This window comes from Nicotiana attenuata, unplaced genomic scaffold, assembly GCF_001879085.1.
Source record: "Nicotiana attenuata strain UT unplaced genomic scaffold, NIATTr2, whole genome shotgun sequence".
Lineage (NCBI taxonomy): Eukaryota > Viridiplantae > Streptophyta > Magnoliopsida > Solanales > Solanaceae > Nicotiana > Nicotiana attenuata.
This window is the reverse complement of record NW_017670255.1, coordinates 1,583,579-1,653,366: the sequence shown is the minus strand read 5'-3', so window position 1 is coordinate 1,653,366 and position 69,788 is coordinate 1,583,579. Positions and strand designations below refer to the sequence as shown.

At 38.5% G+C, this 69,788-nt stretch overlaps 3 protein-coding genes across 10 annotated transcripts; 2 read left to right on the top strand and 1 right to left on the bottom strand.

Moving 5' to 3' along the window:
- The first annotated feature begins 9,126 nt into the window (after nucleotides 1–9,126).
- Nucleotides 9,127–11,731, top strand: LOC109236794 (probable WRKY transcription factor 72). Its single transcript, XM_019403025.1, has 3 exons — nucleotides 9,127–9,321; nucleotides 10,065–10,625; nucleotides 10,723–11,731. Exons 1-3 carry the CDS (start codon nucleotides 9,226–9,228, stop codon nucleotides 11,506–11,508), a joined length of 1,443 nt encoding a protein of 480 aa, XP_019258570.1. The 5' UTR covers nucleotides 9,127–9,225; the 3' UTR covers nucleotides 11,509–11,731.
- Nucleotides 11,732–22,793: 11,062 nt separating this feature from the next.
- LOC109236793 (ubiquitin-conjugating enzyme E2 2-like) lies at nucleotides 22,794–27,353 on the top strand. 6 transcript variants are annotated; one of them, XM_019403020.1, is made up of 8 exons: nucleotides 22,794–22,897; nucleotides 23,125–23,301; nucleotides 23,423–23,556; nucleotides 23,680–23,705; nucleotides 24,098–24,157; nucleotides 25,108–25,196; nucleotides 26,421–26,513; nucleotides 27,095–27,353. In XM_019403020.1, exons 3-8 carry the CDS (start codon nucleotides 23,429–23,431, stop codon nucleotides 27,170–27,172), a joined length of 474 nt encoding a protein of 157 aa, XP_019258565.1. In that variant the 5' UTR covers nucleotides 22,794–22,897; nucleotides 23,125–23,301; nucleotides 23,423–23,428; the 3' UTR covers nucleotides 27,173–27,353. The 6 variants fall into 6 exon arrangements, with proteins under 6 accessions (XP_019258565.1, XP_019258564.1, XP_019258568.1 ...); XM_019403019.1 differs by having other exon boundaries at nucleotides 23,093–23,301; XM_019403023.1 differs by having other exon boundaries at nucleotides 23,093–23,301; nucleotides 26,421–26,606; nucleotides 27,095–27,156.
- A 1,321-nt stretch (nucleotides 27,354–28,674) lies between these two features.
- Nucleotides 28,675–32,215, bottom strand: LOC109236792 (homeobox-leucine zipper protein HAT7-like). 3 transcript variants are annotated; one of them, XM_019403018.1, is made up of 4 exons: nucleotides 31,951–32,215; nucleotides 30,727–30,858; nucleotides 29,949–30,325; nucleotides 28,675–29,251 (listed from the first exon to the last, which is right to left on the bottom strand). In XM_019403018.1, the coding sequence occupies exons 2-4, from the start codon at nucleotides 30,851–30,853 to the stop codon at nucleotides 28,934–28,936; spliced, it is 822 nt and encodes a 273-aa protein (XP_019258563.1). In that variant the 5' UTR covers nucleotides 30,854–30,858; nucleotides 31,951–32,215; the 3' UTR covers nucleotides 28,675–28,933. The 3 variants fall into 3 exon arrangements, with proteins under 3 accessions (XP_019258563.1, XP_019258562.1, XP_019258561.1); XM_019403017.1 differs by lacking the exon at nucleotides 31,951–32,215 and having other exon boundaries at nucleotides 28,675–29,245; nucleotides 30,727–31,038; XM_019403016.1 differs by lacking the exon at nucleotides 31,951–32,215 and having other exon boundaries at nucleotides 30,727–31,036.
- Nucleotides 32,216–69,788: the final 37,573 nt, after the last annotated feature.

The following is a 69,788-nucleotide window of genomic DNA, read 5'->3' as shown; positions in this document are numbered from 1 at the left end:
GCTGAAAAACCTGCATTACATTAAGACCCAAAAAATGTCGATTGACCATCCGAAATCACCCCGAGGCCCCGGACCCTCAACCAAAAGCCACCATCATATCCCAAACACATTCAAACTTTTCCAATCATCAAAACACATGGCAAGAAAACACGCTAAAAGCATCAAATCACATCGAATTCAAGCCTTAGATTCTCAAAAACTTCCGAAATGCACTTCGCATCAAAAGTTAACCAAAACCTCGTCCCGAATATCTGAAACTGACGCATCATCCCAAAGACATAACGAGCTACTCAACCCTCTGAATTCCCATTCCGACCCCTATATCAAAATCTCGGCCTATCAATCGGGATTCGCCAAAATACTAACTTCCCAATTTCAAGCCAATTCTACACTGGACCTCCAAAATAAATTCGTGATCACGCCCAAAAGTCACAGATCATCCGCAAGCAAGCCGATATCACCGAAAGTTACATGCGTGACCCTCTAATCTCATAAGTCAATGTACGTTGACTTTCCAAACTTAAGCCTTCTTAAAAAGAGACTAAGTGTTCTTCATTTCTTATCAAAACCAATCCGAATCAACTCTAACTTCACCACATACCGGTAATGAACATAAGAAGATAAATTGAGGAAACGGGGCGAGTAATACTGAGACACGGATCGGTCGTCACATCTCCCCAACTAAAACCAACGCTCGTCCTCGAGCGTACCCAAGGTTGTCCTAACCAAACCAATAGCTGAATGACTTACCAAACATATTACCCGGTATCCCATGTCACCCCAGTCTCGCAATAGTCCAAACACAATATAACTGAAATTTCACCAGTCCATCAAAACCAAAACCGTATATACCACATAGTCACGTTTCCAAATCATACACAAGATCAATCCTGCACATCTAACTAAGAATAAGCCCCGAACCAGCTGAAATAAACCCATACCGCAAACCTCAGTAAATCATTATATGTACCACATAAATCCAAAACACTCAAAAAGATAGTCCTCTTATCACAGCAGATTGCCACAATACCAAATACCGATAGAAACCTTCTTATAGCTAAAGTCTATTCCAACACTTTCCATTATACTGCCAACGATAAATAAAAACACCGTATAAACCGAACCATTCCTCAGATCAAACCTTACATGAAACACTTCCTTTGGCTATACCACAATAGACTTCCGGTGCCAAACCTCGATATATACTTCTAACAAGCTGAAATCACATCAGTTCGGAATTCCTTAGTGACTCCAATGATCACCTCGAATCAACACCACCACCCTGGCTGATACGACACCTCGAAATACACCTAAGTCCACAACTTCATAATACACGCACCAATAAAGGAACGTCTGAACGTTCTCAAATCAGACAAATGACTCAAACGAAAAGCTGTACCTCAAGCTCACCAATACCATTACAACAACCAAGCTGAACCCCGTCTCACATCATAAGAAATAGAGTACCTTGAATCTACCCCGAAAGGTCATACCCCCGTTGACTTGCCACAATGCGCGATCTTATCCAAACACTGTTACTCATAGCACCTCAAGTCACTATGAAAAATCGACAGCCACGCACAACTTAATGTCTAAAACCAAAGCAATTCATTACACCCACGGTGAAACAAATAACATACGACCCAAACCCAACCATAGGCCATAACCAATACTCCATTTACCGAGCAACACTCAACTACTCTTCCCGCTGCGACCTTCTCTGTGATCTCAATAAACCGCCACCACATCTGCCATATCCAACAAATCATAACGTCTCACAGCACAGAAAAGCAACTCATAGATCTCCTTAGATCACTAACAAGCTCAATAACGATCGAATCAACCTATCCCTCAAACAATACAACTCGGGGCCAACCAAAAACTCAAGCTAAATGCGTAGCCACATCGGCCTGCCAACCTTCTCGTATACCAAGAAGCCTGAAGCTGCTCCTTCCACTACTATAACTCCTGCCGGAGCCTACGATATGGTGCCCGCACCAAATCAATACCAAAATTCGCAAAATCCCCGGTGACATCCCGGCCACAAAAGAAACACATCCAAAAAAGTCTTCAACACCGCGGAACTGATCAAGGGTAAAACCTCTGCACTACATCATCACGAAGCCCATTAAGAAAAGGCAATCCGTCCCAGCCGTCCGCTGCGTCTTTGAAATATATCCACTCTGGCAAGAACATAATCCAATGCACCTCGCCACTCAACCCGTGTCATTTCCGACATAGCCCGTAGCACAATAGTCTAAAAAAAAACACACTAATACAACCAGTCTGAATTTTCAACATCACATCCAAAATCTAACATATCAGCAAATAAAGATCCACTCTAGCCTCCAAATCTAATTCCACTAAACGGTGCCGATACACACGATCCACAACCACACATAGACTGTACATGAGAACTCCAGTCTCCAACTCCATATAGCACACGATCCGTTGTACCTATCCCACATCCGCCGTATGAATACATTACCACACATCAAGTACCCATTCATTCCCACGAAAGATATTCTAAAGTTTCCCTGTGCCATCAACAAACTCAAATATCAACAGGCATCCAACAAGAAAATGCCGCATTACCCACCGAATATTATCAATTACATTACCTTCCCCTTTTTCTGAACATATACCCCCGTCAAATCACCAGAATAGCAATACCATTTTCCTTAATCAATCTGAAGATCGATTCTTAAATCAACCTGTACTGCCCGTGCTGCTTGAGAACTTAATGACCTTCCATTCTGAACTGAACCGAAGCCTTAAACACACAAATCCCAATCCTCCACAACATATCGCATATACCATACACACTAAGATAACATGAAACTCCATCTCCCTTTTCCAAACACAAACATCTACGTACCCAACTAGTCGAGAACTCTCCATTGATCCCATTCTAGAAGAAAATCACTACACATTCCCATGCTCGCATGCCCATAGACAATATATACGTCTCCAAACCACGATAAAACTCATCAAAACTTCTCCCCAATTCCATTGCACAAGCTAAAACTGCCAGAACTGAATCCTTCTACCTGAACCAAGCTAAGCAAGCTGTCAAGACCCAAGAGCATTGCTGCAACATGCCTGTAAAAGTTCATTACCTCGATCACATACGAAGAATAATCATACCCTTACCATACCGATTCGGTCTATTATCAAGCATCTATCAAATTTCCCTTCTGATCTCTCATCAACTTGATATTCTTCTTGCTGTAGCACCACAATGCCTCAACCCAGGTTTACCACATGAGACTCGAACATAAGACCACATTGTCTAAATCCATAGGCCACTGAAACCCTCTCAAATGTTCCTAGAAATACCAAATTCTAGCACACTTACTTGAAGAACTTCCTGTGAATCTGAACTACCATTACTTTCCAGATACTGATACATAGAATCCCATAACTAACATAAAATACCACAAGTCTTGACTTTTCTAATGAAAACACTGCCTTGTCTCACTACACAACCTTAAAACACCCTGAATGCTACTTGTAGAATCTTGAACACATTAAAACCATTCTTAAGAGTCATCCACTCTTATACAAACTGCAAAAATACCTGACTTAACGAACCGAGTCACTCGTGCCTATTAGCACTCTGACACCCCAGATATGATCTCATTTCCAGTACAAACAAACATCTTCCTTCTCATACACTGAGCATGCCTTATCAAACAACAACTCAAAACATCCTATTATTTCTCACCCCTACGAAAGCACCATTATAACCTTTGTCATAAATTTGCTTCACTCGTGCCATCCTCGCTCAATTCCTGCAACCAGGACTGATCCGCCAGCATACCTCGATACGGAACCAGCATAGCGCATAACCGTGCAATCAGCTAATCAATAGCAACCTCCCCAACTTGCCGAAAGCCCATATATCAAGACATACTTAACAACTCATAACACTTTTACTTTAATTATGCCACAATGCATAGCAAGATTAAACTCAAATCATGCACAAGTTTGTGAAAACACAGATCATCTAGTACTGTAATCCTCTACAAATCTCACATTCATTCCCACATCAACTGAGTCCACCTCTAGAGCGACTCGATTTAATCAAATTTCACAACGTACTCTTCAAACACATGAGATCTTCTAACAATACACATAAGAATCATTACCATTCAAGAACACTCCGCAGGAGATAACCCACCTCTTCCCTAATTTGGTATTCAGCACACCTTCCACCATCATACGCATAACACAATCAATTTAGTCTTCCTGAGCCTAAACTCATACCGCCACACGACATGCACTTCACTCCCCAACTAGAGACACGAAAATGTTCTTCACGCGCCCATAATTCAGACTACACATCAAATAACAATCGGAATCGAACACTTAACAAGCTCATCTATTATTCAGCAGACTCCTTCGTCACTACCAAGATCACATAAATGCATCTCGCAATACTAACATACTCATCCAGGATATCCAACCGCCATTCCGGCTAATAAGGACTATACTAACGTATAAGTTCAAAACTTGCTCGCACAATCAGCACCTCTGTGCTCAAGCCATAGGCAAAAATCCAGCCTCAAGTCCTCCAAACTGCAACATACTCACAAAGATTACCTCTCGCCCCTGCGATCGGGAATCATAAACCATCAAGGCACATATAATACTGAGCGCTCAGTGCGCATACAGACTGAGGAAGAATTTTCAAGAGTATATCTCAAGCTGAATCAAGTACGCACGATAAGAATTCAAGAAAGTGAAGTTTTCCTAAAAAAGTTCTGCAGCCTCTCGAGGATAAAATACAGACGTCTCCATGACCGATCCGCGAGACTCTACTAAACCTGCTCATGACTCGTGAGACCTAGTAACCTAGCTCTGATACCAACTTTCACGATCCCAATTTCCAAACCCGTCGTGATGCGCCTCTCGTGAAGACAAGGCCAGCCAACTAACCCAAATCGTCTCTTTACAAATTAAACATAAATGAATAGTTAATTACAATTTAACGGCAATAATAACCGGTGTTTACAACCCAACACAACCCGACCGGGGTGTCACAAGTCCACGAGCATCTAAAGAAAAACCTTAAACAACTACAGGCCAATAAATATATATAGTAAAATTTCGGTAACAAAGACAATCAATCCGGTGCCGGCGACGCTGGCGGTCACCTTGCTCACTTACGATAACAATACCTTCAATCCGCTAATAACCGCCTACGGGTGAAACGATACCTGCCAACTTCACGCGTGCAGGGATAAAGTGAATACTTCCAACTCAGTGATAAATAGTAGTAAATAATAGCTGAGCAAGCAAGAAAATCACGTAAAGCAACCAATGGCTTACAGAAGCCGGTACAAATTCCGAGAAAAACAGCGAAATCAGAGAACTTTTTCAGAAATGTTTCGGCTCAGTTTAAATCTCTTTTGAAAATGGTCCTTTCAAAATTACGAAAGCTTTTCAAATAGTTAGTGCTGATTAGCACAAAAAATCCGCCCCTCGGGCACAATACCCACGCATAGCAGGTAAAAATTCAAATAAGATGCAGATGACACATAAAAGTTCACCCCTCGGGCATGATTCGTACTAGTCAGTCATGTACCTGACCGGTCAGCCATGTTACCTGACCAAAACGCGTATTACAGTGCCATTGTTACCACTGTCATCATTGTTACCTGACTGGTCAGTCATTGTTACCTGACCAAAACACGTATGACATTCATTGTTACCACTGTCCAAATCTAAATGGTACCTGCGCTCACTTTGGGTGTGCAGACTCCGGAGGGGCTCTACAGCCCAAGCGCTATATATCATAAGCCTGAAAGCCGTTACATATCAACATGAGGCCTGAAAGCCTTCTCACAGTACACTCGAGCCGGAAAACCTCCTCACAATACACTCGAGCCTGAAAGCCTCCTCACATCATCCGCATTATCCTCACATATGGCCCTCGGCCTCAATCAGTCCCAAAAATAATCATAAGCCCCTCGGCATCAGTAAAGAAACAATAATGCTCAGCTCAAACATAGTAGTTCAATATCAGTTAAAACTCGAGTTGAGTAAAAATAAGCTGAGTTCTGAAACAGGTAATGACAATGACTGAGTTCAAATAATATTTCAAATAGTGAGGAAAACATGTGATGATAGCTCATAGGGAGTTCAAACAGTCGCGCAAATAAGCCCCAAATATGGCAATAAGCCAAGTCCTAGTGAAAAACAAACAATCATAGCGAAATATGCGAAAATCAACAACCGGACGGACCAAGTCACAATCCCCAATGTGCTCTACCCACGCTCTCTATCTGGCGTTGCAAGTCACCTCAATATAGCACTATGGGTGCAATCCGGGTTTCAAACCCTCAGGATATCATTTACAATCATTACTCACCTCGATCCGGCGAAATCTCTAGCCCCCGACACCTTTGCCCCTCAAAATCGCCTCCACTCACGTCGAATCTAACCAAAATCAGAGAGAAACGTCCACACTAAGCCAAGGGAACAGATACCCAATCAAAACAATCAAAATATAGCAAAAATCTCGAAACTAGCAAAACCCGAGCCCGGCCCGCTTCTCGAAAAAATACTAAAACTTACATTACCCGATCCTCGTCTCGCCGCGAGTTCGTACATACCAAGAACTCCCAAATCCGAGCTCAAATGACCTATTCAAATCCCAATTTTGAAAATATAAGAACTCAAGCCCTAGCTCTTCCAATTTTACTTCCAATTTCCATGAATAAAAAAGGTGATTCTTCAATAAAATGACGTTTCTAGGTCACGAGACTTACCTTCCAATCAATTCCCGTCAAAAATCCTCTTCAATCTCTACCAAAAAACCTCTTATGGTGATCAACAATGGAGAAAAAATGAATAGCTCGCGTATAAATAATCAAATAAAACCTTTTCTGCCCAGTGCTTTACACTACGCGAACGCGGTCAAAGACTCACGCGTTCGCGATGACCAAATAATGTTGACCACAAATTTACTCTACCGAACGCGTTTTCCAGTACGCGAACCGTCCAACTACGCGAACGCGTTACCAGATACGCGAACGCGATGCACAGTTCTCTTACCTACGCGAACGCGGCCTGATTATGCGAACGCGAAGACCATTTTCCAGGCCTCTCAAATTTACTCTACGCGTTCCGACACACCCCACGCGAACGCGATGAAACAACACTTCTGCAACAACACAGCTGAAAACACATGCATTACTATAAGCCCAAAAATGGTCCGATTGACCACCCGAAACACCCCGAGCCCCCGGGACCTCAACCAAAAGCCACCATCATATCCCATAAACATCATTCAAACTTGTTCCAATCATCAAAACACATCAAACAACGCTTTAAAACCATCAAAATCACATCGAATTCAAGCCTAAGTTCTTCAAAAAACTTCCAAATGCACTTTTGATCAAAAAGTTCTACCAAACCTCGTCCGAATGACTGAAAATTGCACGCACATCCCAAATGACATAACGGAGATACGCAACTCTCGAAATTCCATTCAGACCCCTATATCAAAATCTCGCCTATCAATCGGAATTTGCCAAAATACTAACTTCGCCAATTCAAGCCTAATTCTACACCGGACCTCCAAAATAAATTCCGATCACGCTCCCAAGTCACAAATCATCTCCCGAAGCTAACCGAATCACCGGAAATCACAATCCGTGCCCTCTAACTCATAATCAACGTCCAGTTACTTTTCCAACTTATTCTTCTTAAAAGAAGACTAAGTGTCTCATTTCTTATCAAAACCAATCCGAATCAACTCTAACTCACCACATACTGGTAATGAAACATGAAGAAGTAATAAATGAGAAAACGGGCATAATACCTGATACGACGGGTCGGGTCGTCACAAAAGCTTGTGCAATAGTATACATATAAGTATATAGAAGTTTTGACAATAACGTCATACATGCAGGAATTATGATACTGATCAATGTGCTTCTAAATATTGTTTGTCCGCGAATTCAACTTTCTTCTTCTGAAAACTAAAGAATATCCTTTTAAATTTATATGAAAATAATTTTCAGTATGTTTATGTTTTGTATTATAATAAATAAAGCACAAGGACAAACATCCTAAATATGGACATATATTACCATAATATATTTCTTACACGAATAACTATTATGTTGCCACTTTCAAGAGAGATATCAATATCGACAACAATACATCTTGTTATGCAGATAACCAAAGCATTAGAGGAAACATATACAAAAAAAACATTGTCTATAAAGAAGTTTCGCTAAGATACCTTCACATTAGATACCTTTAAACTATAATACATAGTCACTTCTTAAATAGAATAAAATGATTAGTAATTCTGATGATTTCCTTTTATTTTGAGTTCACTATATGCTAATGCAATAATATTTTTTCGCGCATTTAGATATTGTTGCAGTATTATATATTAAAGTTTCTCTCATTAATTAAATTATATTGTATAAATAATATTTAAACCATCATGTGCCATTATATAATAATATATAATATATATATATATATATATATATATATATAATATATATAATATATATATACTTGAAATACTGAATTCTCAACCAATAAATCATAATTTAAATGTGTAATAGTTTAAAGGTAAAAAAGATAAAACTCGAACTTCAAATTTAAATCTCTAATCCGTTTCTCACAAAAAGTTTGCCTCTCATTAGTGACCCTAGGGATCTATCTGGTCACCAGCCATGGCAAATTAAGTTGTATGATATGAGTTGACCCTTTTGCCATGTGACCTTTCATTTCGTACGAAGCTTCAAAAGAAGTACTTACTACTAAACTAATAAGAAGACAGTTTCAAAATATAACATAATAATCATATCAAGATTGGAGACAGCCAAAAAATACGTTTTCCCTCAGAAAGTCTTCAAAGCTCGTCTGTCACTTAAACGTTGAATTTGAACTTCAACTGTTCTTTTTTAATTCTTTTCTTTCTACTCGTCAGGTCATCAACAGGAGTGTGTATAGAATAATGAATATAAAATAAAAGATGATTGGCGGTCGCGCTCAATTTTTTAATTTTTTAATTTTTGAACGTTTGTGTGTAAGAATGGCGATAGGAGAAGACTTAGATTCAAGTGAATTTAAATATTTAATAATAGTAGTAGTTTGAAGACAAAGGGCTCCTTTTGTGGAATAACTACAACTATAAGAAACCTTCAAAAACTGTTGAAACAGACCAACCAAAAAAGGTTTTAATTTCAAGCTATGGAGAAAATATTGGATAACTCCATCACAGAAACAGTTGTAGCTAGAAATCAAGGCAATAATCATGAAGAAGAAGCAGTCGGGAACTCTTTAAAGGTAAAATTAATTTCTGTTAATTAGCTTTCTTCTTCATTCTATGTGTGCATTTATATTTGAAGTTCAAATTTTATTTTGCTTGGAATTCGACCTCTATATTTAATTTTGGCAGAAAATCCATTAGTTTCCAGGTTCATGGTAATGATGATACCTTAATTTCATGCAGTTAAAAGTCTAAACCTTTGTACCCTGAATTACATCGGGGGAGATATGTTTAGTCAACCATGATTTCTCTGCCCAATGGCTACCTATTTTGTTTATATATGGTTTTTTTTTTAAATATATATATATATATATTTCGGTTTATATCAAACTTTTCAATAGAAATTTAAGAGTAAATAACACAATTAGACGATGTACCAATGATGGAATTTGTTATTAAAACAGTTGTGTAACAGAATTTTGCATAAATAGTGTTAGTCTATTATCATAACTCAACTTATATACGAGTTTGAATCTATTATCACAACTCAACTTGTTTGCAAGTTTAAATCTAGTTTTGTTGAGGTTTTGAAGTAAAAGCTTTAGATGATTCCCCTAAATTAAAGGATGTCTCACAACTGGTCAATACCTTTCTTAATTAACGGACAGTGAAAATTGCCTTTCATTTCGTGTCATAGCTGTATGAGATATGGCATATATATAGTTATTTTCTATGAAATGTTTTGGTTGAATTGAAAAAACAAACTTATGAGAAGACTATATAGGTGCCAATTATCCACCTCTTGCTATTGTGAATGTAGGATGATGAATTTAAGTCGGCCATAGCAGAAGTCAATGAGCTCAGACTAGAGAATTCAAGATTAAGAACGTTACTTGAACAAATACAGAAGAATTACAGTTCTCTCCAAACTCGCTTCTCTAATATTTGTCAACCAGATCATAAGAAGAGTGTCAGCCCAACATGTACAACTGAAAATGTTGCTGAAGAAGAATCTGAACTAGTCTCTCTTCGACTTGGGCGAAGTCCTAGTCGTAATGATCAGTACAAAAAAGATGATAAGAAAAGACATTCTTGTCAGTCCAGTGATGGGCTTAAACTTGGGCTGGACTACAACATTGAAGTATCTAAATCTGATCCTATCAAGCCCAATACTGACCCAAGCCCAGATAACATGTTATTAGAAACAAAAACAGTAGACGCCAGAGAAACATCAAGGCCAACTAGTGAAGTAATGAGAAGAGGTGACTATGAAGTTTCACAGCCCAACCCAAGTGTTAAGAGAGCTAGTGATGATGAAGTTTCCCAGCCCAATGTCAAGAGAGCTAGAGTCTCTGTTCGGACAAAATGCGACTACCCAACAGTAAGTACAAAAATTCAATTATGATTAATCTTTTAACGTAATAAGTGTGAGTTCATTTCTCACTCTTCTTTTCCCTTTCCCCGTGTATGTAATACAGATTAATGATGGTTGTCAATGGAGGAAATATGGACAAAAGATATCTAGAGGTAATCCGTGTCCACGTTCATATTATCGGTGCTCAGTCGCTCCATTATGTCCAGTGAGAAAACAAGTCCAACGATGTGTTGAAGATATGTCCATATTGATCACAACTTATGAAGGAACACATAATCATTCACTTCCAATTGAAGCTACTGCTATGGCCTCCACTACTTCAGCTGCTGCTTCAATGCTTCTTTCTGGCTCATCCAGTTCTCAATCATCCAACGATTTGAGAAATTTGCCTAATAATTCGAAAACAACACCACTTTATTTATCCAATTCTCCTTCAAATTCAAATCCTTTTCCCACCATCACATTAGACTTTACCACATTCCCAACTACCTCATCATTTACTAGTTTCAACTTCCCTTCCAATTTCCAATCCAACACGGGATTTCTTTCTAACAGTTTCAACTTTTCCTCGCCTGAACCAGACACACTATCCAAAATTTTGGGCAGTGGGTATGTAGATTATGATTCTACTACTACATTACCATATAGCAAGAGCCTCGCAAACATTGGCTCATCAAATCTTGGAAGGCCATCCCCTGCCCAAAAACAATTTGACCAACCCGTTCTTGGAAAGAATAATAACAGTAGTAGTAGTAGTAGTAAATTGAAGGAGAATTCTTCTCAACAGGCTCTAACGGAAACGTTGACAAAGGCAATAGCATCAGATCCTAGCTTTCAGTCGGTGCTAGCTGCTGCTATTTCATCAATGGTTGGTGCCACCAAAACTTGAACTGGAGACTGGATGATCAAATTCAGGTTCCAAATTCAAGTTCTAGAGCACAGATAATTTAAATGATGAAGTATTGACGCTCTTGTCATTGAAGTTTAGTTAACAAGAGATATTTTAATTAAACGTTCTTTATTTTTTTGTCATTAATTTGATAGCTTTGATTTATACACAAATGTAAACTCTTTGACTGTTTTAATTAGTCATATTGATGCCCTTTCTTTCATGTTAATTAGCCAAGCAAAACATGTTAGCTTATGCTTTTAGACCTAATTTTCTTAGGTTCTTTTTTGGTAGTCAACATTTGGTCAAGGGAGGCAAAAAGTTCTCCTAAGTTTTCTTTTAATGGTAGTCATGTCTAAGCTATTTTACGCCCATTTCGACTAATTCACTCGATATTTGTTACCATTACACCCATATGGATAATGGATAACTCTTCCGCAACGATTTAGACAATGGAAATTATTTACCTAGTGTTCACACACTAAAATTTGAACCTTCATTCCCAAGGTTGTCTCTCTGGCCCTTCGACCATCAGGATGTTGTTAGGGTTTTGCTCTAAATTTCTAATATATTAGGACTCTATTTGTTGATGGAAGGGAAAAAGACTTCTAAAAAGAATAAATCTCCTCCATATACCTTATCCTTTTTTTGGAGGAAAAGTTTTTGACATCTATATATTGAGTCATCAAAAGAGTCTTTGTTTAGGAGGAGATTTTTCTCTCAATAATTTTTTTTCCTACTAATTTTTATATGTAGGTCAATTAACCAAACCCATTATAATGTCCTATTTTAGTATAATTCTTTTGTCGTCTTGATTTATCGTCTACCGAGTTTTGTATTGTTAGCTTCCGCATGCACCAATTTGAATGATAATGAAGACTTATCCAACAAATTTGAACGTGATGCTACATGCGGAGAAAAATTTAAAATCACAAATATTCTAAATCCTTGTTGATGCATCATTATAAAAATAAAAACTAACTTCTAATCCATGTTTGGGCCACTTTTAAGCAATGTCAGTTTTAAGTCATGCCTACTTGTAACGTGTGAGCTCCAATGTGAGTTTTAACTCATGTTATTTTTAAAGCGTGTGCTATTTTCAATAAATATCAGTTTTAACATGAGAAAACTACCCTCTATAGCCCCTCAAAATTTTAATAGCCCATATTTTTACCCACTTACAGAAAATGGCCTTTCGGCCCAATTTATTTGCAACTTATAGCCATTATCTATTTCCAATGCATTTATCTTCCCAAGGTAACATTTAATCCTAGCCTTTTTATCTTTCTTTTATTCTATCCAATGCACACCTTTTTATCTTTCTTTCATTCTATCCAATGCACAAATTTTTTTTCCATTACCATTTTCATTCATATCCTATTTCTTTCTCTGTCTTCTTCGTCTTCCTTTTATCTTATTTTTGGTTATTTTTTTTTTCATTCTCCTTCCATTCTCTATCTCCCATTTCAGATCTATATTTTTCTCTTTATTTTTTTTTTTACTTCTCACTGGAAAAATTTGTTTGCGTACCTAGAAAAATCACAAAATTTTTAATTCAATTATTAAATTTACTCAATTACGATATATGATATAAGAGTGGCAGCAAAAGTCGTGGAGTTTTCTAGTCAAGCTTCTACTTCTTCTTCTTCTTCTTCTTCTTCTTCTTCTTCTTCTTCTTCTTCTTCTTCTTCGATCATAATAGTGTTTTGTGAGTGAAGAACTTTTACAGTGAGTATCGAGTGGGTGCTGGATTAAGTGGGTATCTGGATGATACTTATATATATATAGTTATCCAATTTATTAAATTTTTTATATACACATTGTACAAATTTTGTATATAAGTGTATCTTGTATTTTTCAGTTTATTTTGTATATTTTTTGTATAGTGACAGTCTGTTTTGTATATTTTTTGTATATTGACAGTCTAACTTGTATAGTGACAGTCTATTTTGTATATTATAGTAACTGTCTATTTAGTATATATTTTATATAATGACAGTCTATTTTGTATAGTGACATTCTATTGTAAATAAAAAATATGCAGAAGAGACAAAAACAGAGGAAATAATCACAAAGTGTTGACCAAAAGTTGCAATAACACAAGATGATTAGTTCTTGGGTCACATTAATCTAAAAATCATATTAATTTTTAGATACTCCAGAATATTAAAATCATTTTACAGAGATGGAATAAAGAGAAACTCTTAGAAATTAAAGAATAAATGACAATAATCCCTTTCTGTCAATTCTAATTTTCAGGGGCAAAAGTTCGACTATAGTATATACTTACAATCAATAACGTCCTGTTTAAGGTATTATAAATTGTCACAATTATAAACTCTAAATTGGGTAAGTTTTATTTTAGCTTTTGCACAATCAAAGCAGTAAGCAAATATTCCAGAAAGAGAAACACAAGTTCTTATCATAAAGAATCAGAATCAAATTAAAAAATCCTTAGAAATACATAAATGGTCAATCAAACTAAAAATAGAAAATTCAGAAAAGGGAAAGAACTTTAATTTACCAGAGGATCAAAAATTGATAGTATAAAGGTGTGTTTGAGTTGAAGTCAAGGTTTGTATATAGCGTTTAAGTTATTCCCTTTGTTTTTGCTGGCGTCCGATAAGCTATATAAGGTTCAATATCGTTTGGAAAACGATTGTGAAGAACGAAAAATACGAAAATTGCTGAAGAAAGAAGCAGAAAGCGGTAGTTTGGGCTAGCCACCAGAATTTCTTTTGGGCTATAAATTGTGTATTGTAATATTGGGCTACCGAATGATATAGATTTGGCCCGAGTGGCTATAAATGATATTTGCTCTTTTAACTAATGCTTATTCTTAATGCGTGAGCTCCTTTTAACCCATTCTTAGGCTTCTTTCAACTAATACCAAGATTTTTCCATCTATACCTATTTTAATCATGGCAAGCAAGAGTGATGAAGATCATGTGAAAAAGATGACTCAAGTTTTGTCAAGAAAGCTNGTAGAATTGTTAGGTAGCTTACCCTTGAATTTTTTAATCTAATTATAAACTCGTTTTTACTTGAAGGAAAGGAAAAAGACTTCTAAAAATGAATAAATCTCCTTTATATAACTTATTCTTGAAGGAAAAGTCTTCGACATCTATAAATTGAGGATCTCTGCTTCTCAAAACAACAACAGCAACAACACATCCATGATGTAGCTATCTAAAGAGTCTTCTTTAAGGGGAGATTTTTCTCTCTATTAGTTTTTTGTTTTTAAACTAATTTTTATATGTAGGTCAATTTGACCAAACCCATTATACTATCCTATTTTAATATAATTCTTTTTGTCATCTGATTTATCGTCCATCAAATTTTTGATTTTTAGCTTTCGCATGTACCATGTTATTTCGATCCCAACAGATACCTCGTTGAGAGCAAGTTTCCAGAAAATTTAGGGGCAGAAATACATTAAACTAAAAGTTATAAGATCAAGCATTTAATTTTGGAAAAATAATTTGTTAAATGCATGTCTATTACTCTTATAAGTAATTTCTTTGGCAAAATATATAGTTTACCCATTAAACTTGCACAAAAATTTCTGTTACACACCTTTTCTTCACGGATAATGTTTACACACCCTACCTTTTAAAAGTGTGTCGAAAACACACCTTTTTGATTACGTGTCACTCGCGTGTTTTTCACACATACGAGGCTAGTGGACAATTAAAATTCTGTGTCTAAAGGCTTATTTCAGCACTTGTCCTAGCCTTTTCATATTTTTTTTTCTAAATCTTTTATTTTTATTTTTTAGAATAAAAAATCCACCATTCTTTTTCATCTTTTTCTATTACTGCACCATCTCCTTCTTCTACCAGCATATCACAACTTATTTTTGCCAAGATTTAAATGAGGATAAAAAGAAATCAGAGTTTAATTTTCAACATAGGAATCGTTGAAGGACGGTGTCACGGTTGAGCTACATGGGTGCCCAAATGCTGAAAGGAAAACTCGTGAAGTCTTCATATGTGTTTCGTGAGAATTTGTGGGTTCTAATTGGGTCTGTGGAATTTCTTCCATTTCAGCCATTGACGGGTTGGGAATTTTTGGTTCTTTGGTTCTTTTTTGTTCTTACTGTTGCCAATGTGAGCAATTTTGGTACCCAAACTATATAATCGGTTGGTCAATTTGAAAGTGTGAAGATACAAATACAAGGAATTTTAGGGAAAATATTTAATTGGTAGTGTTGACAAAAATTCAATATTATCCTAATAATTTAAAATTAAAATTAAAAATAAAAATAAAGGTTCATGGTTGCTAGTACAGAATTACTCACTTTGGGTGGTGGGAGGGGGGGAGGGGAGGAGGAAGCCATGGTGGTACAACTTTGAGGAAGATGAAGAAGATGGATATAATTGTAAATTCATGTTTTTTTTAAGTCAATAACACGTGTCACGTTACTATTGGTGCGTGTTACAGAATGGACCTAGGCAATTTACAAAATGAACATAGACTATTTCTTAGTAGTGTACATAACCCATATATAGATAGCAGATTTGTAGGAATCTCTTTTATTTCTTTCCTTAGTTAGTACCTGATGTATATGTATATATATGTATCATTACATGGAATAATATACCAATTTGATTCTTCCATACCTTGTTAATTACATGGTATCAGAGCCACATATGTGGCTTCGCCAGAGTTGAGTTTGTCTCGCCGGAGTTGACCAAAACTTTCCGGCAAACACGTGAGGTGCCTGTGTGGTCCATTCTCTGTTCAGCTTTGTTCTCCAAGATCAGCTTGATTATCTTCGATCGATTGTTGGTTATCCTCTCATAAAGAACCTTATTTTCGTGAAGAACATACTCGGACAAGGTTGTATTACACCAATTTTGGTCAGGTTTGAGTTCTTCTACTGTTTGGTTTGTTTTTGGGATACCGAAGTAGTCGTGGAACAATATGCTTGCATCTGATTGCTTGTTTTGTGAATTGGTATTTGTTGGATCTTCCTTGTAAGACACTTTGTTATAATTTGAGACTTGATATTATCTATTCGGTCTTCCCTTATCAGAAACTTTGTTGGTCTCTGATTTTATTTGATTTGGGGACAGATTTGTTTGGTTCTTTGATTTGGTTGAGTGGATTATTGGAGTGGGGTTCTGTTAAATAGATTGTTGACTTTGTGTCTACGGGAGATCTGTTTGGTATCTTTTAGCTATGGAGACCTCTGTTAATTTAATCATTTTGTTATTCAAAGGAAAAAAAATATGGTAAAGAATAATAATGCAACAACTCCTAGTCCAATAATCTTGGTTTCGGATGAGTTTCTAAAATTCCTTCAATATCATAAATCAGTTACTGTCTTGGCTGGGTTAGATAAAACATGTTTTATCACCTCTTCCAATAAATGGGTGATCGATTCAGGTACCGCAAATCACATGACAGGTAATCCAAATATTTTTTCTAGCTTTCCCTTGTAAAGCACCCTCTCCGATTACTGTAGCTGATGGATCAACTTATAGCAGTGTTGGATCTGGGGTTATTAAACCAACTTCCTCTATTACCCTATTATCTGTATTAAGTCTACCAAACTTGGCCTTTAACTTGATTTATGTTAGTAAAATCACCAAAGACCTTAACTGTTGTGTTGCATTCTTTCCCGATCATTGTTTGTTTCTAGATCTTACAACAAAACAGGTTATTGGTAAAGGATATTTACCTGGTGATCTCTACATACTTGATGAATGGGAGCCACGGTCTATTGCATGCTCTAGTGTTGTGTCTCCCTTTGAAGCACATTGTCGATTGGGACACCCCTCTTTGCCTTTGTTGAAGAAGCTTTGTCCTCAGTTCCTTCTTCATTGGATTGTGAGTCATGTCGATTTGCAAAACACCATCGCATCTCGCTAAGTCCAAAGGTTAATAAATGAGTTGAGTCTGCTTTTGAGTTAGTTCTTTCTGATGTTTTGGGACCATGTCCCGTTGTTTCTAAAACTGGGCATAAGTATTTTGTCACCTTTGTAGATAATTTTTCTCGAATGACTTGGATTTACTTTATGAAGAGCCGCTCTAAAATGTTTACTCACTTTTCTGCCTTCTGTGCTGAAGTCAAAACTCAATTTAATGCTTCGGTGCGTATTCTAAGGAGTGATAATGCTAAAGAATACATGTTAGAGTTATTTCAGTCGTACATGAGACAACATGGTATACTATGTCAGTCTTCATGTGTTGATACACCATCTCAAAATGGAGTTGCTGAGAGGAAGAATAGGCATCTACTTGAGACAGCTTGGGCACTTTTGTTCCAAATGAAGGTTCCTAAGCAGTTTTTGGATAATGCGGTCTCTACGGCTTGCTTTCTGATTAATCGCATGTCGTCTGCTGTACTTGGTGGTAATTTACCTTATAGTGTTCTTTTTCCAAACAAGGCATTATTTCCAGTGGAACCTAAGGTATTTGGAAGCACATGTTATGTTCGAGATATTCGACCATCTGTTACTAAGTTAGATCCCAAGGCATCGAAGTGTGTTTTCCTTGGCTATTCTCGCCTTCAAAAGGGGTATCAGTGTTATTCTACTGAACTTGGCAATGTTTGATGTCAACTGATGTGGTATTTTCAGATACGACGCCATTCTTCTATGCTCTTCCCATTTCTACAAGTCGGGGGGGGGGGGGGGAAGAAGAGTGGCTAGTATATCATGTTACTTGTACTTTGACAGAACAACAAGATGATGTTCCTCCATCTCCTAGTTCTATCGAGCACCAATTTACTAATCTGCCTTCAGCACCTGCTCCAACTGTGTTAGCAAGACCGCCAATTGTTCAAGTTTACTCGCGGAGGCAACAGACAAATGATACGTGTTCTGTACCAGTTCCTTCGTCATCAGTTCCTTCATCATCAGATTTGCCTCCACCCGACCCTCCAGAAAACCTTGACCTTCCAATTGCTCTTCGCAAAGGTATACGTACTTGCAAATCCACATATTCTATTGCTAATTTTGTTTCCTACGACCACTTGTCTCCTGCATCTAGATCTTTGAATGTGTCTCTAGACTCTATTTCTATACCCAAAATGGTGAAAGAGGCTTTGAATCATCCTAGATGGTCTGAAGCAATGCTTGAGGAAATACATGCCTTAGAGAAAAATCACACTTGGGATTTAGTGGATTTACCCGGTGGAAAAAAAGCAGTGGGATACAAGTGGGTCTTCACGATCAAAGTTAATCCTGATGGCTCTGTGGTGAGACTTAAGGCCAGACTTGTGGATAAGGGGTATGCTCAGACTTATGGGGTAGATTATTCAAACACCTTCTCTCTGGTTGCCAAACTTACTTCTGTCCGCTTGTTCATTTCTCTAGCTGCTTCTGAGAATTGGCCTTTGCATCAATTGGATATTAATAATGCTTTTCTTCATGGTGATCTCCATGAAGAGGTATATATGGAGCAACCACCTAGTTTTGTTACTCATGGGGAGTATGGCAAGGTCTGTAATTTGAAGAAATCCTTATATGGCTTGAAGCAGAGTCCTTGGGCTTAGTTTGGTAAATTTAGTGAAGCAGTTCAAGAATTTGGGCTGAAAAAGAGCAAATAAGATCATTCTGTCTTCTATAAGCAATCAATTGCTGAATCTATTCTCCTTGTTGTATATGTGGATGACATCATTATCACAGGGAGTGATTATGCAAGAATATCTTCTCTCAAGTCTTTCTTGCATACTAAGTTTCATACAAAAGACTTGGGACAACAGAGATATTTCTTAGGAGTAGAAATAACTAGAAGCAAGAAGGAAATTTTTCTATCTCAGAGAAAGTATATTCTTGACTTACTAGCAGAAACTGGTAAGCTGGCTGCCAAGCCTTGCAGTACTCTAATGGTTCCTAATTTGCATCTTATGAAAGATGATGTCGATCCATTTAATGATCCAGATAGATACAGGAGGTTAGTTGGAAAATTAAACTATCTCACTGTGACTCGTCCAGATATTACTTTTGCAGTGAGTATGGTTAACCAGTTCATGTCCGCGCCCACAGTTAAACATTGGGAGGATTTGGAGCAGATCATATGTTACTTAAAAGGAGCTCCTAGACTTGGCATATTATACAGCAATCACAGTCATTCTCGCATTGATTGTTTTTGCAGATGTAGATTGGGCTGGATCCAAGATTGATAGAAGATCTACTACTAGTTATTGTGTATTTGTTGGTGGAAACTTGGTATCATGGAGAAATAAGAAACAAAATGTTGTATCTAGGTCCAGTGCAGAATCCGAGTATAGAGCTATGGCACAATCAACATGCGAGATAATGTGGATACATCATCTTTTAATTGAAATTGGATTAAAGCATCCTACTCCATCAAAACTCTGGTGTGATAATCAAGCTGCACTCCATATTTCCTCAAATCCAGTGTATCATGAAAGAACCAAACATATTGAAGTTGACTATTATTTTATTCGTGAGAAGATTCAGGAGAACTTGATTCCACTGGCTATGTGAAGACGGGTGAGCAACTAGCTGATTTGTTCACTAAAGAATTGAATGACACTCGAGTTGATTACCTTTGTAACAAGCTGGGCATGATCAATATATATGCTCCAGCTTGAGGGGGAGGGTTACAGAATGAACCTAGACACTTTACACAATGAACTTTGACTGTTTCTTAGTAGTGTACATAACCCATATATAGATAGCAGATTTGTAAGAATCTCTTTTATTTTTTTCTTAGTTAGCACATGATATATATATATATATATATATATATATATATATATATATATATATATATATATATATATATATATATATATTTCACTACATGGAATAATATACTAATTTGATTCTTCCATACCTTGTTTATTACAGTGCATGAATACACTTGATGAGAAAAAAGTGGTCAAGTACTGAAGAGGTGTGTTTTAGACACACTTTTAAAAGGTTGAATATGTCAAGTACCGAAGATGTGTGTTTTAGACACACTTTTTAAAGGTTGAGTATATAAGAAGTTTCCCGTGAGAAAAAGATGTGTAACAAGGATTTCGGTGCAAGTTTGGAATTTCTTTTGATACATCGTAATGTATAACAAAACTAAGATAAAACACACATATACAAATAGGGATTTTTTCCTTCTTATACCATATATGAAAGTTTATTACCAAAAATGTGCATATTTTATATATTACCCGCCCAGTCCATATTTTACCTACAAAATTTGTACCATTCGACTATTAGGCATTAAAGGAGCAGAATATTCCCTAAAAAATGCGCTAAAATTAAGGAGAGAATCTTGGTGATAATTGATTCTACATTAAATTCAATTTTTAAAAAGGGAAAGGAGATTTCTCATCTGCGTTTTTTTCTCCAGAACTACAATTCAAATTCTGAAGAAAAAAAAAAGAACGAACAGCTCCTAAAAATAAGAACAGATTCAACTACTAAGAGTTTCGACGAGCTGAATTCAAATTGTAGAATTCAAAATATTTGAGTTTCAACAACTCAAAGTTGGAAAAATCTGTTCTTCGTCGTTGCTTCTGTCAAATTATCGATCAGATATATCTCTTCTTCATCTTTTCTTCTTTCAATCTAGAAATCCAAAAAAAACATCAACATCAACAACAAATCATGTCCAAAATCGCAATCATGCTACAATTTAATGGGGATTGGGATAATTATGGCAGATTTAGAGATTTTGAAGTTGATGCCATTNGGGATTGGGATATATGGCAAATTTAGAGATTTTGAAGTTGATGCCATTGTGGTAGATGAGAATGCAAGCTACAGTATCCTGATTTCTACAATTGCAGAACAAGTATCAATTGATACTACAGAAAAAATTGTAGAAATCAAATACATCGTGAAATCAAATAATAGATTGTATATAATTTGTAGACAAATTGTAGTTAATTTGTAGATTGTAGATAATTTGTAGATATAATTGTAGATACGTTGTAGATAAATTGTAGATAAACTATTTTATGATTGTAAATATTTTTATTGCTGTTTGTTATGTAATTCTAGGTGAGGGCTTCAGCAGATCATATCCATACTGTGATAGATGGTGTGAAGCGGTACATGAATCCTACATTATAACTACTATTAACTACAAAAACTCTACAATTATGTATAAAACCAGTTCTACAATTCAAACAAATTTACCTACAGTTTACCTACAGTGAATGTACAAATTACCTACAGTTTAAGTACCTAATATAAGAATAACTACAATTTACCTACAGTTACAGGGCAAACAGGAAACACATCATCCACAATCATGTCTACGTTATATCTACATTTTAGACTATAATTAATCTTGGAATGTTCTACATAAACTACAAACTAACTACAATTTCACTACAAACAGTAAATCTAGGTGAGGGCTTCAACAGATCATATCCATTACACTAAATCTACAATTACACTACAATTACACTACAATTACACTGCAATTACACTACAAATACACGACAAACAGTAAATCTAGGTGAGGGCTTCAACAGTCAGTATTTCTAAGTCGTTTGGAGAAGTTGTCGGCAACTTTTCATATTAGTCTCTTTACCAATAAATTTCTCATTTTTGACTTTTCCAGAAGAGGGAATTTTGTTTGGTACCAAAAAAAAAAAACTACTAAAGTGTATCTGTTTTCATTGTTTTGCTAGTTCGTGGCGTATTAAAATGTTTGTTGCAACTTTTGATTTCATGTAGACTTTCAGAAAATCAGATCACATGCCACAATTGTTGCAGAGGAAATTGGCACGACATTCAAATATAATGAGATTTCGCTGGCTAATGCATCTCAAGGACATCTTTCGTTGATTGATCTTGCAATCGTGGATGAAGAACAAGAAAGAATGTGGGGTATGGGTAGAAACATGGGTGCGGGGGTGAGGGGTAAGGAGAGAAACGTGAGATATATGGATACCTTTAATTAATGAGTAAAAACTGCCCATTAATTAGATATGGATACCTTTAATTAAGGAGTAAAAACAGCCCATTAATTAGACCCTTAATTAAGTATGGTATAAGATTGGTAATTTGGTATACTAAGTATAATTTACTCAAATCTTAAACATGTAGGGTAAAAATATTTCCTACGTGGTATAGGAATGTAAAAATTCCATACAAATATACCGAATTTTTATGATGTGGATTTGAGGTACGTCACAAATTTAACTCTATGGCAAACAAAAGTCTTGATATTTACGCGATTTGTAACAAGACTACAAGAGTGGCTATTACGTGTAATGCATGCCATGTAAGATCTGATATGGAGCCGTCCATATATATGTCACGCAAATCAAACTCAAATTTTCACTCTTTATAAGTTGGCGATTGCAAAGGGGACACTAATCAGGGCGGCCGATTCTCCAAGCTCAAATTCAAACGCCGTCCACTATCTTCCAAAATTATATTGCCGCTTTTGCTCTCAGGTAAATGGATCTCCCCCTTACCTATGCTTTTCTGCATCAATTCACGTGATTGGTTTCTGGGCTGTTCGTTTTCACATCAACCCTAGTGAATTGACAATTTTTTCTTTATGCAACACTCTTAGTTATTGCCTGGGATTGAGGTGTAGTTGTTATTATTGTTGCAATGCTCTGTTTCGCTTTGGCTTAATTTTGCAGCACTCGATTGCCTCATATATTGGCCTATATAGCTTCGTGGCAGATCGGCAGCTCGTGCGGGGTGCTCCTGTTGCTTTTACTCTTACTATACACACAATAACTTTACATAATACTGCCTCCAGGGCTTTGGTTAAGTAGTAAGAGCGAGCATGTGTTGTGTGCGTTAGGCGCATGTCACAGATTTGAACCTTGTCTCAGACAGAAGCCTAGTATGTACTGCCTCCATGGCTTTGGTCTAAAGTTCGATATGTTTTAGCTGCCTTAGTAATCATGGAAAATGAGGTTCTTTATTGAGTTTTGTGTTTACTTGAGTTGTGATTTCTTAATTAGGCAGTGATGATGTCAACACCAGCGAGGAAAAGATTAATGAGGGATTTCAAGCGGTTACTGCACGATCCTCCTGAAGGCATCAGTGGTGCACCTTATGACATCAATATAATGCTATGGAATGCCGTCATATTCGGGTATGACATTTGGAATTGAATGAAAATCACGGTGTACCATAACTATTTGGAATTTTAAAATGATTGCTCCTGCCCAAACAACAGTATATTTGTACTTATAGCTTTTCTTTCCTTGAAATGCAGCCCTGAAGACACTCCCTGGGAAGGAGGTGAGGCAATGTTACGTTGCTCATGACCACCTTTTGTTTGTGATGCGAATTAAACATTCGTGTTTAATAGCGCTCCATCATACCTATGCCTCATGAGACTTATTTATGCCTTGGCAATTGTATGAACAAATAAGGTGCCCCTATATATTTTATATCAGAAAGTTAGCTGCATCAGTGAAGATTTCTTGTGTCGATATGGTCCAGTTTGAGTTGCAGAATTGTAATTCAGGAGTCTTTGTAGGCAATTTGCTTTGTGCCTTCAATGCTGGGATTTTCTTGTTTTATCCTCCCAGTGAAGAAGGTTTTCTAGAATTGGTAGTGGGTGCATAATAATATCCTTCTTCCCTAACTTTGATTGTTTGGTGATATTAAGCTGACACTTCAATTTACAGAGGATTATCCTAACAGGCCACCAAAAGTGTACTTTATGTCCAGGATGTTCCATCCAAATAGTAAGTAGCTGAAGTATATCTCACCCCTCCTTTTCTTCTCCTCTTTATCTCTTAGCAGAGTTGTAATCCTTTGAGAGGATAAGAACGTTCATTATACTATAAATTGTGGAACAATAAGTCTGGTTGCATTTTCTCTTTTGCGTTCACATATATGTGGGTGTTTGTATGCGTGTATTGTTATGCAAGGAGGGCAAGGTAAGTTTGGTTTTATATCGTAACATATTCAAGTCTTTTGCAAAAACAATCACAACTAATCATAAATGCCAAATTAGTTGGGGCTGGCTAGTGGCTATATGAATCATCACTATCTATTTTACGTCATTTGACCCAGCTCATTCCGATGTTTAATAAATTAGGTTCTCAAATCCTAGAAGTTCTCTCTACATTTTCTATTGATATGCAATCCTCCAACAAGATTAAAAAAGCCCCTAACGGATATTGAACTGAGCGAGCATACCAATAAAACTAAGCCTTAATCATAACTAGTTCGTATTGCTTATATAGATCTGTTTCTTCCATTGTACTTTACTTTTTGCCAAGTTTGCATGAATTTGAATAGATTGTTAGCCTGTCAAAACCACTTTCCTTCACGTGATTTTAGGTCTACCTTGTCTCCCTTTAACACTTCCAACCACCATGGTTTTTCACCTACGCGCTGGTGCATTTGGAGGTCTAGATAGAACTTGACAAAACCATTTCAAATGATCTTCTTTTATTTTATCCTGATATCCTCTGTGTGCTACTTGTACCTGTATCCAATATGTTCATGTCTAACCTTTTTGTTAAAAGAGGAGTAAAATCACTTTGTTTGAAATGTAGACATTTAATTCCTCTTGCGTCCTACTTCTGCTTCTTTTTTCATTGCATATTAGCTTATCTTATGCTTTTTCATATTGTCATGTTTAGTATAGTTTTTCTGATCTCTTATGCTTTTGCTTATTATTGCTCAGTTTATGCTGATGGAAGTATTTCTTTGGACATCTTGCAAAATGAGTGGAGACCTATATATGATGTAGCTGCTATACTTATCTCAATACAGGTATTATGAGATGTTCTAAATGCAACACCATGCCTCGTTTCCATAAACAATTTTGAGGAATTAAAATGATTATTATTTTTTTTGGTGGGGTGGGGTGGGGTGGGGTGGGGGTGGGGTGGGGTGGGAATGCGTTGATGCATTTCCCCCACATAGTATGGACAACCTATGACCTGTTCTGCTTTATAGCTGTGAATTCCAGTTTCTTACTTTAGATATTGAACTAGTAGTCCATCACTGTTGAGGATAATCGATCAGTAGTTTGGTTGAACATATGAATAGAGGAAGAAAAGAAGCATCATGCACAAGTTTGTAGCCTGAAGATAACATGGATGTGTCTCAGAGTGACACTATTCTCAATGCTGATTCACAAGTTTTCAGTTCTCTCTTGAGATTACTCGTAGGTTAAGATTTACAATTTTGAATATCCGTGTTTAGTTTTGATAATTTAATCCACAAAAGCAAGTCTTTCTTCATTTCTCTAACTTTATTGTTTCAAGCAAATTTTTACATATGTTTAATTCCCATGTAAAAAATGCTCTCGCTAGTTGCACTTACCTAGTACTCCTTCTGTTTCAAATTAAATGAGGTAGTTTGACTCGGCACGGAGTTTAAGGAAAAAAAAGAAAGATTTTTGAAATTTGTGGTCTTAAAAGCTTGAGGGGTAAAGCTTTGTAAGGCCATGACTTTTGTGTGGTTATAAAATCTTCTCATTAAGGGTAAAATGGGTAAAATAAGGAGTTTAAAGTTGAATTATTTCCAAATTTAGAAATGTGTCATTTATTTTGGAATAGACTAAAAAGGAAAGTACCTCATTTAATATGAAACGGAGGGAGTACTATTTAGTGAGTCAGCAGCTTTTATTGGCACTGGTATTTTAGTTATTTTTGTCATTTTTAATTCAAAAGTTGGTGGTTAGTGTTGTCTCGTGTATTTTGATAAATTTCTAAATGTTATTTTCCAAAAGTAGGTAGATAAATCTCTGATGATGGACATATGAATCAAGTCATTTTTTACACCACTTGGTGTTTACTAATGAAACTTTTTGTCTTAATTAAAAAAAAAAAAATCAAGTCAATTTTTATAATCGTAACTGGGTCAAAAGTTAGTTAGCATTTTTCAGCATCTTCCTGAGCTAAAGAAAATGATCTGTATAAGTATAACCATTAACATCTATGCTGGATTGCTGGTAAGTAGCTCCCTGATATGAGTTTTTTCCTACTGCAGTCGTTGCTCTGTGATCCAAGCACTAACTCAGCAGCGAATGCAGAAGCAGCACAGCTGTTTAGCGAGAACAAGTGCGAATACAACAGGAGGCAGGTGCGTGAAATAGTTGAGCAAAGCTGGACAACAGACTGTCTCTGTTGCTGAATCTGTTACATAGTGTTCTCCTCGTCACTTGTTTGCATCAAAGTGAGATGTTTTAAGTGTTTTTCTACATTTATAATAATGTAGGGCGATAATGTCCTTTTATTGCTGTTAGGAGCTCTGATTTTCTTTATCTTCATCTTTTGCTGCTCGACTATGAGACTCTGTACATATTATCTATTATATCCAATTATGTGAAATTGAAGGAAGCTCTTATTCCATACATTATAAGGAAACCTCAACGAGTAAAAGGAAAAATATCGTGTAGCGGTTTTGTTATCAATTGAAGTCCCTCTGAAGGTACATCACTTGCGACTGCTTATGCGTCTGTCGTGGTGACTTGAACCAAGTAGATTCTAGGTAGAAGTGGTCCTTCAACAGACTTATTGAGGAAATTACAAATCAGTGATCGATCCCTCTAAATTTACATCATTCTGATTGGAGAATATTTCTCTGCCTGTCTGAGCTTTAAGCTTTACATGCACATTTTCATGGATCCCGTGCTGACACTTATTATGATAAACTTCATGGAGGTCCATTCATGGCAATCGACATCCCGGGAGATGCTTGATCTTTATAAAATTGTAAATGTTGCAAGAACCAGTTCGTAGTTTGTGCTCAGGAGATGCTGAGTGGTTGAGACAATGGTATAGTAACCTGAAGATCTCCAGGTTAGAATCGCAGCTATTAATATTTTAATGTGGCCTAAGTTGGTTCTATATATTTGTATCTTATCTACGAGCACAAGAATTGATTTTTCTTGTTTGAAAACAAATGTTCTAATCAAAGGATATATGCTAAAATTTTCTCTTTCTTCCTAATAAATTGAGCGAAGTTTTTGCACATACTTTCTCCTTTTTCATTTCCTTTTATGGCGACCATCAAATTATACGCGTGATTTAGCTTGACATGTGACAGACTATCCTGACTGCCTAATTCATTATATAATCTTCATAAGAGTATATATATAAATTGTGATTACGCGCTTGTGTGCAATATACAAGTTCCTCCTTTTTTGCATGTAAAGTTATAATCATATGACGTAACAGACCCTCCCCTCATGTTTTGATGGAACACATTGTTGTGTTTTCTCATTTCGTTTCCTTTTGGTTTCTTTTGTTTGTCCTTTTGCCATACTTGAATTTCAGCATCTCAGAAAAGGAGTCGCAAGATTTCTTTTCTTTAAACAGAGACTGACATACAGGTCACAACAGTAGGCAGAAAGAGTAATTAATATAGAAAAATGACTCATTCCCCACCCCAGTAAACAACATTGTTCTGTTTTCTTCTTTATCCCTATCTCTTTGGCCTTTCCCCTCTCGTAATTTTGTGGTTGGATTCCTAGCCTGACTCTGATCATTGACACTCGTTAAAAATCATACTAATAATTCTTCTCATTACTGATATATTATTGTTTTAGCAGCAAAGCAATCTGTAAATCATCCTTAAATCATCAGAATCTGCAACTTTATTAGTAGTACTGCACAGTCAAAAGAAGCTTCTCTACAATGATGTTCATACCATTTCTTTTTACTAGACAACAAGTAAATGATATATATTTCTCGCAAAAATGATATCTCTTCCATTCTATTTTATGTGACACTTTCATTTTTAGTATGTCACAGAAAGATTGTCACATTTCTATATTTAGAAACTATTTATTCGTATGAGTATCATCTTCCTTTACAAGAAATAACATGACTTGTTAGGACCTTTTGATCTAAAAGTCACCTTATTATGTGGAGGCAGAATATAAAGGACATACAAAACTCCCACACTTCTTAATTGTTGGTAGTAAGGATCACTTTGATATTTTTATCTTATGTGTCAATTTTTTTAAATAAATTTCTTACATTTCATTCAATGAAACACAGTCATATAAAATGAGATGACAAAATATGGGAAGAAGGAAGTATAATAATATTCAGGTATTAACCAACAAAACATTTAAAGAAAAGAAAGTAACAAGAAGGCTCCATATCTGAAGCAACAACAAAAACTAGTGCAAGGAGAGAATCTTCCTTTTTTTGCCCTTCTCTTTTCGCATTGTATAGGTTATGGCCCATAGCCAGAAAAGGTGACCCTGCACCACACTCCACAGTCTCTCCTGATATGCTCAGAACATGAATCTTTTTTATTATTTTAATCTGTCCTCCCAAGTTGTCCAACCTTGCAAAAACAACACCTCTGTCTCTCACAAGAATAAAAAATCAAATATTACTAATATAAATTACCAATTTCTTACATCGTCACTTTCAAGTCTTTAATAACAATCCTGGTACAATAACATATGTGCATTTTACTATACACACAGTAAATTTAACTGTCGGCATAAGACCCAAAAAAATGGTTTAACTTGAAAGAAATTAAAATTAGTAAAAGTGTTGCTGCACTGGCAATGGCCAAAAATTGGTCTGATCTTCCACATTGGTAAACATGTTGCAAAATCCTTCTTCATTGACAGTTTGGTCTACTTTATAAGCTGTTGGAAAAACATCATGGTTATTGAGTGGACTGTTTGTTGATGATGTTCTTGTTGTGGTTCCAAGATTAACGTCTATAGTACTGTTGTTCTCATCGCCACTTCCATTGTTGTTCCAATTACATCCTTCGTTTTCCTTGTTCAGATTAAACAATATTGGTGCTGTACCTCCAGCTGATTCTCGGTTTCCCAGACTCAATAACTGCAGCTGCCCACCAGAATCATCAATGCGAAACATAAACAATTAAAACCTTGGGAATTGTGTGTGAGTAGTTACAAGGGACCCAAAAAAAAACATGTACATACTTCCTTCGGTCTTTTTCAGTTATCGTTTATGGTTTTGTCAAACTCATTAAACAATCATTTAATTAAGAATTACTCATTTGACTAAATAGTCCTTTGAAACAAAATGAGAAATAATTATTAAGAGACTTCCATAAAATTTTACAGCATCATTTATTAAAACAAGGGCAGATTTGAAAGAAACACAATAAACGTACGTTCTTGATTTTCTAAGAAATTGATTTCTTGCTTTGGAACAATATGAATTACATGAAAACCATTTGTGGGTGCAATTGACTGGATCCAAAATTTTAATATTGGGGATTTTTAGGTGAGAGAGTGAGAAGATGTATATCTAATTCTAACCATACTTAAATACTGGTTCTACCAAACTACAAACCCGTCCGCCAGCGTTTGTGAGTGATGGTGGTTTAATTTCTATAACGCCAATGATCAAATACTAGAAATCAAATTAATTAAACCTAAACTAATTTCAGCTAAAAAATATCTAAAAATGCAATATGGAGTGAGTTTCCCAAATAGCCTGCCCTAAGCAGGATCCAAAGACGTTTAAGTCAAATTCCAGTTTGAATATAAAAGTCAAGTTCAATTGTGTTACGTACCTCAGAGTGAAGTTTTTTGTTTTGCGTCTTGAGTGCATCATTATCAGCCTTAAGTTTATCACATTGTCTCTTCAAGATTTCGTAATCTTTCTCCAATTGCTTAGTTTTACACCTAGCTCTTCTGTTCTGGAACCAAATAGCAATCTGCCTTGGTTTCAACCCTAGAGCTCTAGCCAGTTGCATTTTCCTCTCAGGCTCAAGTTTATTCCCCATCTCAAAACTTCTCTCAAGTGCCTTCACTTGCTCCAAATTCAGCCTCCTCTTCTTCTCCCCAAGTAAGTGTGAAGAGCCATCATCATCAGACATGTCGTCCTCCACTCTCGATTCTTGATTATGATCAAATGACATGGCTCTCCTCATTAACAACGGTGAAATTCCTGCATATAAATTTGTCATATTCCTACTATTATATATATGCTAGCTAGCTCACATAGTGGTAGATCTAGACTAGACACCGTGATGCAATATGAAATGAACGTGTCATTTTTTATACGAAGCATATAGATATGTATGTGAAAAGTCAGTAAAATTAAAATGAATATAAAACTCATAATTTAGAAAATGTATTTGGTTTAATTAGTGCTAAAAAGTAAAAATTGAACATATCAAATATAAATTCTAAATTCACCTTAGCACAGTGGAATTTACTGCATTTAGCTCGCACTATATATGTAATGTGTGTGGAAAAGATTATAAAGAGCAGAATTCACTAACTCTCTAGCAAAATCTTGGATTCATCAAAAAAATACATAGAGATAGACTGAGAGAGAGAGAGAACCTTGAAATTCTTGATGAGGAGGACAAGAAGAGGGAAAGACATGACTAGGGAAGGAGGAAGGGAGATCATCATTAGCTGCTTCATGGTTTCGAAAATCAACAGAAATAGTTTCTGGTGCAAATGCCATGGTACCTGTACTACTAAAAAGCATGTTATCTTATGCACAAAGTAAACCAATTAAAGTCATATATATCTTCTTTTTTTGAGGTGTTAATTAATAAGTCAAGAGGTGTAATGGGGAGGAGAGGTTTTGAAGTGGGAACATGGAAGGTGCTAAGAGGGGAACATTAACATGGGGTGGCAAGATGGCAAGACTGGAAGCCAGCGAAGTTTATAAATTATTTTTGTTAAGAATTAACAACACATAACGTGAAATGTTATTATAAAATTTATTATCAGCACAAATATTCTCCTTACTTGCAATGTGATGCCCTTGTATTTTTCCTATGACTTGCGCTTTAGGTATCTACATAACAAGTCCAACTTTTTTACTATTTTTTTTAAAGCGCTACGTACTAACTATATGCAATGTCTATTATTTAAGATGTAAAGTCTCTCAGTTTAAACAGGCTAGAGCTATGTACTCCACAAAGTCAATATGATTCAATCTTCAAGATTGGTAGATTTAACAACGTTATTACTGTCATTCTTTTAATGAGAGAAATATATATAAGTTACTCTCTTGAATTCAACATAACTTTCGAAAGGAAAATTACTGAATTTGAGGTCATGTTTGGTGTGAAGTAAAATATTTTTCGTAAGTGATGTTTTTTGATACAATTAGGTGATGAATTGAATCGAATAATAAGATGATCATCTGCCGCAAAATCTGAAGAAGGCATGTGACTGGGCCATCTATATATATATATGTACGTACATTTTTTTTAAAAAGTTATTTTTATGTGTATACTACTTGCAAGTCCCAAATTACTCGCAATAGATTGATGCCTTTCCATGAAAAATAGGAACAGCTAAGGGCCGCCATTACCAAAATTTGGATTTTCCTTTTCATTTTTTGCTTTTGAATCTCTAAATATCAGATTAGTTATTTTTCTTGATTAATTATAACCACGATTGATATTTTATATGGAACAGAAAAAAGAACAAATATGCAATTTAAAAGACAGAGAGAGGGAGTGTGTGTATAATATACTTACTTGTACAAACACTTAACATACAAAATTAGATTTTTTTTGCATTTTTCATTAGGTGTTCCGTACTTACTTTTCCACTTTGAAGTCCCACTAATCTGAATTCGCACTGCATTTTGAAGTTATTTTCCATTGGACTGGGACATTGCAAAGTGAGAAATAAAGAAGGTAGGGAAAGGAAGGAAAGTGGAATCTTGTGATGTGGAGTTGTGGTGGGGGGAAAAAGGATTAAAAAGAGGAAAAGAGTGCGATGAGCAGTGGGAGTGTGGTGGCCAAGTACGACGACCTATCACCTGATAAAACCCAGAGAAAGTTGAGGTGCCTCTTTCTCGCACATTTTCCTATCAATTTTTGGCACTGAAAGAAAGGCTGTTTTGTCTTCGTAAAATTTTGCCCTTTTGCTGTGACATTTTTACTCTAGGACCCAATTTGGCGTCGACCACCCACAGATGACGCAAAAGTTTTTGGTATGGGCAAGTCACAGGCCTGAGGGTTGCAGTATAACTATGTTTGCAATTTACCTTCTCTATTTGAATTACCTGCAGTTGCATCTCATTCTTTATTTTTGTTCACGCTCGTGTGTCTGGGTCAACTTGTATACATTTCGATTAATTCCATTAGGTATCTGCTACTGTATGACCCAATTAATTATCAAATGATGAACCAAGTGTATTTAAGGGAGATGTCTCACGTGTCCTGTTGGATAGCAATGAAAAAGGGTTAAAAATTCCCCTAAACTATTGGAAAAAGTATAAAAATATCATTCATCCACTTAATAGGCTAAAAATACCCCTCCATCCACCTTTTCGGTTCACTTATGACCTTTGACCGTTAGGTAAATGCTGAATTAAAAATAATAATTATTTAAATTCCACGTGGCAGCTTCTTATTGGTCGAAATTAAAACATCTAAGCTTTTAGAAAGACCCACCCATATCTGCCCGTTTTTCGGACTAACCCATCCCAAACACTAACCCGATCGAATAAAATGTTTAACTAAAAAAAAGACGCCCAACTTCCATCTAACTCAGTGATGTCCGGGCATCAAGTACTTTTTTTATAACCATGGTGTCCGGGCTAGCTTACACACCTCGGCTAACATTAAGTACATGTTAAAGGCCAATTAGAACACAAAGGCATGGCTTAGCAACAATTACGAAAAATTCGCTAACGGCGAAACGTTATACTACAGGGATATGGTGACGTATCCTGTAACCTAGCACTCAAAATATTTTCGGAAATTTCTAATGAATTTTACCAAAGAAAAACAAATCATTCGAACGCGTTTCATTGCAGTTCAATAAAAAAGTCAAGTCATCAAACTTTCTCTGTTACTAAGAATTTTTTTTCAACTCGCTGTTCGGAAATTCGCCATTAGTATTGACTATCAGGAAGAAAACGATCATTTCTAACCACCGAACTAAAACAAAATTACTAGAAATATCAAACTATACTTCCATAGATAGAATTAGTACCTCCGTTCGGGAGAAGAGAGAATTCTCCGTGAAGAAATTGTGGTTAGGAAGTGGAGCGTCTTTTTTTTAGTTGAACTTTTTATTCGGGTCAAGTTAGTGTTTGGGGCGGGATAGCCCGAACAATGGGTAGATATGGGTGGATTTTTCCAATAGATTAGATGTTTTAATTTTGCACCAATAAGAAGTTGCCACGTGGAATTTATATAATTATATTTTTAATTCAGCATTGACTTGACGGTCAAAGGGCATAAGTGAACCAAAAAGGTGGATGGAGGCGTAGTTTTAGCCTAATAGGTGGATGAAGGGTAATTTTAAATATTTTTCAATAGTTTAGGGGCATTTTTAACCCTTTTTCCTAATAACAATAATGGAGTAATAAATGACTCAAAAACATGAAAGAGAGCAAAAAATAACAATAAATGACATTCAAGTAAATAAGTGAATAGAGGTCACCCGACAAAGGTGAGATTCCCCAATAATTCCTTTGACAATGATAGACAATGACACACCTTTCAATATTTTGATCCTTCTTGGATCGGGGAAGAAAAGATAGATAAAGATCTAAAAAGATGAATTTTGTACGTATGTGATAAAGAGACAATCTTGAGAGAATATCAACAAATCTTGAGAGAATATCAACAAGTTGTTCTTTATAATGAATGTCTAATCCCCCTCCCCCCACCCCCGTCCCATAACTACATATCTTTCTATTTAAAAGGGTACAAGGGCCACAAAATCCTAGATAGTACAACTGCAAAGAATATTCACTCGAATATTCTCTAGGGAATAGTAATCCTCTGTTGATTCATTTTGATCTCGTCGACGACGCGTTGTCTTCTCGTGACGTCGACCCTTTGAGGCCAGGTCATTGTATCTTTTTGACGACACGTGGCAACCTCCAAAGGCTTCCTAATGTCGACTTAGTCCACATGTAATGTAAGGCCCCGAAAAAATTTCGCTAAGTAATTTAAGATTTCGTGGTTCCAAGGTAGGCTAATTATTTTATTTTGTGTGCAAATAAGGATTATTAATATGATGAATATCAATTAGATATGGTAATAAATGTATAAGTCATATTATAAGTGATTGGGGTCTAAGGAGAGGACTAAGTCTAAGTCAAGTTGAAAAATTACATGATAGGCTAAAATTTCAAATGAATATGCACAATACCAAACTTTGGACGAGCATATCTACATACATATAAGGTTTTATGTGATGAACAACCTATCAAATGAAAGATCATTGAGTCTAGTTTCTAACGCTTCAAACCGTTCATCATTTGGACACTCCTACAAAATATTATGACCAAATTACCAAAAGCTGGAAAAATGCGATTCTGCGGCCAATTGTGCGACCGCAGAATGATTCTATAAATCGCAAAACTGGTCTGCGAATCGCAAAATGGTCGCAGACCTGCCCAGTGTAGACCACTTCTAGACACCAGTTTTGCGATCCATTTCGCGACCCCCATACCCGTTTTGCAGTCCACTCTGCGACCGCAGACCCAATTTCGGAGGCTTCATTTTCCTATTTTCATAACCCGACCCCATTTTGATAATAGGCTTTGGGGCTTATTTTGGGACGATTTTTTGAGGGTTTTAGAGAGTGGTAAGAGAATTTTAGAGAGATAAGGAGGAAGCCTAATATTTTAACCATTCAATCTTGCATTAATCTTCAAGAATCAATGAAACCAATCACAAGATCTTCATCTAAGAGATTGGGATAGCTAGAATTTCCGGAACGTTGTAGTAACTTAAGAAAAGCTTAAACAAGGTATGTTGGCTAAACTTTCTCTCTCAGAATTGAATTGCATAATATTTTCCGTAAGTTCAAAGTATGGTTTGCTTATTAAAATGGTATGGATCTGAACTGTATTTTAGATGAAAACTAGTATACCAATTGGGTGAGAAAAACTCGATATGTTTAAGACTCATAATTGCTCCTATGTGTACCTAAAATCTTGATTGAAAATGTCTTGGATGATAATCTATAAAGATGTTCGAAAATGAAATAAGTGAATTGGGGATATAGGGTGGGCCAACGTGCCACGTATTTAAGTTATGATCGTGGCTAGTAGTATCAATGAGATGAGGGAAGGTGATGAAAAATACGAAATGAGCCTCTACTCAACTATTTAAAAATAATAATTTTGAAGATAGAATTGCCTAAAGTTTTTGTACTCAATTCATGCCCATAAGTGGCTATTTACAACTAATGCTTTGCTTTATAAATATATCCGGTGTGATTCGAGATCCCACGTACTCATGTGTTTAAATTGTACATTGTCATTTCTGGGAAAGAGTATTGCAAGACTAAATGGTGTATTATTTATCTATGATTTTGATGTGAGTTTCTATTGATTGTTGGTATGACCCATTCCTTGGGAAGAAACCTTTTGTGTTTAAAGTTTCCATTATAAATGAATTTGAGGTATGTTGGCTAAACCCCCTTCTTCTTAGAACCGAATCTCCTGGTGTCATGTAATTGGTGTAAGTCTCAAATTGATCATCATAGAATGGGCTATTCCGAATGTGTTTGTGTTGAAGAACACCCGTTCAATATTTATTCTAATGCTTTATCATGTCATTTTGCCCTTTGAAGATGTATTCAGAATGTGGAATGCGTGTTAAGAACTGTCAAGACTTCATGTCAAGATGAATTAAGGTGGTTATGCCAATGTGTATGAAAACCCTCTATGTGCTTAGGATTCCCAAGTTGCTCATATGTGTACTAATGCCCGAAATGATAGGCCTTAGTGTTGATGATGATGATAATAAGTTGAATGTAAAAAGGGAAATGGGAATTGTGAAATTCAGCCTAGTGCCAAGAATGACTTTATAAATGAGGCCACTCGTGCCAATGTATTGAAAATATGGTAAAGAGACATGAAGTGAGATGATTGATTGAAAGGATGATGTCTCAAAAGAAATGGCCTAGCCGATCGGGTCGTGATCGGACGCCATGTCGTACAATGGTGATAACTCTATTGGAAATTGTAATTGGAATTGCAGCTGTGGTTGATGTCTCTTATGAGATGGCCTAGCCGATCGGGTCGTGATTGGACGCCATGCCATACACATGGTGGTAACTGTATTGGAAATAGTAATTGAAATTGTGGATATGGTTGATGTCTCTTATGAGATGGCCTAGCCGATCGGGCCGTGATCGGATGCTGTGTTGTACACATAGTGGTAGCTGTGCTGGAAATGGTAATTAGAATTGTGGATATGGTTGATGTCGCAAATGAGATGACCTAGCCGATCGGGTCGAGATCGGACTCTGTGTGAAAACAAGGTGGTATTGTGGATTGTGGCACATCGGCACTAAAGATCACCCAACCAAATAACGTGGAAATTGACTTAAAAATCTATGTGATCCTTAACTTGATGTTTTAGTGTTATTTGAAGCTCATATTACATTCTTGACTATTACCCTTGTATTACTATTCATTCTATTGAGATAGTGTTTAGCTTACATACTAGTGCTATTCGATGGCACTAACGTCCCTTTTGCCCGGGGCACTGTATCTTTAATTGATACAGGTGGTTCCAAAGTAGGCGACATCGATCAGTGATAGCAGTATACTTTTTCAGCTGACTTGGTGAGCCCCATCTCGGGGTCCTATATCTTTTGTTTCTCATGTACTTTGTACTTTGAGGTATAGCCGGAGTCTTGTTGCCGGCATTTCCATATTACTCTTCAGTTGTACTTAGAGGCTCCGTATACAGGTTGTGGGTGGTGGTTGATGTGCGGAGTCAAAACTAGAAATGTTGGTATTGACAAACATGTTTTTCATTAAATCTATAAACTTGTAATATTTTTGGAAATTATGAATGAAGTTGCTAATTGAAATGAATTGGAAGTATCTAATGAAATATTTTCCGAATTTGATTAATGGAGTACATCTCATCTTAATTCATGAATTAGTTTGGGTAGAAAGAAGTCTAACACGCTTGCTCGGTCGGGTTCACTCGGTTGAGTGCCGGTCGCGCTCCTTGGTTTTGGGGCGTGACATGTAACATGGTATTTTTTGCCCATATAGTTAGTCCCTCCTCTTGTTGAGGTCGTCCTCGTGGGAGAGTTCAATGAATGGATAACAACGTTCGTGGTCGTTGTGAGAAACGAGCGACGTGGCATTTTGGGGATCGCATATTTCAAAATCTTAATCTTCACGGGTGATTCAATGGAACTATCTTGTCAAGGATAATATTATGACATCATAGCATCATTCGTCATGACAACTCATGTTCCCGACGCGTTGCATCAATACATGCGTGGTTCTTGATTGACTCTGCTATTTCGATTCTAGTAGCAATCATGATGAATAGTTCGCGGTTCGGTGCCTCTTCTCTATAAATAGAGATTGTTTTACCAGAACTCATGTTTTACCTTCTTTAGAATCATCTTCGTTTCTTCTCTTGCTAACTTATATCTGTTCTTCATGCTTTCAATTTTCTTTTTATAACTTTTCAACTTCCATAGCCATGTCGAACATCCCTTCCGATGTAAATGAGGAAAACCGGCCCATTTCGTTGGTTGTTATGTTTCCCTTTCATGGGGAAGACACCATCTTCATCGCTGAAGTGGAGGCTCTCCCTTCAGTGGATGAGATCATCCCCCATAATCCTGATGCTAAACCTGATTTTCAATGGCCGCCGGAGGTGATGACCGAGAAATTCCAATCTTCGATGACAACCAAATGTTTAACTAAGTTCAAAGTCAAATATGGACTTCCCGACCACGTGGAGCTAATTCCTGGTGATAACGATGAAGTGCACGCCCACTGTCCTGGGTATTGTGCTATTTACGCCTACCCATTCACCATCGGCTACTCGTTCCCCCTCATTCTGCTGGTGACAGAGTTTTGTCGTTATTATAAGGGTTGTCCCGCTCAGCTTGCCCTAAGTTTATAAGGTGATCAAGATACTGTTGAAGTTCGCCGAACTGGCTGGTGTCGAGGTCATAGTGCGGCATTTGGTACATCTGTTCACGCTCGACTTTTGTCGAGGCACGTTGTTCAATCTTCAATAGTATGGAGTAAATGCTTGGTGGTAAAATAGATGATAAAGGTAGTCGGCAATTCTAGTTTGACTACTTCTTTGTCAAGACTGAGGTCGTCGTGGCCGATGTTACAGGTTTGCCTGAGGCCTGGAACCGTATTCGTAAGTACTCATACTTTTGTTTCTACCTTTTCAAATATTTGTTCATTCCGAGATTGTTGAATAATCCTTCTTGTTCTGCAGTTACTGGTCGACCTCTTTAATTGGTGGCGTACCTCACCGACTGGGTCAAACAACTTCTGCCATGTACCGTGGGGATCCATGACTTGCCGAGCTTCTGTAAAAAGTTCAAACTAGCCCTTCCCTCAACAAGTACCTTCATTCTTGTGGTCGACTTCACACTTGTATTCGCTTATATCGTTGTGCCCATCATTTTATGCTTTTTCTAGGTTCCGCCAGGGAGGCTGCAAGAAGGTACATGGCGTTTATGCGTTCATTTTGGAGGAAAAAGGTTTATACGCCTTCAGTTTCCGCCCCCGTCTTAGCTACTACGCCTGCTCCCCCCTTGTTTTCACTCATCGTCAAGGAAGAGGAGGTTTCTCCAAATGATGCGGACTTGAGACCCCGCAAGAGGAATGTTGTAGATGCAGGAGAAGGTGTGCTCACAGCCATCGACTCGTTAGAAGATGAGATCATGGTGTAGGAGACTGCGACGATATTTATTGGGAAGGATGCTGGGGAGACCTCTGAGGTGTCTCAGTTAGAAGAGATCAATGCGGCCATACTTTGGCGTCCCGAGGAGGAAACGATCGCAGAAAAGGTGTTTGGTGTTAGCTCTGTGCCTCTTGGGCATGAAGGGGCCTCTTACTCTAGGTTGGTTAGGGATACTTCTACTGCTAATGGGGAAAAAGGTAAGGGTCTCTTCGAAGAGGGTGATGAGTCCGGCTCCGACATCGACCCCGAGGATCTTAAGATGATCGATTAGGGGACTACTCATATCGAGGTTAGGATAGAGGGGGGTTCAAGAACTATCCTGATTCCAATAAATCGTGATATGCTAAAGGACACAGAGGATGTAGTCAACGCCCTTAGTCCCCTCTGCTCCTAAGCCGAGCATGTGACTCTCAAATAACTGAGGGACAGCACCCTGTCGAAGAGCATCGTCAGCCTCACTCTTAGGGTAAGTGTAGTCGTTTCTCGTTCTATTTTCTTTGCTTTGACTTGCTTCTAAGTCTTAAATTTTACTTTTCTTTGGTTTGCAGACTATCATTTTGGAGAACGAGAGCGTGCGGAAGGAGAAGAAGAGGAAAGAGATCTGCTAGAAGCTGAAGGCCAAGTACCAAAATTCCTCCAGAAGTACCGAGACGCTCAGAGGCGGCTTCACGAGGAGGGCGACATGTCGGCCTTGAGGGAGGAATTTAAGAAGAAGGACGAAGAGTTGATGGCATCTGTAGAGCGATTCAAAATTCTTGAGGTAGCATTGAAAAGGAAAGAAGAAGAGCTTAAGTTGAGTAAGGGCATGGAGGCCCAATGTAGCGACCTCCAAAGCCAGGTGGTCCAACTGCAAAGTCAGGTTGACGGGTGTTAGTTTGAAATAGATGCTCTTAGGGGGAGGTCGCTGAGAAACAGTAGATGCTTGAGCAGCCGGATTCCTCCCGAATGGACACGAGAAAGAGGGTTGCTATTTTAAAGTTAGTGAATAGGACTCTTCGTTCTGAGCGGGATAATGCTCTGTCAACAACCAAAGCTAAAGAGGCTAGGCTCTAGGAGCGAATTGGAGAGTTGGATAGGGAGAACTCTGAGCTGCTTGAGCGAGTTTCTACTGCTGAGGCCGAGAATGCCCGATTGCTCGAGCGGCCCTCTACGTCTCACCCCTGCGAGTTTCCTGACATTCACCGAGAGAGGTACGAACAGATCCTCGCTGAAGCCCGAATAGACGTGATTCATGAGTTGAACAAGATGGGATTTGTCTTTAAGACGACCATTAAGGAGGCTCGAGCAAAAGCTCGTGAGGCCCGGCTCGCCTGCGACTATGATTCTGCCACACCTCAGCTTGATTCCAAGGAAAGCGATGAGGGGGGTGTGGACCAGCTCACGGAAAGTGCTTTGTATGATGTTGCTTATGGTTGAGGCGAGGATGGAGGGGATGGCAAAGATCTGGGTGGCGATGGCCAATGAATTTTTTAGCTTTTGATTTTTTTCAACTTTTGTACTATACATTTTGTTGGCGTCTTTGTGTCACGCCCCAAACCTGGGGAGGCATGGCCCGCACCTAGTGCCATACTCGGCCCGAGCGTAACACTCTATAACTATGAACTCTGTAGGGGTAGCCCTTAATTTAGGCCGACAAGGCTTACCTGCAAGCTGAGAATAACAATCAAGGCCGACGAAGCTACTATGAATATCTACAACCAGCAATACCAAAATGACATGTACACAGGGCTGGCAAGGCCACAATACTGATATACTAAATACATAGGACTCGTCTACAAGCCTCTAGAGATAACTGAACTATATTATGGTCGGGGATAGGGCCTCGACCTACCCATCAAACCTGTATAAATAAAATGGACTCCAGGGTTTAGACCTGGTAACTCCAAGGAAGTGGAGCTTACCAACCAAAATAATATTTGACTCTGTCTACTAGAAAGGACTATCGAGCTGTCTATCAGGACATGTAGGCATGAGATGCAGCGTCCCCGGCAAAAGGGGCGTTAGCACGAAATAATGTACCGAGTATGTAAGGCAATAGAATAACATACATCTTGGTACGTGTAACTGCTCTGCCATAGTAGGCTCGCTCATAGACGCTCGACCATACTAAGTTTGGTATCTCGGCCATCTTGGGATCGCTCATAGGCACTCATCCACAGTAGGCTCGGTATATAACTTACCATCTAATCAGAGGTTGCCCAATAGGGACTTGCCCACCGATTATAGCTCAATGGTGGTGAAAATACTGTAAAACATATATATATTCAATAGACTCTTTGTTCTCTTGACTGGAAGAAGACAATACTTAACTGGCTATAAAATCCCGATAAGGGAGAATACTATAGCTCATAGACTTAGACAATGTACATAAATTCAGGAGTACGAGATCATGCCAAAATGAAAAAATGGTTTAGCTTTAAAATACCCGTAAGAATCTGCCCAATAACCACGCTGAACTCAACTGGTCGGACCTTAATCTACAAGCACGATAACGATGCTATTATTAAGCTACGAAAAGTACAACTAACTTACAACAAACAGCAAGCTCATTCTATATCAATTTAGATTTGAAGCATACTGGAAATATATGTCGATTTTGAGAATGCTAGCTAATTAGAATTATAACCTTTGTATGTAAAGTTGTACTGGCCATTCACTGCATCTAGGGATGGCAAAATAGATAAAAATAATAATTTTTACTTATATTATCCACTAAAATATAGGTTGAATAATTACTTGTTTAAAAATGGTCAAATATGAATAACATCCATATAAAAATGGATACTTAATGACTAACCAATCGTGACAATACCGATATACTAAATACACAGGACTCATCTACAAAGCCTCTAGAGATAACTGAATTGTAAATGGTCGAGACAGGGCCTCGACCTACCCATCAAGCCTGTATATATAAAATGGACTCCAAGTTTTAGACCTGGTAACACCGAGGAAGTGGAGCTTACCAACGTAGTTGATGTTTGACTCTACTTACTAGAAAGGACTATCCAGCTATCTATCAGGACCTGCAAGCATGAAATGCAGCGTCCCTGGTAAAATGGACGTCAGTACGAAATAATGTACTGAGTATGTAAGAAAATAGAATAACTAAAAGCTGAAATTGAACTGATAATATAATAACTGAAAGTAATTGAGAGTCAAATATGATCTGAAGATATGCTTACCTATTGATACTAATTAAACTCTCTCAATATAGTAAGTAAAATAGTTGCCCGGCCCTATAAGGCTTGGTACGTGTAAGTGCTCTACCGTAATAGGCTCGCTCATAGGCGCTCGGCCATCTAGGCTCGGTATCTCGGATATCCTAGGCTCGCTCATAGGCTCTCGGCCATAGTGGCTCTGTATGTAACTTACCATCTGATCAGAGATTGCCCAATTGGGGCCTGCCCGCCGATTATAGCTCGATGGTGCTGAAAATACTATAATACTCTGTATGTGTGTGTGTGTGTGCGTGTGTGTGTGTGTATATATATATATATATATATATATATATATATATATATATATATCCCTCTGCTCTTTTAACTGGAAGAAGATAATACTTAACTGAATATAAGTCCCGATAAGGGAGAATACTATAACTTATGAGACTTGGACAATGTACTTATTCAGGAGTACGAACTTCTCTTTATGTCTCGTTATCAAGCGCATGTATTTACGAGATCATTCCAAAATAAAGAAAGGGTTTAGCCTTAAAATACTCATATAAATCTGCCTAATAACCATGCTGAACTCAACTGGTCGCACCTTAATCTACAACCACGATAATGATGCTATTATGAAGCTACGAAAAGTACAACTAAAATACAACGAATGCAAGCTCATTCTATATTAAAACGGGCAGAATCTTCCCTAATTTTGTTGCATTTCCCACGTCATATATTGCAGCAACAACCCAAAGAACAACTAGTAGCTATATGGAAACTAGCATAATAACATGTCTAATAACACTATATTTTGAACCCTTTCTCTCTTATTGATATTCAGGAAAATGTTGATAATAACAACACAATATACTCAGGTTATTCCATAAATGTTCCAGCCATAAAGCACTGCAAGAACACCTCCCAAACAATCCAGCAATCAATAACATACTAACAAGCCTTTTGATCAATATCTCACAAGTTCTAGCATCAACGACTTAGCCGTAACTTGGATTAACTCTAATACATGTAGAGTAAGAGTTTCCTTACCTTCAAACAAATGGAACAACTAGAATTAGAAATTACTTCACCACAAAGTATCCTTCAAATGCAACCACAAGAACAAGAAAGAGAAATAGCAAGCACTTCGGGTTTCTCGGTACTAGAATCGCTTTGAAATACTTGAAATCACTAAGGGTTGATACGAAACCCTCAGAAGAGTATTTTCCGGAACATATACCACTTAAAACAACCCCTCACGGGAGCTGGAACCACACCAAAATCAGCAAGCACAAGAAGAATAAGAAACTCACTAGCACAACGAGATTTCTAGCATTTGATTCATATTTTTATCTTTGGTTTTCACTCTAGAATCATGGATACTGCTTTGACAGTGTTTGGGGAAAGTATAGGGTCTGGTTGGGTCAAAAAATGAACCCAAATGAGCCTTGACCTAATCTTTAATGGTTGGAGAATCATCCACCGCCTAAGTAGGTCCCAATAGGAGCGGCTTGCGTAGTTTCACTGTGAATATCTCTCTACTACAATGTCGTATCGATAAACGGTGTAATGCGTTAGAAGATAGACTCGTAGATCTTCAATTTTATAGGTGGATTATCCCGTAATTCTAAGTATATTATGAGAAAACCACAACTATATTTGACCTAATTTTCAGCACATTTGAATGTAACTTGGGATGACCTTTGCTAACTTTTGTTTCACAACTCGCTTGACTTCAAAATGTAACACACGACTGAAATAACTCATAACATAACCTTCTTATCATGTTAAGAACCCTAGTTTTACCCCAAAATTACATGTTATAATATTCCTAACTTGTCGAATTTCGTCGAAACTTATTTTCTTCAATTTGTTTAGCTTCTAAGCCTTCCAACCCTTTTGGTACTTATTATTCATGATCTTAAATATTTGTAACCTTTAAGATAACATGATTAACTTACTTTAAGTACTTTCAAGGATGATCTCATTTTTTAGCTTACACCAATTGACCTACGACGTACTCTCACGTACAGAAACATAGGGTGTAACATCATTACTCTTTTTGGAACATTCGTCCTCGATTACTATACTTCAATAACCGTATTTCATAGCATCCCAACGTGATTTATCTTATGGGGGTATTCTAATCCCGTGTAATTCATTAAATCCCTTCTCTATGAATCATTACTCAATTGAAGGCCTAAACGTCATTCTCTTATCATTTATCAAAATTACACTTTCATTCTATTACCAAGGCAGTATTCTATCTCTTCTAAATGCTCCTAGTATTAGACTCCTTTGAGTTCATTCACGCTGTACTGAGCTTTCTATAACTTACAAAAACCATAAGCTCTTTTTTTTTGAGGGGTTTAATCCCGAGGACTTACCTATTCTCGTCACCTTCTCACTCATATTTTCTTATCCTTACTCCTATCTACCTAAAACCTTGTCGCTCTACCATACTTTAGCTTGTGACCTACATATGTTTATTTGTACTACTCGCAACATTCCTTTAACTTGCTAGCACCATAGATTTCTGCATATTATTCTAAACCTTAAGCGAGAGATCACGTTGTCTCTAACTCTTCTTTACTCTCTTAACTAGACCTCTCGGTACCTAGAAACCCTAGGGTGAAAGATATGCTACTAACGACACCACTATTATTTCTGGAAAATAAATCACCGCACTTCTAGCCCTCTATCTGAAGTCTAGACTATTCACAACTTTCCATACTTGAGTATCTCGTACCTTCTCCACCTTTACCTTACATACCTTTATATCTCGCATCGTATGTTCTGTCACTTTCATAACCTTCGTTCCACATAGGTGGAACTCACATCTACACCTTAAGGCTCTACTATAATACTCGCACCTCTGGTGCATACACAATACGGTGGGAGCTTTATACTGACTTCTGATGAGGTTGGTACTCTTCTAACTGGCTATATCGTAGAGCTATTATAGAATATGACGACTGTACTATCCCTCTTGTACCTTTGATATTAAGAGTGATTCTGCAATATTCTGAGTCACGATTTATATAGTTATCTGGTTTTAATAATCGGACTCCTGATTTACATAGCTATTGTAACTCTCGGGCTTCCTCTTCTCTCTCAGCCTTTATGCAGGCTTAAGATGTCTTCCAATCTGCAACTCAGGGTATTAGTTATTACGTTAGCCTTTCGTGGATGCTAGGGAACATCCATGTTGTTATCTTCTAACAATTCAAGCCTTTGTCTGTGACATGTGTGAGCATGTGATTTTTGCCTCGTTTGAATTATTCCTATAGAATTCTTAAAATTAGGATTTTTCTTTTATTATTTGATTTTTAGGATTTAATTGCGTAATTTTGTGTGTATTTTTATTTGTCTGTGCATGATAATTCATAAAAAATATAAAAATATTGCATGAGCATTTAGGATTTAATTTTGCATATTTTTAGACTAATTAGTAATTAGGCTTTACAAAATACAAAGAAAATCATAAAGAAACTTTGATTTGTTATGTTTGATTTTAATTTTAGTTTTTAGGTTTATTAATTTCCTTTAAATTGGTATTAGGCTAATTGTAGCTTAATTAGGTAGTTTGAATTGATTGTGAGGTTTAATTTTAGTTTAATTTTTAAAATTAAAAAAAAGAAAAAGAAAAGAAAAAGTAATAAACAAAAAATTAAGAAAGGACAGGCAGGCCTGTTTTAAAGAATAAGCATTGGGCCAATATTAATTCACTAGCCCAACCCCTGATACCAACCTACACCCAGTCCAGGCCCAAAAACACCCCACCCGGTCCAGCCTTTAACTATTCCAAACGACACCGTTTTTGACTCAAATCAATCTCAACCGTCTAGGTTTTTTAATCTGACGGCTGANAATAGGACTTTGAGCACGCAAAGCCAATTGGTGCAAAGCGTGATACACGAGGGGTTGAGCGACAATCCCTGAGTTTGAGCAGTTTTTCCCTTTAGCCAACATTAGGGCTCCAATCCCTGAGTTGAGCGTTTTACCCTTAGCCAACATTAGGGCTCCAATCCCTGAGTTGAGCATTTTTCCCTTTAGCCAACATTAGGGCTCCAATCCCTCAGTTGAGCGTTTTACCCTTAGCCAACATTAGGGCTCCAATCCCTGAGTTGAGCATTTTACCCTTAGCCAACATTAGGGCTCCAATCCCTGAGTTGAGCATTTTACCCTTAGCCAACATTAGGGCTCCAATCCCTGAGTTGCGCCTTTTAGACATAGGGCCTCCATTCCCTAGTCTCCTTTTAGCCAACATTAGGGCTCCAATCCCTGAGTTGAGCTTTTTACCTTTTGCCGACATTAGGGCTCCAATCCCTGAGTTGCGCCTTCTAGACATAGGACCTCCATTCCCTAGTCGTCTTTAGCCAACGTTAGGGCTCCAATCCCTGAGTTGACATTTCAGAAATAGGGTCCCACTCCCTAATCTGTTCCATCATAGATAAATACAATTCTTGAAAATGAAAAAAAAAAGAGAGAGAATGAGTCCAGACTTTGTCACAAATAACTCACAAAATTTTCCTAGTGAAAACTGGGGCAGAAAAATTTCGTTCGTTCGTTTGTTTTGGTGTCTGAGCAGGTTTGACCTCGAGGCATAGGGATTCAAGACGACCAAAGGAATGAGTCTCAATCCAGAATAAAGAAAAGAAGAAAAAGCACAAAAAGAAGTGAATTCAAAATGCTGAAGCAAACATAGATGCGGACTGCTCAAAATTTGATTGAAGTCACAAGCTCCGCCTGTCCCGTTTTGACCCAATGTTGAAGAAAGAACCAACACCTACAGCTTGCGAGCATCAAGATTCAGATCGGAGTCCACATCAAAATCAGCTAAGACTCAAGATCAAGCTTCAAGAAATGTATAGATAGGAATCTTGTAACTCACAGTTGATAGGCATAGCTAGCTTAGCTTTGATTTTCCTTTTGGTGTAATAAGGAGGTCAGCAAGCAGTAGCAGCAGCAACAGCAGTGAAATCACAGCTCCTGGTAGTCCCAGCTACCAAAACTTCCAGAACTACACTGACCTGATTCCTTTATTGCCAAGGATATGTAGTCAATCTCTGAAGCAAGGTTCGGTCAGACGTTTTCAAAAGTGCTTCTCATGGAGTGCCAAGCAGGCAAAAATCTCTCATAATTGCTCATTTATCTTTGCCCGAAAACCCTTCGTGTCTCCGAGCAAAGAGGGGCAGCTGTGAGCATGTGATTTTTGCCTCGTTTGAATTATTCATATAGAATTCTTAAAATTTGGATTTTCCTTTTATTATTTGATTTTTAGGATTTAATTGCGTAATTTTGTGTGTATTTTTATTTGTGTGTGCATGATAATTCATAAAAAATATAAAAATATTGCATGAGCATTTAGGATTTAATTTTACATATTTTTAGACTAATTAGTAATTAGGCTTTACAAAATACAAAGAAAATCATAAAGAAACTTTGATTTGTTTTGTTTGATTCTAATTTTAGTTTTTAGGTTTATTAATTTCCTTTAAATTGGCATTAGGCTAATTGTAGCTTAATTAGGTAGTTTGAATTGATTGTGAGTTTTAATTTTAGTTTAGCTTTTAAAGGCAGGCCTGTTTTAAAGAATAAGCATTGGGCCAATATTAATTCACCAGCCCAACCCCTGATACCAACCTACGCCCAGTCAAGGCCCAAAAACACCCCACCCGGTCCAGCCTTTAACTACTCCAAACGATACTGTTTTTGACTCAAATCAATCTCAACCGTCTAGGTTTTTTAATCTGACGGTTGAGAAGTCCCCATCACTTAATATAAATGTGTCCAAACGATACCACCCCTCCTCAGGACCCCCTACCTTCGTCTCTCTCAGACCTCACCGGAAAACCCCTAACTAAGCCATCGCCCACTGTTTGCCGCCGGCCGAAAATCGCCTCCGTCGGCGGCGATTGTCCAATGGCCATGAAAATCACACCACTACCTCATCTCCTTCTCCTCATTACGGATCTACTCTTGTTTTCCCTCGAATCCTACCCAAGCCCGTCGAATGTGCAAAACCCTAGCCGCCGCCTCCGCCGTGTCCGGCGGCGCCGCCACCAAAACTTACCAAAATCACATCCCTGGATCATCGTTTCTCCCTCAGTCCAAATCCCCACTCACCATCTTTCAAACACCCCTGGAACCTTTCGAACTTCCAATCGAAGTTTGACCTATGCCGGAATCTGAGTAAATCTGTCCCTGGATCACTAATGGGTCAAAACCCATGCCAATCGACTGTTCTATATAAGAATAAGAGATTGGCATGGAGTTTGACTCATTCTGAGGCCTCCCGTTCTGTGCAAATCACTCCAGTTTCAAGCCTATTAGGTATTTCTCTATTTTCTTTGCTTTTCTGTTCATTCTTTTTTACTCAGTGCTTCTTTCATTCTTTCATTTTTTATTTTTGTGTTTGAGTTAGGGTTTTGATTTAGGGTTATGATTTTTTACATTACAGCCATATAGTTTAATTTTGTTATTATTAGTGATTTGATTGTCTGTTTGATTTTAATCGTATGATTCCATGTTTGATACTATTTTTACATTTTATTTTGTTTTGTTTATTTTGGTATTTTTCACAGTGTAGTTTCAGTTTATTTGTTTGCTTTTAATTGTTAGTTTACTGTTTTATTAGTTTAATAACAAATTTAGCCTTAGGACACATTGTTAATTAGAATTAATTCAAGTTCTAATTAGGTTTATATCGATTTTGGTAGTTTAATTTTAGGGGTTTTTGATTATTAGGCCTTGTTTGGTTATAGCTGAATAGTTTTCAGCCCTTGATTGATTAACCATGGTCATTTTGACCAAGTTCAAAAGGGCTGGGGTTAGTTAACATAGGCTAGTAATTTTGAATTGAGTCAAGGGTAGTATAGGTAGTTCAATAGGAGAATCCCTGCAATAACTGAAATGGAACCCACTAGAACCTTCTAGATGGGGGTTCTAATTCAAAATTCAGGAATTGGGTGGTGTAACTTGGGTAACAAGTCAGTCCCTTAAGGACTTTAAGCTAAAAACTGAAAACTAATAAGGGACTAGAATGTAAAAGAAAAATCTGAAGTTGCCCTAGCTTTTGTCTATAAAAGGGCAGCCTACCTTGCCTTGCAAGGGGAGTTTTAAGAAGTTCTAGAGATCCCAAAATCTGAAAATTCAAAATTCAAGGTTCTAGAGATCCAAAAATCTGAAAATTCAAAATTCAAAATTCAAAACTACTGAAATTCAAAACAATTTCTGTAGAAGTAGGGAGATACATAAACATTAGATCCTAAAGAGAAAACTCTAGAAAATTCAACAAAAAATAGCCTAGAAATCCAAAAAATCTACTGTTTTCATCCAGTTTCAGCAGCTTAAATTCATCTCTAAGCTCTGAAATTAAATAGATTCCCCAGTTAAAGGTTACTTTGAATCATCAAAATCTAATCCTAAGTTCAGCTGGATTTTTGGTTGATTGAAGCTTATTTTGAAAGTCTATTGCATCCTGCTCCTGTTTTCTGGCTTTGCTTTTGGATTTGCTTGTTTCCTGCTGCAATTGAATCAGCTACTGTGTTGCTGCTTAGCTGACCTTCACTTCTTCTCATTTTCATTTTAATTTCCAGGTATTCCTTTGGTCTCATATGATCTGTGAAGAATCAATGTATGACTGAATTGGAAGATAAATGATGAAATGCTGGTTGATTTATCCTCTGAAGTTCCCCTATTCTATATTAGTTTACGGCATAATATAGTTGTGTTTATTTGAACAATACAACGATTTGGAAATAACTGGACTGTTGGACCTTCTTAGAACTATATGAATGTCCTGCTGATAATGTTAGTTTAGTATAGTTAATTTTAGCCTTGATTATCATGTTAGTTTGAACTTAGGCTTAGAATAGGTTATTGGTTAGAAATTGAATCCGGAAATAGCATGAACATTCCTATTAATGTAGAATCAGCATCTCCTGTAGCTTAGAATAGCTGGTTATTTTAATTTGTTCACCATGTGCCTGTTGAAAAAGTGAAATTCAAAACAGTTCATTTACAATTCAAAACAGTAGGATATTTTAGATTTATATTGTACTGCATGTTAGTTTGGAAGTTCATGAGTCAATAGCTTAGAAAGGAATATGTAAAAGTTGAGAGTTTCAGTAGTTACTTCAGTTTCCAGTCCACAACTAAGTTTGTGTTAAGGTGTATTAATCTGAAATTAAAGGGCTGTCAAAATTCAGATTGAGTATGTTAATTATCAAATATGCAAATAAGTTGAAACTGTGCACGACGTTTGGGTTGAAATGTTAGCATGTCTCTGATTGGAATGAATTGTTCTTCCGTTCATAAAATTGTTAGCAGGCCCACATTGAAATCAATATTAGAGTTGGGCTCATTTATGAGCCAAAGCAGTACATTGGGCCCAGTTACATGATAAGAAGCCCGAGCACTACCAGCCCTTTGAATTGTTTCACGTTCGGCTGAATTGTGGACTGATCAGGGATTCGATTTTGAGTCCTAAGTTCTAATTTGCCTCCGTACTGAGCCTGTGCAGAGGCCCACGACTGGACAGCTTCTTATAAAAGCTGACCGAAATTTCCTCATTTTTGGGCTAGTTTTGAAGCCCAATATGCTGAAGGCCTGAATTCATATTTAAAATTGTTGTGTTAATGCAAGCTTGGGCCTTTCAATTTAAGTAGCAAACTTGAATTAAGGGGTCTTCAATAATGGAGATCCTCTTGTTTGAGTTTGGACTTGATCTTGAGGCCCGAGCTTTTCCTGAATGCCTTTAATAATAATTACTTCATCATGCTAATTAACTAAGTTTTTCTTAGAGACAATCCTTAATAGATAATTACGGTTCACCTTTAGGATGTCCTTTTAAAAATAAATCGAGGTGCGCCGCGCCAAACAAAATTCATAAATTGTGTGGCCCTCTCTTTGAATGCTTACATTAAAAATACTTAGAAATCAGGACGTGCAATTTAGCGAATTTTCATGGCCTCCCGCAAAGTTATCAACACGCTAGTTGCTTTAGGCGCGCATTTTAATAAATCTACCTTTTTAAACTCGGGTGTGCATTTCATGTGACCCAAATCCAAATCCTAAAACGTTGAATAAATTGTGTTGCGGATCCGGGTGCATTTCATGTGATGTGAACCAAAAACACGTTTTAAATGACGTTCAACCTTCCTTAAAAATCAATTAAAAGCGGTAAATAATTTTAAAATTGCACTATAGGATGAACATGTATTAAAATCAGATTATAGGCCACTTGTAATAGTTTAAGCGACCGTGCTAGAACCACGGGATCCGGGGGTTCCTAACACCTTCCCTCGGGTCAACAGAATTCCTTAGTCAGAATTTCTGGTTCGCAGACTTCATTTGGAAAGTCAAAAATTTCCTCGATTTGGGATTCAAGACAAACCGGTGACTTGGGACACCAAAAGCCAAACCTATCCCAAGTGGCGACTCTGATCATTAAATAATCCCATTTCGAATAATGTCACTTTAGTTGGAAAAACTCCCTTATACACTATCCTTCGGGGTAGGTGTGTAAAAAAGGAGGTGTGACAACATGGACTCAATTCTTTCTTTTAACTTATACCGGAGTCTCCTATAACTGTAAGAAGGTCATCATATATGCTGCATGGAAAATACTCTAAAACCTTCAATGCTGTCATAAAGTAACTAACTCTGGGTCATAGATTGAATAATTCCTTTCGTGCCTTCTCAGTTGTCTATAAACATAAGTAATTACTATTTCTGGTCGTTCTGCCACTAGCTGCATGAATACTTGCCTTATCTTAGTGCCCACGAATACTAGAATTTCCAGTAACTCATATGATCTCAAATATCACTTTTGATTTTCTTACTTCCCGCTCATTAGCTACGATAGGTGCCACTTTATTATGAAGTGCATACAATGTTGTAGTGAGATTGTTGTTGCAATACCATTTCTTCTTTAGGTCATATGATTAGGTTGAAGCCTTCTTCCTTATTTCCTCAACTAGTCCTTCATTGTAGTACTTAGGGCAGATGTATAGCTACGAGCTTATTACATAGTATACCCGACGAAATTTTTGATGTTCTTCCTCGCCTATAATTATCCTTACTTACTTACCTCCACGCCCTTGTGCTCATAGGGTTGCTTCTGAACTGAAATTTTGATTGCCTCCCTAGTGGCACTCTCTTTTATTTCTATAACACTTATACGGTACCTTTAACTACCTCAACTCCTATCTGAATATTTCTCAACGACTACAATGTCATATCTACGAGACTGAATTCCCTATGTTAGGGTTCACTACGTTTATCTTGCACGATTTGTTAATTTATCGATATACTCTTGTCTAGACATAACTAGACTCTTCCTGAATCAATTATTAACTACTCGTTGGTCCATTCTCATATCTATATTCTGTATTATCTCTCTTGGGTTATTTCATTTGTCTTAACTTACCTCTCACATTGGCTCTTTACGTATCAATTGTTCGTTTGAACTTATTTATCAATAACATCCTGGGCGGGAATGCTTATCGCCTTTCCCGGCATTGTGCTTGCAAAAGGTTTTGGAGTCGTAACATATTTGTATGATCTGAATAAATGCAATCTCATTCCTTTCGCCTTTTTTCCGTGTTCTTCATTTACTATTCCGTAGTTACCCCTTCATCTTTGGTGTCTTTTCAGAACTTCACTGACTCTTACTCGCCTTACGATAACCCTTCTGTACCAAGGATAACTGAATATCTTAAGCACGGGGTGACACCTAGTGCAACTAGCATACTTAATCCCTTAAGCTTAACTCTGCTCACAGTGCTTGCTTTGGGGAAGTGTCTTCCTAAATGACCTTTAATGGTTATTCTTCTGTTGTCCATTATATTATTTCCTGAATGCGATCTCTGAAATTCTCATGATGTCGACTATTATCAAATGCTTCGGCCCCTAATTCATGTTAAGTTTATCTTATTCACTAGCCCATACTGATTTCTATTATTCCGAGGGTTTAACTTAGCCTTATAGTAAACACGTTGGAGTCACCAACTCATTTCTCGAAGTGAGGATATAACTTTATGGCTTATATTTTTTTATAGTTTCAAGTCCTATCGAAGTGAGAATAGTACAAAACATTCTTTTGCTTTTGGATCCCCTTGCTCCATCCACTGGCTCTTTGGGTCGCCTAATATTCTCTCTTTACTAGGGACGAGAGCCATACTAAGGTAAATATTTATCCCTTCAAGGATTCCAGTGCGCATCTTCTGAATATTCTAGTATTCATATCTAAATGTACTATTCTAGAGTGCACCATTTGGGTGTCTCACAAGGAGAACTATTACCACGTTTGTAATATCCTTCGGAAATGTTAGCTAACGCTAACAATCCATCCACCATTTTTGGTTACTCTAACACCAACTGAATTTTGATATCCAATCCTTCTCTTAAACTATATATGTTAGCTCCCATAGGGCATAACTGAGATGGGTGTGGCCAATTTACATACCTCTGATATTATTGAAGCTAACTCAGAATGCTTATATTTCTCTGCCTGAATTGTAGATTCAGTTAATCCTCACTAACTGAGTACCTTTTTTTTTAAGCAAATCCCCTAGGCAGGTGCCTAGGGCTAGTTTTATTAATAATAAAAAGCAAAAAAAGCGAACCGCATAGGAAAACTGGGTACCTTTTACCTTTCTTCACCTTGTTTTTTTTACTTGTTAATACTTATACTTTAACCTTATGATACTTCCATGGCCTGCTATTCACGGGGTATGTTAGATATTCATATCTTAGGGTCTTAAGCAGGAAATTCGCACATATGGTATACACGATCTGATAGGGCCTCAAATTGGGCCATGCTGTCAAGAATTCTCTCTTTACTAGTGCTCTTACCTACTGCTGTATTAGCCCTCTAGCTAGCTATAATTTTTCTAATAACAAGCATATCTATATCATTAGCAAACATAAGTCCTAGCTCGAACTCTTATAACTCAGCTCTGTAGCACGATGTGAATTTGAAAGAATGGTAACAGATTCCTACATGCCTTGTACCTTCATGTTTATATAATGTGGTGCACAACACATCAATAAATAAGGCTCTACTAGACACGGCTTGTAGACTCCTAGGATAGAACTGCTCTGATACCAAATTTGTCACGCTCCAAACCTGGGGAGACATGGTCGGCACTCAGTGCCATACTCGGCCCGAGCATATCACTCTATAACTGTGAACTCTGGACGGGTAGCCCTCAACTTAGGCTGATAAGGCCTACCTACAAGATGACAATACCAATCAAGGCCGACGAGGCTACCATGAATGCCTACAACCAGCAATACCAAACTAACATGTAGAAAGGGCTGGCAAGGCCGTAATACTGATATACTAAATATACATGACTCGGCTACACGCCTCTAGAGATAACTGAACTGTATCATGGTCGGGATAGGGCCTCGACCTATCCATCAAACCTGTATATATAACATGGACTCCAAGGTTTAGACATGGTAACTCCGAGGAAGTGGAACTTACCAACCAAGCTAATATTTGACTCTGTCTTATAGAAAGAACTATCAAGTTGTCTATTAGGACCTATAAGCATGCAATGCAGCATCCCCGACAAAAGGGACGTTAGCACGAAATAATGTACTGAGTATGTAAGGCAATAAAATATCTTACACCTCGGTGCATGTAACTGCTCTGCCATAGTAGGCTGCTCATATGCGCTCGACCATACTATGCTTGGTATCTCAGCCATCCTAGGCTCACTCATAGGCTCTGGGCCACACTAGGCTCGGTATATGACTTACCTTCTAATAAGAGGTTACCCAACAGGGACCTGCCCACCGATTATAGCTCGATAATGGTGAAAATACTATAATACTGCCCAATAGGGGCCTGTCCACCGATTATAGCTCAATGGTGATTAAAATACCGTAATACTATATATATATATATATATATACCCTCTGCTCTCTTAACTGGAAGAAGACAATACTTAACAGACTATAAAGTCCTAATAAGGGAGAATACTGTAACTCATGAGACTTAGACAATGTACATAAATTCAGGAGTACGGACTTCTCTTTATGTCTCGTTATCAAATGTATGTAGTTACGAGATCTTTCCAAAATGAAGAAAAGGTTTAGTCTTAAAATACCTGTAGAAATCTGCCAATAACCACGTTGAACTCAACTGGTCGCACCTTAATCTACAACCACGATAAGGATGTTATTATTAAGCTACAAAAAGTACAACTAACTTATAACGAACGACGAGCTCATTCTATATTAAAATGGGCAGCATCTCCCCTAATTTTGTTATATTTCCCACGTCATATGTTGCAGCAACAACCAGTAGCTATCTGGAACAAAACCAGCACAATAACCTGTCGAGCGGCAAGCTCAATTCATGTCTAATAACACTATATTTTGAACTCTTTCCCTCTTATTTATATTTAGTAAAATGTTGATAATAACAAAACAATATACTCAAGTTATTCCATAAATTTTTCAGCCATAAAACGTTGTAGAACACCTCCCAAACAGTCCAATAATCAATAACATTACTAACAAGCCTATCGATTAATATCTCACAAGTTCTAGCTTTAACGACTTAGCCGTAACTTGGATTAACTCTGTAGAGTAAGAGGTTCCATACCTTCAAATAGATGGAAAAACGCAAATTTGAGATTACTTCACCACAAAGTATCCTTCCAATGCAGCCACAAGAACAAGGAAGAGAAATTAGCAAGCACTTCGGGTTTCTCGGCTCTAGAATCGCTTTGAAATACTTGAAATAACATAGGGTTTATACGAAACCCCCAGAAGAATACTTTCCAGAACATATACTACTTAAACAGCCCCCTACATGAGCTGGAACCACACCAAAATAAGCAACCACAAGAATAACAAGAAACTCACTAGCACGACGAGATTTCTAGCGTTTGATTCATGTTTTTATCTTTGGTTTTTACTCTAGAATTATAGATACTGCTTTGAGAGTGTTTTGGGAGAGTATAGGGTCTGTTTGGGTCGAAAAATGAACCCAAATTAGCCTCACCCCGATCTTTAAAGGTTGGAGAATCATCCACCGCCTAAGTGGGTCCCAATGGGAGCTGCTTGCGCAGTCTCACAAAAATGCGAATATCTGTTTACTATGATGTTGTATCGATGAGCTGTTTAATGCATTTGAAACTAGACTCGTAGATCTTTAATTTGATAGGTTGATCATCCCGTAATTATAAGTATATTGAGAGAAAATCTCAGTGACATTTGACCTAATTTTCAGCATATTATGAATGTGACTTGTGATGACCTTTGCTAACTTTTGTTCTACCACTCGCTTGACTTCAAAATGTAACACACGACTTTCATATGAATGAAATATTTCATAACATAACACACGAATATCATGTTAAGAACCCTAGTCTCACCCCAAAAGTACATGTTATAGTATTCCCAACTTGTCAACTTTCGTCGAAACTTATTTTCTTCAATTTGTTTAGTTTTAAGCCTTCTAACCCTTCTACTACTTGCTATTCATGATCTTAAATATTTGTAACCTCCACGATTACATGATTAATTTACTTTATATACTTTCAAAGATGATCTCATTTCAGAACTTACATCAATTGACTTACGACGTACTCTCACATCCGAAAACATGGGGTGTAACACTTTGGACGTCTTTGTAAAAACTTTACTTATGAATAAAAAAGTCTGTTTAGGTTTCGTATGTACTTTCTTGTCTTTGCGTGTTTTAATTTTTTGTACTTGTACTTCGCTTTTGTGCTTTCTTCGTTGGTATCTTCTATTTGTGTTTAGACTGAGGGCCGATAAGTGTTGTTTGAACAGGTTGAATATATTGTTGAGTTAGGTTGTGGCCGAGGGCCGATAGGAGTTGTTCGAGTTGGTCGAACTTCCATTTTGTTGCACCGTGGAAGAGGGCCGATAGGTTTTGTTCGAGCTAGTCAAACTCACCTTTCATTAAGTCGTAGTTGAGGGTTGATAGGAGTTGTTCGAGTTGTCGAACTTACCTTTCATTAAGTCGTGGCCAAGGGCTGATAGGTGTTGTTCGAGCTAGTCAAACTTACCTTTTATTAAGTCATGGACGAGGGCCAATAGGAGTTGTTTGAGCTAGTCGAACTTGCCTTTCATTAATTTGTGGCCAACGACTGATAGGTGTTGATCGAGCTAGTAAAACTTACCTTTCATTAAGTCATGGCCGAGGGCCGATAGGTGTTGTTCGATCTGGTTGAACTTACCTTTTCAAGAGAGCAACTTCAATGGACGTGTATGTTATTTACTTTAATATCATTGCTTTGGTTACATAAATTCGCCCTGAGGCAACTTTTTGAGAAAATAACAAGTTTTGGGTGCTGGCTCGAGTACCAGTCCTAGTATGTCTAGTCCCTTCATTGTACGACTAAGAGATTCTTAAGGATTCAGGCAATGAAAATATTTCTACTCTCACATACTCTAACTCGAAGTGTCCCACTCGTTGCCACGTTAAAAACCTCCTTGAGAAAACCCTATTGGGACAAAACTCAAGTGAGGGAAAAAGAGTACAACTTACAGGGCATTTCTTATTTTTCAGAAGTTGAAGTACTTGAGGTGGTTGATATTCCAATTGTTTGGTAGGAACTTCCCTTCCATAGTTTCCAGTTAGAATGAACCCTTGTCCTCTTTGACTGTGATTGTGAATGGTCCATCCCAGTTGGTTCCTGACTTGCCCTCTCACCGGTCCCTGCCTGCTTGGGTCTTGGCTTTGACCACGTAGTCCCCAATCTTGAGAAATGGTACCTTTGCATTTCTGTTATCGTAGCGATGTGCTTTTTTTTCTATGTGACCATTCTTATGTATGCCAGCTCTTCGACCTCGTCAAGGTCTGGTCTCTTATTCTTGTTATTATCGGTGTCGCTTTCATGGGAGTACCTTAGGGTAGGTTCTCCAACTTCGACTGGTATAACTGCTTTCGTTTCGTAAACTAGAGAATAAGTTGTTTCTCCTATGCTCATTTTTGAGGTTGTTCTATGCGCCCATAATACTTTTGGAAGTATTTTTGCCAAAGTCCCCTATCCTCCTCGAGTTTCTTCTTCATGATGTATAAGATAGATTTATTGGAGAATTCTCCCTGCCCGTTGTGGGTTTGGTGGTAACGGGTTGAAAGTATCCTTTTAATGTGCTACTTCTCGAAGAACTCGGTGGTTTTTCTTTTCATGAGTTGGGGCCCATTGTCACAGCTTATTTCTTTAGGTAGGCCGAATCGACATATGATGTTTTTCCATATAAAAGTGATTACCTCTTGCTCGCGAACTTGAGCGAATGCTCCTGCTTTCACCCACTTAGAGAAATAGCTAGTTAATACTAAAATAATTTCACATTACCTCGTCCTGGTGGAAGTGGTCCCATGATATCCATTCCCCATTCGATAAATGGCCATGGAGAGATGACTGAGTGGAGGTGTTCGCCTATCTTGGTGGAATATTTGAGCGTATTTTTGACATTGCTCGCATTTCATCACAAATTCTAGGGCGTCTTTCTTCATGGTGGGCCAAAAATATCCCGCCCGTATGAGGCACCTGACGAGTGCTCGGTCACCGGAATAAGTGTCGCAATAGCTTACATGGACCTCCTCAAGAACGTGTTCGGTTTGGTTCGGGCTTAAGCATTTTGCTAAGAGGTCGTCGTATGTTTTCTTATACATGTCGCTGTGAAGAAGGTTGTATATTGCAGCTTACATTTTCAGCTTTTTAGCCTCCTTTTTTCATTTGGAAGGGTGTCGTCCTGCAGATAATTTATAATACAATTATGCCAGTCCCAAGTTAAGTTTATAAATTTTACCTCAATGCGATCTTACGCCGAGCTGAGGAGATGAACCACACACTAATCCCTAGGAGTTATGCTTTTTGTGGCGGCGACCAATTTGGCGAGGCCATCTGCTTCAACATTATGAATTCGTAGAATCTGGTCGAGCTGGCATTTCTCGAAATTGGGAAACAATTTGCAGATCTCAGTCTGATACTTCTGCAATCTCTGCTCTTTGATTTGGAAAGTCCCAGTGACTTGATTGACGACGAGCTGAGAATCGCAGTGTAGTTTCAATCTCTTCGCCCCATATTTGATTTCTAGCCTCAATACTGCAATTATGACCTTATACTTGGCCTCGTTGTTAGTTATATCTGGGGATCTTATGGATTATTAAACTATTTTGCTGGCGGGAACCTCGAGCACGAGTCCTAGTATGGACCCGCAGGCGTTGGATACGCCATCGGTGTGTAAGACCCAAAGTTCCTGTGTTTGGAGAAAACCTTGAGTCATTTCTTTCTCAGCCTTAGGCATAACTTTCGCGCTAAAGCCTACGATAAAGTCGGCAAGCACTTGTGACTTTATTGTTGTCCGGTCTAATAAGTGATATCTCACTTAATTTGATTGCCCACTTAGCCAGCCTCCCCGACAGCTCGGGTTTTTGCAATGTACTTCTTACAGTAAATGTGGTGACGACCGATATCGGGTGGCATTAGAAGTATGGTCTAAGCTTTCGTGAAGCTACGACCAGGGCCAAGGCTAGTTTCTCGAGGTGAGGATACCTCCTCTCAGCATCGACAAGTATTTTACTGATACAATAAATGGGAGATTGCGTACCTTTGTCTTCCCAAACCAGGACTGCACTTAGTGTTACTTTTGAAATGGCGAGGTAAACGAGGAGGCGCTCCCCGCGCTCGGGATTTGAGAGTAAGGCTGCCGACAACAGGTATTCCTTTATCTCTTTCAATGCTCGCACTCATTCGGGCGTCCACTCGAGGCCGTTATCCTTTTTGAGTACGTTAAAGAACCTGTGACACTTGTCGGACGACCGTGAGATGAATCTGGACAGGGTGGCAATTCGAGTAGTTAGTCTCTGGATTTGCTTCTTAGTGTTTAAATGTTCTGGTATCTCGTTGATGGCCTTAATGCAGTCTCGGTTGACCTCGATTCCTCGCTGTGATACCAAGAAACCAAAAACTTTCCTGAGGCTACAACAAACACGCATTTCTCGGGGTTTAGTTTCATTCTGTGTTTTCTCAGTATGTCAAATGCTTCCTTTAAGTGGTCGACTTATTCCTCGGCCCTCACGAACTTGACCAACATGTCATAGATGTATACCTCCATGGTTCTGCTGAGCTGATCTCTGAATATTCTCATGACCAATCTTTGATAAGTATCCCCTGCGTTCTTCAACCAGAATGGCATGATCCTGTAACAATACGTTTCCCTGTGGGTGATGAACGTAGTCTTCTGTTGGTCATCTTCCTCCATGAGTATTTGGTTGTATCCTGAGTAGGCGTTGATCGGGGCTAACCCTACACCACCATAGAGTGGCAAGAGCGGTCGATGTAGATTTTACCCAATAAGTCGGGGTCGAATCCACAGAGAGCTAAGAAAGGTTTGGAATTGGGTTCCTATCTAATCTAGCAATGTGCGATGTTCTTAATTGCACTTCTGATCATTCTTGTTTGTTCACTATTCTATTTTTATACTAATGATGCAAGTACCTGGACTAAATTTGATATTTTTGTAAGGTTTTCTTAATTGATGGAAAGGCACTAAGGAAGTGACTTACTCCTAGTTGACTATCTAACGAGATTTAAAATTTAGGGCAAAATTGTTATAGTTGGAATCGGATATATAGCCAATGCACGAAACTACTCACTCTATACCTCTCGGTAGTATGAGTGACTTTTCCCTAATTGGCTTTCTGAAGACCAATTGGGTGTTCACATTGTGCAAGCAAAGTTGGCTCAAGTCGGGTTTTACTATCTCTAGGTTTAACCCTTTAACTGGGGCTATCAATCTCTTGAATGAGATAGAATGCACCCCAATTCCTTGTTGGCCTGAATTTCCTAAAGTTGGGCTCTCTTTCTCAAGAAGAGCCTAAGTCAAAAAGACATAAATTAGTGTTTGTAACCACCAATTCAACATTAAAAGCACAAATCAGACTAAATATCATTCACCCATAAACATCTAAGCCCTAAAATAGGAGACCCATTAAATATCCACACTAGGGTTGAGCCACAACCCTAGCTAATGGGTCTAGCTACTCATAATAACTGAAGAAATCAAAGTCTGAGATGAATAATAACCCATAAAAATTAATTACAAGATAAAAGTCTAAGATTAATTGCTAAACTAGCTCTAAAATTACTCAAAAAGGAAAAAGTAAGCGGTTCACGTGCTCAGCTAATTAACAGATGACCTAAAAATCTGAAAAAGAAGTATTTATGCACAGCTAAATTTTTCGGACAAAAATGCCCCTACGGAGGTACCACTGATAGCGGAAAATGGACCGTTGCAGCGGTGAGTCTACCGCGGCCGCATAAAATCAAGCACGGATCGCGGTCTTCAACTTTCAGCTCAACTTCAGACTCTCTGAATCTCTCCTCCGCTGACCGCGATAAAAGGACCGCTCTCGCGGTAGAGGCACCGCTGCCGCACAAAAGCACCGCGGTCAGCGGTGACTTGAGAAGCCTCAAATTGTATCTCTCTGAATCTTTGTTACTGCGGACCGCGATAAAAGCACCGCGACCGCGGTATAGGCATCGCTGCCGCACAAAAGCATCGCGGTCAGTGGTGACTTGCAGAACTCAGAAACATACTCTCTGAACTTTGCCACCGCTGAGCGTGGAAACAAGACCGCCTCAGCGGTGGACCCTCCGCATTTGCGGTTTATTTTCCACTGTAGCGCTCAATTGACTCAACTTTGACTTGTGTAGGTTTCACTCCCTTTTGAGCTTGTTTTGATTTTCTTGTCTCTTTTTGACCAAACACTGCAAGCAAGCACAATAAGTTAGCTTTTGGGAATACTTGGACACACTTTTAATCCAAAACTCAAGCAAAAGGGAGCATAAAATAGACTAGAATCCGTAGTTATCAACTCCCCCAAACTTAAGCTTTTGCTTGTCCTCGAGCAAACAAAGTAATTCCCACCTCCTCAAGATAAAAGAAAGGAAAATTCAACTGTCCTAAAGTAACCTCATCAAGAATCGATTGGGACTAACAATTACCCTCAACTCAAATGCATTATCAACAATACACAACCTTTTAGCACCATGGCTATAGTGCGACACAAAAGCATCAAGAGTTGACTCATCTCATCAAGGAAACTCTTTCTGTTACATTGGTCGTTGTGGAACCCAAACTCATACTCCTCAACTCTCCATAAGCAAACCTCACTTTTAGATTGTAGCACTCAGAACGAGGATTGTGGAAAACACACTCATCTCTCTCAACGGAAGGTCACAAGTCCGGCTCTAAGTACCATAAGCTTGCCCCTTATGTGAGTCACCAATAATGCAAGCTCACCCAACTCAAGATCACATAGGGCTTTTGTGGTGATGTAATGAAGGCTTTTGGTTCAGGGTAGGATATATTGGTCTAAGAAGGTTTCATCTTCCCTTAAGCACTTCATTTGCTTCATTCCGGCACACATTTTCTTGACTCTTTGAGTCATTTACTACTTCCTTAGGGGCTAGACAGACACACTGTCACTTTTTGTTGTTCATTTGAATCCTTTTTTCTTCTTTCTAGTCTTTACAAGACTTTCATTTTTGCTTTTATTGACTCCCTTCATTTTTTTCTTCATTGTTCACTTTTTTTTGACTTTTTTGGCTTTTCTTTCTTTTTCTTTTTGCCTTTCCTTTTCTTCATTTTGTACCTTTTAAAACTTTTGTATTCCTCGTCTCTCCCTCCAAACTTNTTTTTTCGTTTACGTTTTTGGTTCTTTTCTTTTCTTTTTTCTTTTCGTCCTTTTCCTTTTCTCTTATTTCGTTAACCTTTTTAACCTTTAGTTACTTCGTCCCCGTACCCCCCCCCCCCCCCAAACTTATGCTTTTTCCTTGTGCTAAAAAAAGATCGGGTGCCAAGAGAGGATCATTTTAGAACGGATAAAGGCTTGTATCATGGTTTTTGAAAGAATAAGGGCTATGGGTCAATGGGGTTGACTAGGGATAACATCATTGGTGGGCTATGGATGTTTTCAAGTCTCAATTATGGTCAATGAGAGCCTATAATCACTTCTCAAGTCGAGCTACACTTAGGATTTCACCTCAACAAACATTCGGGGCAAGTTCTAGACTCATTGGCACAAGACTTGGACTTGCAAATCAATACCTCACCACGCAAGCTATAAGATTACTAAAGAGACAGAGTCGGGGGCCCACAACAACCTTAGCTAAGATTTGAGCAACGCAAATGGTTCCGAAAAACCACTTGATGATTGTTTAGTCAACACAAGAGTCTCAAGGTCACAACTATCACCATCCTATACACACCAATTTATTTCTAATCATAAGGTCAAAGGCAAATGTGTTAGGCCCAACTGAAGCTTTGCCTGAGGCACTATTACTCACTAGCTACTATTTACACCAAAAATGAAAAGAAAACAGACTCAAAACCCCCCCCCCCCCCCCCCGCACTGACATCCATCACGAAAGCCCAAATAAGAAAGACAATCCTTCCGAGCCATCCGCTGTGTCTTTGAAATATAAAATCACTCCACTAGGACATAACCCGTCGAACCTCGCCACTCAATCCGTGGCATTTCCGGCATAGCCAACAGTGCCGCCTTAGCGCAATAGTCCAGATAAGAAGGTTGTCATGTTATCCATCATCGGGAAGAGCCACCCGGTTCACACAAACTCCACCTTTGGAAGGAACCATAGCATTAGGAAAACCAAAGGCTTATTGCTAACAAAAACTTGTAAAAATAAAAAGCTATGCTATTAAGGAAAGTTGCAAAAGAAGCTATGGAGTAAAATGCGGAAAGTAAACTAAATATGTACAATAGGGGATTTAGCCGAATATACATAAGAGGGATGAATATATATATCAAAAAGTAACTTTGTATACATACCGAAATTGGAAAATAGCAAAAAAAGAAACAAATGGTAAAGTTATGTACATACCAAAAGTGCAAAATAAGCATAAAGGAGAAAATAGTATCATCATTACAGACCAACTACCAAATCATCAAAAAGTAGGACCACCCCCTCAAATGAAAGCTAGCATTGTCCTCAATGCTAACTAACCAAAAATAAGATCAAAAAGAGAGAGTTAGAGAGTAAAGAGAACTCCCTATGGGTCCTCCGTCTGCATGGGGTCCTGTGGCTGGGTGCCTGGATCATCTGGCAAGGGGTCCTGTGGCTGGCTAGAGGCACCTCCCTTCGGCTCCTCTAGCTAAATCTCTACATCATCTACCCGGGGTGTCACTCTCCTCCTCTTGGGCTCTCCCTGAGTCTCCTGATCCTGAACCTGCTCAGTATGAGCTGCTGGAGGCTGGTCTTGTAATAGTAACTCCAATGGTAGGTCTCCAGCTGACATCATCTTCTCTACCTCTCCCCTCAACTGCTTCACCGACCCTTTCGAGGCCAGAGTCTTTCTCAGCTTCTTTGTCTGTTCGCTCAGCTTCTGAAGTGATTTTCCTTGAAATGCAAGAGCATCCATAATCAGCTTTTGGTTGTCCAGGAGCTTCTTCTGGTTCTCCAGAAGCTCCTTAAGGGACACCTCCACTGAAGCTGGCACCTGGGGCTGTGCGGGGCTGACTGGGCTGCCACAGAACTGGATAGCACAGATAGCTTAGAAGTTGCTGCCTGCATCCAATTATTGATACTGGAGAGTGTTTGGCTCAACCTGTGAGCAGTTAATGGATATGCTGAGGAGGATGGAACTGCTGAAGGCATGGAAGTAGATGGTACGGAGGCAAGATCTGGTATGGCAGTGGGAGGCTGTAAAGTAGTGACTACCACAACTGGCTCTTCAGTCTGGCCAGTATAAGTAGTAGCTTTGCCCTTGGATTCCTTGGATTTGGGGTTGTCTGGACTCTTCAGGCTATACCATGAAAAGGGTATCTTGGGTTTTACCTTGACATCAAAGTTTCTTTTCTCCACCTCCTGATCTTCCAAGTACATGGTAAGGAAGTTTGGGAAGGGGTACGATCTATCACCCTCTTTGACCACTCTGGTGATCACCCTAGACATGATATTCCTGACATTGATCGGGAACCCCAGAATAATAGCCACCACTATAGTCTCCCGGGAAGGTGTTTTCGTGAGTAGTGGGGTCTAGCCTGCTGCATACAAAAGTCTCCCAACCCTTCGCCTCAAAGTTTAGGGTGTTCCTCAAGATACGAACCCCTACTGTTAACCATGCTGGAGTGGTATCTGGGAGAGCCAGGTATGATGCCAACCATGGGAAGGATGCCTCATCCATCGCAACCTTCTCCAAGTACAATGTCTCATTTTCATCATTGACGCCCAGATAGTCATTGATCGTCTTCCCATCAAACTTAACTTTCAAGTTCCGCACCTTAGTCACTTTTGTATCCTCCTTGATGTGGGAGGCATTGGAGTAGAATTCCTTGACTAAGTGCTCATTGGCATCCCACACCTTACCGGTGAAGCAATCTCATCCTACTCGTTCATTGAAGTGCTGCTTCATGTTGGGGTTGTGAGGCAGAAGATCCCGCTCCATGAACTGGCGCTCATGAATAACTGACCTTAGAGGCCACCACTCCTTGAACTTGTGATATGCCAGCTCACTGACAAACCTCCTTCGCCACACTTAAGGGTTTCTTGTTCTTTCCACTCCCCCGGGTTGAGTCTCATCCCCTCTCTCATCATCCGGTACCTCATCATCTACGGGATCCTGTCCAGGTGACGAAACTGCAGGTGAGGTTGAAGATGAAGACTCACTACCCTTTGCTGAGCTATCAGACGACTCAGCAGCAGGAGAAGTAGGAGAGAGTGGGGGTGTAGGCTCATCTGCCAAACGAAATCTTCCCGGGAAGTCAGGAACATGAGTAGGCACTGAATCAGACTTTGAGACCTCCCAGGAGGGCACATACTCACTTCTCGTGGATTGGGAGGCAGCTCTATCTGCAGCTTTGATGTTCTTCCTCATTTCCCCAATTGATTTCCGAACTGCTGGGGTCAGTTTAATCTGTCCTCGTCCCCTACCCCGGGAGGACTCCGCTTTTCCTTTTTGTTTGTCACTTCCTCCTCTAGATTTAACCATTCTCTGCAAACATAATCAGTGACACATTGTTAGTTGCTGGAAGAAGCAGTGAAGAAAAATAAAAGAACAATTCACAATGTAATAAAATAATTGCAGATCGCAGACCGCGGAAAAAGGAGCTCGGCCGCGAAGGCTGCACCGTGGAAAATGCATCGCGGCCGCGGAGGTGTGGGGATCAGACTACCCACCCTCTGATTCTAAAGCACCGCGGATCGCAAAAAAAAGAGCGCGGCCGCGGTAGTTGCAACGCTGTTCGCGAAAAATCAACCGTGGTCGTAGACCCTCAAATGTATCTCTCTGAACTTGATCATCGCGGACCGCGAAAAATCCATTGCGGTCGCGGTAGGTGCACCGCTGACAGTGGGAAATCTACCGCGGTCGCGGAAGACAAAATCAGGCCCAGCAAACCTAGGGTTTCAGTTGTTCATGCATTTACATATTTTTAAGCCCCACTAAGTATTCATTAACAAATTCTAACAATCTAAGACTAATTTTGATTAACACTAAGGATCCCTAAGTCAAAATTACAAGAAAAAGGAAGAAGAAGAAGAAAAAACTACCAATTAAAAGAAAATAATTACAAAGTTAAAGACTAAGGAATGAGTGGAATTACCAGATGTGAGATGAGTGGTGAAAAATGAAGTCAAATTCTTGTGTTTGTGCAAACTAGGGCGTGGATGAACAGTGTGATTGTTGTTTGAGAGTGAAATGAGCAAAAAGTGTCAAAGGCCTTTAGACCGCCTATTTATAGACAAAACCCAGGGGACCCACTACACTTACCTAGTGCGGCCGCGGTAAATCACCACGGTCCGCGCTTGTGAAGAACTGAAGGGCTACTTTACTGAGACAACCGCTGAGAGCGGAAAAAGCAACGCGACAACGGTAAGCCAACGCTAACCGCGAAGAATGTACCGCGAGCGCGGTTGGAACTTCAGAGAATCCCCATTTTGGACTTTTTAGCACCGCTGACCGCTATCAAATTTTGCCTCAGCGATAAGGCCACCGCTCCCACAAAAAATAGGATCGCTGTCAGCGGTCCAACTTCAGAGAGCAGAATTTTTCCAGCTTGACCTGCAATGCATCAAACATCCCTACACACATCTCACAACCAGTTAGTTCACCATCAAATCCTAACTACAAAGAAAATCAAAAAGAAGAAAAACACATGGGTTGCCTCCCAAGAAGCGCCTGATTTAACGTCGCCGCACGACGCAGGTTATCATTAATCACTTGAGATGGATCATTGCCACCACGTGGCTGTCATCAAACTTGCCAAGGTAGTGCTTGACTCTATGCCCATTAACTCTGAAGATTTCACCATTTTTTTTAACTCAAGAGCACCAAAGGAGTCACAAGCACCACCTCAAAAGGTCCACTCCATTTTGATTTAAGCTTTCCTAGAAACAGTCGTAACCGAGAGAACCAAATCACCCACTTTGAACTCCTTGCCATGAGCATACTTGTCACGTAAGTACTTCATCTTGTCCTTATACAAGGACGCACTGGAGTAAGCATGAAACCAGAACTCATCAAGCTCATTGAGTTGCTCCACCCAGAGATTAGCTGTAACATCCCATTCAAGATTTAACTTCCTCAAGGCCCACATGGCCTTGTGCTCTAACTCAACCGGGAGATGGCAAGCTTTCCTGAACACCAACCGGTATGGAGACATACCAATCGGAGTCTTGTAAGCAGTCCTGTAAGCCCACAAAGCATCATCCAGTTTCTTTGACCAGTTGGTCCTATTTGCATTCACCATCTTTGACAATATGCTCTTGATCTCCCTGTTGGAGACTTCAACTTGCCCACTAGCTTGAGGATGGTAAGGGGTAGAAACCTTGTGATTGACACCATACTTTGCAAGCAAAGTGTCAAATGCCTTATTGCACAAATGAGAACCCCCATCACTGGTGATAGCTCTAGGAGTGCCAAACTGAGTAAAGATACTCTTTTTGAGAAACGCCACCACTCCGGGCCTCATTGTTGGGTAAAGCCATGGCCTCGACCCACTTTGAAACATAATCAATGGCCACCAGAATGTATGTGTTGCCACAAGAACTCAAAAAGGATCCCATGAAATCAATGCCCCAAACATCAAATATGTCAACCTCAAGAATAGTGTTGAGAGGCATCTCATCCTTCTTTGAAATTCCACCTGCTCTCTGACACTCATCACATCTCTTCACAAGCTCACCCGCATCCTTGTACATAGTAGGCCAATAAAAACCACAACTAAGCACCTTTGAAGCTGTCCTCGCCCCACCATGATTACCACCGTAGGAAGAGGAATGACAAGCCTCCAGAATACTCATTTGCTCCTCTTCCGGAACACATCTCCGGATCACATCATCATTACAGATTTTGAACGAGTAAGGCTTATCCCAATAGAAGTCCAAACTGTCCCGTTTAAGCTTCTTCCTTTGGTTAGAAGAGAGCTCACACGGGACAATACCGGTCACAAGAAAGTTGGCGACATCCGCAAACCAAGGCATGCCATTCACAAATACCGAGAGGAGTTGCTCATCAGGGAATGAATCATTAATTTCCAGGGCATCAAAGGGCCTCCCTTCCTCCTCCAAGCGGGAAAAGTGGTCCGCCTCTCGATTTTCACACCCTTTTCGATCAACAATCTCAAGGTCAAACACTTGAAGCAATAGAACCCATCTCATCAACCGAGCTTTGGAATCTTTCTTTGTCATCAAGTAGCGGAGTGATGCATGGTCTGTATGAACTATCACCTTGGCCCCCATAGGATAGGGCCTAAATTTCTCCATTGCAAACACAATTGCCAACAACTCTTTTTCCGTCATCGTGTAATTCACTTGAGCATCATTCATCGTTTTGCTTGCATAATACACCGGGTGAAACATCTTGTTCATCCTTTGACCTAAGACCGCTCCCACCGCAACATCACTTGCATCACACATGAGCTCAAAAGGTAATCTCCAATTGGGTGCGGTTATGATAGGAGTGGTTGTCAATTTGTACTCGAGAAGTTCAAAAGATTTCATGCATTCCTCATTAAACACGAACTTTGCATCCTTTTCCAATAGTTCGCACAAAGGATTCACTATCATAGAAAAGTCGATGAATCTTCGGTAGAAACCCGCATGTCTAAGAAAGCTCCTAAACCCCTTGACTGAAGTAGGAGGAGGAAGCTTTGAAATCACTTCGATCTTAGCCTTGTCCACCTCTATTCCATTCTTTGAGATCTTATGGCCGAGGACAATGCCTTCCTCGACCATGAAGTGACATTTTTCCCAGTTGAGCACAAGATTAGTCTCTTCACACCGAGCCAACACTTTGTCAAGATTCTTCAAACACTCATCAAAGGAGTCACCCACAACACCGAAATCATCCATAAACACCTCCAAGAAATCCTCTACCACGTCGGTAAATATAGCCATCATGCACCGTTGGAAGGTGGCCGGTGCATTACACAAACCGAAAGGCATCCTGGAAAATGCAAAGGTCCCGTACGGGAATGTGAATGTGGTTTTCTCCTGATCTTCCGGAGCAATCAATATCTGATTGTAACCTG

What these genes read in the sequence shown, in the direction of transcription:
- LOC109236792 (XM_019403016.1), bottom strand. Translation starts at nt 30,877, where the DNA reads ATGCTTTTTAGTAGTACAGGTACCATGGCATTTGCACCAGAAACTATT. An exon ending in TCCTCATCAAGAATTTCAAG is followed by an intron (nt 30,326 to 30,726) that starts GTTCTCTCTCTC and finishes ATTTATATGCAG; the next exon opens with GAATTTCACCGTTGTTAATG. An exon ending in ACAAAAAACTTCACTCTGAG is followed by an intron (nt 29,252 to 29,948) that starts GTACGTAACACA and finishes TCTGGTGGGCAG; the next exon opens with CTGCAGTTATTGAGTCTGGG.
- LOC109236794 (XM_019403025.1), top strand. Translation starts at nt 9,226, where the DNA reads ATGGAGAAAATATTGGATAACTCCATCACAGAAACAGTTGTAGCTAGA. An exon ending in CAGTCGGGAACTCTTTAAAG is followed by an intron (nt 9,322 to 10,064) that starts GTAAAATTAATT and finishes TTGTGAATGTAG; the next exon opens with GATGATGAATTTAAGTCGGC. An exon ending in CAAAATGCGACTACCCAACA is followed by an intron (nt 10,626 to 10,722) that starts GTAAGTACAAAA and finishes TATGTAATACAG; the next exon opens with ATTAATGATGGTTGTCAATG.
- LOC109236793 (XM_019403022.1), top strand. Translation starts at nt 23,429, where the DNA reads ATGATGTCAACACCAGCGAGGAAAAGATTAATGAGGGATTTCAAGCGG. An exon ending in TGGAATGCCGTCATATTCGG is followed by an intron (nt 23,557 to 23,679) that starts GTATGACATTTG and finishes CTTGAAATGCAG; the next exon opens with CCCTGAAGACACTCCCTGGG. An exon ending in CAGGATGTTCCATCCAAATA is followed by an intron (nt 24,158 to 25,107) that starts GTAAGTAGCTGA and finishes ATTATTGCTCAG; the next exon opens with TTTATGCTGATGGAAGTATT.